General features: G+C 47.8%; 1 protein-coding gene across 3 annotated transcripts; it reads right to left on the minus strand.

Moving 5' to 3' along the window:
• Positions 1 to 34,438: 34,438 nt before the first annotated feature.
• Positions 34,439 to 57,117, minus strand: WNT5A (Wnt family member 5A). 3 transcript variants are annotated; one of them, XM_006741137.3, is made up of 5 exons: positions 55,778 to 57,117; positions 49,711 to 49,844; positions 48,231 to 48,481; positions 43,271 to 43,563; positions 34,439 to 39,613 (listed from the first exon to the last, which is right to left on the minus strand). In XM_006741137.3, exons 1-5 carry the CDS (start codon positions 55,781 to 55,783, stop codon positions 39,155 to 39,157), a joined length of 1,143 nt encoding a protein of 380 aa, XP_006741200.1. In that variant the 5' UTR covers positions 55,784 to 57,117; the 3' UTR covers positions 34,439 to 39,154. The 3 variants fall into 3 exon arrangements, with proteins under 3 accessions (XP_006741200.1, XP_030892374.1, XP_006741201.1); XM_031036514.2 differs by lacking the exon at positions 55,778 to 57,117 and adding an exon at positions 51,880 to 51,935; XM_006741138.2 differs by lacking the exon at positions 55,778 to 57,117 and adding an exon at positions 50,253 to 50,312.
• Positions 57,118 to 67,555: the final 10,438 nt, after the last annotated feature.

Raw genomic sequence — 67,555 nt, forward strand, 5'->3', positions numbered from 1 at the left:
AAAAAAAAATGTGCACTATGTGAAAGCTATTATTTTTTTATTATTTTTTATTATTTTGCAACATTTAAATGATACTTGGAAAAACAGCATTAGCTAAATGTTTAGAGGTTCAATTATAACCATAATTATATTCAAAGGGTCTCCACAAGTGACAGCAAACCTCTCTAAAGTTAGAGAAATCTGGGGTGCCTGATTGCCTCAGTCATTAAGCGTTTGCATTTGCCAACAAAATGGCAGTCTACAGAAAAATCCTTTCTCTCCAGGGAGGACTGGGTGGCTCAGTCAGTTAAGCGTCTGTCTTGGGCTCAGGTCATGGTCCCAGGGTCCTTGGGATCAAGCCCCTCATCGGGCTCCCTGCTCCGCGGGAAGCCTGCTTCTCCCTCCACTCCCCCTGCTTGTGTTCCCTCTCTTGCTGTGTCTCTCTGTCAAATAAATAAATAAAATCTAAAAAAAAAATAAAGTTACAGAAATCTCAGGTGTCTTTTTGTCAAATATTTCAGCTGCAGTATTGCTTTTTGCCACAGGATTTACCTACAGGAATTAAAGCATTAGCAGGGTCCCTGAGCACAAGAAAATGAATGCATTCCAATGTATGATGGCAAGCTCAATATTGCAAAGAGAGTGATTCAGATGCTGTTACTGAACTAGTAGAACCTGCTTTTGATGGCCAGAAGATGTTCATTTCCTGAGGCCTGATTAGTATACAGAACAGTCTTTTTTTTCATGCATCAAAATGGAAATGTAAAGGCTAGCACACTATGGCTAAGAATGGTTTTAAACAATATTTTATGGCGTCTGAAAGCAACCCTTTTATCTTTTACATCTTCACTTTTTATTGTCTGGGCTTTTATGAGCTGTGTACTTGAACTAGACCCAAATCCTGGGTGCCACACTCAAAATCATATGGTACATCTGTTTCTTTGAGAATGGAGGGGGTTCTGTGTATCAGAATCTTCCTCCCACGCTGAAATCAACACACTCAATTCAGTGGAAGAAAAGGAAAATGCAGCCTCTGTGTTCTCCCTGAAAAAGGTAGTTTTGTTCACATTCCATGGAGGCATAGGACAGGGCATAGCCCAAGTCACCAGGAGGACCCTTGACATCCTATTTATTGTCTAGAGCTTCCTATCCAGGCGTTTATCTCACTGAGGATCTTCAATGCCGGTAGAGGACCAGAACCTTGTCATTACCAAAGATGTCTCCAGAGCATCTTGTGTGTAGACCTTGAACTTGGCTGGCACTCTCTGGACGAAAGGAAATGCATGCTCTATTATCATTTCAAAAATCAAACAAATACCTTTTAACCTATTTCCAAATATAGGATGGAGTTTTTAAATGAAAACATGATTATTTTAAACGAGTAGAAAGTTGGGAGAGACTGGTGTATTGAAGCAGTGATAGGAGTCTTCCTGTTCTCTGCGGAACTAAGTGAATTTTGTCTGGCAGGCACTGTTTTCTCTCCCTAAAGGAATTTGTATTTATAAAAAATGTTGTGCCAAAATTAACTGAACGCCATCAACTGTGTTCTGAGCCTGCACATTTCACAATGTTATCCAGAATTCACCTACACCATATACCAGAATGGCTGGGTGAAATGTGAGAAACAAGTTGGGGAATGCAAATGGAACCACTGAGAACAGAGTGGTTGGCCTATAGGGCAAACTGAAAGCTGGGGTTGGAAATTATACTGGAAAGGTCTGTTAGGGTGAGACGGGGAAAGGTTTTGAATGTCAAGTTTAAAAAAAGGTCTAGAATTCACACTCTACACCATAGGAGGCCATTGAAGTTTCTGAGCGGATCGGTTTCGGGAGCTCACAGGGGCTAGGCTGCTCCTGCCCCTTGTAACCTTCCTGAGCGCCCTCACACTCACCTGTGGTTAGTGAGAGAAAGCCCTACCCCAGTTTCAAATACCGTTCCTGAACTGGCCGAGCATGTCGCCCAGCGCACACCTGCGGGAGATTTTTGGGTTCTCCTACGATCAAGCCTATTACACACCCCGTTGCCATTTTCTGCCTTTTGTTCTGCAGAGGCTGATACCATGAGGGCCTTGCAGCTCTTGGTGGTTTGTCCTTAGTCCTTCCATTTGGGAGTTGTATGAATACCTGGGATTGGGGGTGGGGGTTGGGGTGTTCCTTTGTGGGTAAATGCTGACCATTTGTTTATGGCTTTGCTGCCCAGCTGTCCTTTTTATAGGTAGGAATTTGGAGAGATTTAAAAAAAGATGCATCAGCGCACCTGGGGTGGCTCAGTTGGTGAAGCGTCTGCCTTCGGCTCAGGTCATGATCCTGGAGTCCCGGGATCGAGTCCCGCATCGGGCTCCCTGCTCGGCGGGGAGTCTGCTTCTCCCTCTGACTCTCCCCCCTCTCATGTGCTCTCTCTCTCTCTCTCTCTCTCATTCTCTCTCAAATAAATAAGTAAATAAAATCTTAAAAAAAAAAAAAAGATGCATCTACTGCTATATTCCCAGAATCTAAAACTGGGTTTGGTTTTGGTTTTTGGTAGAAATCAAGGACATGGGTGAATTCCACACCTGGTTTGACTTGGAACAGCACGGGGTAATAAGAATATATGGGAGGGTGAGACAATATCTTTTAAAAACTAAATTGAAAAGAAGAAGGAGCTCAGGCCTCTAGATGAGCATGAGAAGGGTGCCCCTGAGGAAGAATGGAAGGGTCTGTGAGGGCTGTGGACTGATCAAAAGGTGCAAACTGGGAGCTACCATCTGGTTTAGTCCAGTCAGGATCTCGCCAAGGGTGATGAATAGCAGGGTTGTCTCTTCTGGGGTTAATGCCTCCTCAGGACGTCCCCAAATTTTCAGGTAAGAGTTCAGATTCAGCTCTGATGACCACTTCATGGGGAGGAGGCCAACATGTGAAGACAAACGATATGAGAATAGACACAAATGGAAGCCGGAAAGGATCAGCTTTACTACTTGGGAAATGAATTCTGCAAGGTGCAAATGGCTGAGTTGGTAGGATTGCCATAGTTTGGAGTGCCAGGATGGGAACGTCTGGAGGTGGTTCCTGACCCATCATGGAGAGGAGCATTTTCTCCCTTCAGGGAGATAGAGGTCTATCCTCATGTGTGAGATATATGTTGAGAACCCTCATTCAGGCCCTGAAACGAAGCCGGGGTGCCTCAAAGCTTCCTTGCTGTCTGTGATGAAAGCCTTCCTGGACATGACACAAGGACCTCTCTTTCCGTTGTTCACGTGGCAGGAAGTCCAGAGATGTTTTCAAAACCTGACAACATGGGAGAAACCCTTAAGCACCATGCCAGTTGTGTGGGCCACTCTCCCATTCCTAACTTTGACCTGTGAGACAGAAAGGCACCTGCAGGGAGGTACAATAATGCAAACCAGACCAGAACTCCAACCTCGCAGCCGGCCACACACACACGTACTACAGGGTGGAACCCACCGGACCTGTAGATGTGCCCTAAACCCTGGTCGGGGGAGACACATTTGAAGCAAAGCCGCCGTGGGTCAGTGGACGTTTTCAGCCAGAGCCCGACCCGAGACGCCTTCCTGGCTGTAGCCACCACCGACCCTGGCAAAGTCATTAAAAAAGGACAACCGATTGTTCCTCACTCTACCCCACTCTCCCGCTCTCCCCTCAGGGACATCTCTTCCCCAAACTTATGCTTTGAGGGGAGATCAGAGCACACACTTTCAAAACAGGAACTTTGGGCATGTCTCTTTACTTTTTTGAACCTAAGCTTCCTTATCTATAAAATGGGGAGGACACTTAGCTTGTGATTTCTACAAACATAAACAAGATTTATCCATACATAGGGAGACCATGCAACCCTGTTGATGCACGTTATTCCCAGTTTTTGCCTGTTGCCCTGGCTCCCCATCCAATGAGCACCTCCTTCCACTCTCAAAAGCATCCCCGTTTGGATGATAAATTCTTTGGACACCCTATAATAAAGCTCTTAACACAAAACCTGGCCAGGAAGAGGCGGGCAGGCCTTCCTTAACCCAAATGTGCTTTCAGAGAACTTCAGTCACACTGAGGTGTAAATGTTTGACAATATTTAGATATTAGCCCTGACACAAATCTTAAATTAAAAACCTCTCTCTCTTATGGCAGAATCTCAGGTACCAGTTAATGGGGCTGGGAAGATACTAGGGGAGGAGGGGGGCTGGGGGCCATTGTACCTCCCATGCATAAGACTGACCCCCAGTGGCCATTCTGAGCTTTGTGACTATTCTCAAGCCTTACCTGTCACCCCTCCAACTCCACTACCAAAAATATCCAGCACAGATGGCCAGATACCATCAGACGTAGAGGTCTGAGCCTGAAGGTTATATCTGCCAGACAAGTACTTTCTCCTCCAGGTGGTTCAAAGGCTTCTCTTTCAACAGGATTGCGGATATTCCCTACACCTTTGGAGCAGCAAAAGGCTACAATGCACCACAGCCTGAGATCCCCCAGGAAACAGGTATCTGACCCTGGAGACAAGGAATTATTAGAGGTGAGTGACACTGGAAGAATACTGAGCCTTACAAAGCAAACCAATTTTTAAATATTAAATTAAAAATGTACTCCACAGGGGCGCCTGGGTGGCTCAGATGGTTAAGCGTCTGCCTTTGGCTCAGGTCATGATCCCAGGGTCCTGGATCAAGTCCCGCATCGGGCTCCCTGCTGGGTGGGGAGCCTGCTTCTCCCTCTGCCTCTGCCTCTCTCTCTCTCTCTCTCTGACTCTCATGAATAAATAAATAAAACATTTAAAAAAAAATGTACTCCACAGCTATTTGGTTCAGTCATTAAACAAACATATGAAAGCCTATTATGTGCCAGGCACAGGGGTAGTCCCCAACCAGTCAGCAAGATGGCCAGGAGCATAAGAACAAGGTGGGGGGGGCGGTGCAGAAGAGACAAATGGCACATGTGTGGACCACAGTGGAACTCCTTGACCAGTGGAAGATGCTGCAGCCAATTTCAAAATGAACCCACCCAGAATCTTATTTTTCCATTAAAGAAATATATATTTGTTTAAATAATATATTTTCATTATTAAAAAATTGGCAAATGACATACATTGAGGCGAGTGCAATTTCACATTCAATCCCATCAGGCAAATAAAACCACTTATTGACTTTTGGTGTTTTTTCTGATCAACATTTTCTTCTATCCTTAGTTACCTTTGCTCCTTTCTTTTGTGTAAATCTTGCTCCTTCTTTTGGTGGCCCCATGGAAGATACCATTTTAAACATTTATTTCTTCTGATCACAAAAGAACATAGATTATAAGAAAGGTGAGAAACACCCTCAATCTAAAGGATAGAATAAAATCAACCACCACTTGCCAACTGTGGACAACTATTAGTGAGGTATGGAAGTAAATTCCAACAGTTTAAAACTACAAACACACCATTTTGCTGATTAGGGGAACCAAGAAAATAATGTCTTTAATGTTTTGGTGCTTGATTTATCCCCTTAATAGATTCTTTGAAAGCTACTATTAGTGAAATTTCTTCTATAAATATGATTTCTAATGTCTATATAGCATTACATCAATGGATATAAAATTATTTCATCCTCCGTGTAGACATGGAGGTCTTGTGTGTATCTTTGTTTTTTTATTTGTAATTTGCAGTTTGCTCATTAATAATTCTTTGCCAAATAAATGTCCACTGTGTGCTAGAAACTGTTCCAGGTTCTGATGATCCTAGGAACATGACTGACAAAGGTCTCTGTTTCCTTTGAATAGATTTTTATATATACACCTTGGATTGTTTCCTTACATTACAATTCTAGAAGGAAAAACATTGGACTGGAATCATACAGATTGAATGCTCCCAAAAGAGAAATAGAGAAGTGCTTTTTCCTCTCACAAACAATGACTTTCTAAAAGCTTTTGAGTTTGGGAGAAGTTGATCATTTGTAGGAAGCCTGAAGGTGAAGTTCTAGGAGGCATGCACTACTTAAAATCTACCAGGGATGAAGAAAAAGCTCCTTATTAATCATAAGGTACTAAAACGGAAGATGTGGCCAAGCACCCAGCTCTAGAGTCAGACTATTTTAATCCTGTTTCTACCACCCATTAGTAAGTGGCTCTGGGAATGTGTTCATATCCTTCCCGTGCCTCAGTTTCCTCATCTTTAAAATGGGAGTAACAACAACACATGCCTCAAAGGGGCATCCTGGTGATTACAGGAGTTAAACACACAGAAGGCACTTAGAACAGCGCCTGCCATGAATTAAGTAATTAAGTACTTGTGCGATCTTTTTCACATAAAGTCTAATCTATAGGACTCCATAGCACAACTATTAGGGAAAGCCAAGTCAATCTAGTTCTCCAATTCCCAAAGATTTTAACTTGTTGATCCAGAAAAATCACGAAGGAATATAAAAAATTAGGTGTGAACCCTAACGGAGCTGCAGTTTTTGTCTTCCTTCCATCAATTTCTCTACGGCCCAGTTCCTCATGCAGGTCCCAAGGCATCATCAAGCCCTTCTTGGGCCCATGACCACAGCACATTCTCTCTTGCCTCAGTCTGAACAGGACCATATTTCCACAGACACCAAGAACCACAGACCTCAGTGGGAGAAATACCCTGCCTAGGCTCTCGTTCTGAAGAATGCTCTCAACGGACTTGTCTAAGGCTCTCGGTGCCATTGGCTGGCAGGAAAGTGCCAGGATCTGGAGAGACTTGGCATTTTGAGTTATGCAACAAATCACCCAAAGAAGGCAGATTTTGATAGGAGCTAGAGCCGACTGTGAATTCTGAAGTCCGTCCTTGGTGATTAATGACATCATGGAAAACAAGCCAGCAGGCACCCACGTTAAGAGAGAATGCTATTTTAAACATCCCCATTCTAATTAAGTAATTCTTCTTATAACACTTGCAACCTAAAAATAGGTTTGACCTGTCCATTGGGGGCCACTTCATGTTGACAGCAGAAGTTTAATTAGATTGCCTCAAGCAGGAATGTTATTCTCCAAGGTTTGGCATGAACTCCAGGACTGAAGGCTCAGTGGTGTGTGCATATGGTGCCTGCTAAAGTGGAAGTATTTTCTACAAACTCCTGACAGCAGAGGGGGTGGGAAAGAAAGGCACATTTACACTTGGTGTATTAGGCCTTTAGGAATCCAGCAATGGGTGATCGTGAATATACTCAACCCTTTAACATAGAAAGTGTTTCATACGCTTAGACTCCAGTTCAACATAGAAGCACCAAGAGTGTACTTAGCATGAATGCCTGATGGAATAGAAGACACCATTCCCCCAGGGAATCATTTTGACTGAATTCATGTCAATTGAATCAACCCACTGGTAGGTAGTTTGTTAAACTACTGGTCGCTTGGCAACCTAGACTGTTGATATACTTAAGCAACACACCACTGACGAACTCGGAGAATGCCTCCAAAGTTTCTCTGCTCAAAACACTCTAACATCCTTGGTGTCTATCCAGTGATCCATTCATTCAACCAGTTCTTACTGAGCGCCTATTAGGAGCACACAAGTGGGGCTTAAGTCAGACAGAGTCCCCATTCTAATGGTGATCAAGGAAATAATATGCAAATCTCAATCATGGGAAGCAGAACCATTGAGTTTGGAACTTCGGATACGCATAACTATTCTGCCCCACCAATGTTGACCACTCACTTACCCTTATTCTTTTTTATTCTGCACAATTTGACAGGCAGAACGTGGTATCTCAGCGTTGTTATGGAGGAGTGGTTATTACTAAAAAGATTGAACATCTTTTTCAAATATTTGTTGGCTAGTTGAACTTATTTTTTTTGTGTGAGTCATCTGCTTATGTCCTTCACCCGCTTTTCTATAAACATCCTTATGTATACAATTCTACATATTCTCTACCAATTTTTCAATTGTTTTTCTGTCCACCTTTAGATCGTTTTACAAATTAAAGAAATGAAGCCTGTTTAACATCACTCATCATCAAGGAAATGCAAATCAAAACCGCAGCGAGCTAGCACCTCACACCTGTCAGATGGGCTCTTATCAAAAAGACAAGAGATAAATATTGGCAAGGATGTGGAGAGAAGGGAACTCTCGTGCACTGTTGATGAGAATGTACCCTGGTGCAGCCACTCTGGAAGACAGCATGGAGGGTTAGAACTACTATATGGTCCAGCAATCCCACCTCTGCATATATCCAAAGCAAACACAATCATTATCTTGAGGACCCCTGTCCTCTCGTATTCACTGAAGCATTGTTCACAATAGTTAGGGTATGTGTTCACCAATGCATGAACAGATCAAGAAAATGTGGTGTGTATATACAATGGAATATTATTCAGCCTTTAAAAAATAGAGAAATCCTGTCATTTGTGACCACATTGATGAACATGAAGGGCATGATGCTAAGTGAAATAAGCCAGACAAAAATACTACATGTGAAATTTCACTTCTGTGTTAATAAAAAACAAAAAGGTTTCAACTCAGAAACAGAGTATAAAAGTGGTCACCAGGGGCTTGCTGGTAGGAGAAATAAGGAGATGCTGGTAAAAGGATACAAACTCTTGGTTATAAGATGAACAAGATCAGAGGATCTAATGTATAACATGATGACTATAGTTGATAATACTGTATTATATAATTCAAATATGCTACAAAAGAATTTAAGTGTTCTCACCAAAAAAGAGGTAAATAAAAAAATTTAAATAAATTAACCCTTTGTGAGCAAATAACTCCATAAGGTTGTGGTTCCTCATGATTCTAACAGACTAGGGTGGGAGGCTGTGCTGATGGTTTTTTAACTCTTATGTCTTTATGTTTCTGCCTTCAGGATCATGTTTAGAGACATTCACATTCCCAAAATTATGTTTTTTAAATGTTCATCCATCTTGTCTCCTTGTTTAAATCTTTAACTCATCCAGGATTTTGATATGAGGTGAGAGGTAGAATCTAGTTATATTTTCCCCCAAATCTAACCAGTTGCCTGAGTTTTCTTTAAACTTTCCAAATGTTTCCAAATGGTGTCCAGAGACACAGCCCAAACGGAGTCTCATTCAGCCATCCAAAGCATCAAATGACCGCCAATGGAATGACCACAAGGCAATAAACAGGTTCCATCAAAAATTATGGAGGAGAGAGCCAAATATTTTCCCTCTGAGAGTATTATTAAGAAAAGTATTTTGTCTCAAAGCTATAGCAGGGGGGACAAATGCTATTAGAAAAAAAATCAGAGAAATATTTTTTCTGAGCCAGTGGTCAAGGTGAAGACTAAGAGAGAAAAATGATACAAACGCCAGATGGGATTGACAACGAATTCTTGTTTTTAAAGATCAAGAATAGCTTTCCTCATCAAAGCAGGTAGATGTTAATTTATTCAGATGTTAATTCCCTGTGCCAGGACAAAATGCCTATCACCTCTCCATGGGTTAGAGTTCTGACAGCCTGGCTGGGTTGCCAGTTCAGAGGATTCTTGGTTGACTTGGAAGAATCTCTGAGCCTAGAAAATACAGATCGTGGGTGGTCGACTGTTGTCTTGGCTGGAGGCAGGAGGATGGGCGTGATGTCCCGAAATTGCTGTTGACAGGTCTTCAGATGCCTATCTCTGTGGTTGTCCTTCTTTTTTTCCTCGTTCCTCTATTCCTTGTTTTCGGAAACATGACAGTTCAATGTTTGAGATACATCTGATCAGCCCCAGATACAGCCTTCTCCGCCTTCCTTCATCCCTCCACTATTTACTGAGCATGTTCTACGTCCCAAGAACTGGTATGGAGTTGGAATACTGTGAAGGACAAGGCACAAAAGGCAGCTGGCCTCATGGGGCTTATATTCTAGAACAGAAACTGTCAAACTCCAGTCTGTAGGCCAAAACCTGTCCCACTGCATATTCCTATAACGTCCAAGAGCCAGGAATGGCTTTTACCTTTTTAAAGACCTTTTTTTTTTAATCTCCTTTTTCATCAAAAGGAGAATATTTCATGAAATTTCATCACATGAAAATGATATGAACTTCCAATTTCCGTGTCCACAAATAGAGCATTGGAATACAGCCATGTCCATTCCTTTGCATGGTTCCTCACTGGGCGCTCTCGCACTAACACGGCAGAGATGGATCAGTGTGACAGAGACCGTATGGCTGCAGAGCTTAAAATTGTTTTATCTGACCCTTTACTGAAAAGGCTTGCTCTTTAGAAGGCAGACTAAACAGGAAAATAAGATGATTACAGACTAAGGAAGGCTCTGGAGGACATGGTCAGGGTGAGACTCAGGGAGGCCCTGACAGCGGGGGTCAGGGAAGGCATCGCGCAGAGCCGGACTCCCCCCGCCAAGGGAGACAAACAATCAGCTTATGAAGGGCCACGGGGACCAGAGCTCCGTGGCAAGCACAGAGCCCCTGCGGCGTGAAGGGTTGGGGAAGGATGTGTGCTGAGGCACGTGGGAATGCGCAGGGGGCAGGCTGGGAGAGGAGAAGAAGGAGAGGTGGAGCATGCCCATTGCCCAGCAGCAGGCCTGGAAGCATGGGGGGCCCAGGAAAGGAATGAAGAGGGGCTCACACCAGAGCGGTGGTGTGGAGATGCAGATTCTGGATAAACTCAGGGTACATGCTGGAGGTAGAGCCCACAAAACTGAGCACTGGACTGGTTGTGGGGAAAGGGTAGAGGCGAGGGTAGGGCTGGACCTCTGGCAGGTGGTGGCACCATTGCAGAGATGGGCGGGGATGGGGGGGAGGGGGTTAGTTTGCAGAGGGGTTGGGGGAGACATTGAGAATTCATCTTTAAAATGCTCAAGGAAAGATGTCAAATGGGGGTTGGAACTAAAGATCTTGCTCTCCCGGAAGAGGCTGGTGACGGAGATGGGAAATCTGACAAACCTACCCTCTGAAGGTGCGTCTAAAAAGACTCACCCTGAAGATCCTACTCATGAATTGGCCCCGTCCCTGCCCACAGGCCACGGGACTTCTATGGCAACCAGCAGCCAGATGCTCTACGTATGTCCTCCCTTCCAACTAGAGGAATGCTCGGTGCACATCCATTTGACCATCTGACAATCATTGATGAGCACCTTTTCAGTCCCATTATCTCAAGTCACACATGTCAGTCACTACCTATGGTCCCCTTGGCATGAAGCAGGATTCCTGGCGGGAGGACGAGTTTTCATTACAAGAGGTCACCACACCTCATTATACAGGGCTCATGAAAAATGTTTCCTGCTCCACTTGAAGCAACTCGGGGCCTGTGAAAACTCACCTCCTGTTTTCAGCAGAAGAGCTCAGCTTGGAAATGCCTGGGTAGTTAGGTAGACAAGGCTCTGGACTTCTGTGAGCACTGGGACTTATTGGGATCACTGAGAAAACTATTAGCAAGGTCACCTCTCAGGCACCACTGGCTCTGGTTCTCCATCTCCTTGGCAAGCCCCATCTTGTAAGTATGCGAGCATAAAATTACCCAATTTGTAGCCCGGAGGTCCCCTCCGCATTATTTCAGGCTGTGAGCGCCTCCCCAAATCGGTTTTATGGCAGTGTTTACCAGCTCCCAAGGTCCAGGGCAGTGCCAAGGCATTAAATCCCTACCCCCACTCCGTGGCCCTAAGTGAAGACATTCCAAGTATGAGGAAAACCTTCAAGTGACAGTCCTGACAAAATTCAAGGTTTTATGCACTCCACGGTAACACCACTGGCTCCAAATGAGAAGCTGGGGTGGCTGCATTGCTGCTTCTACCAGCAGGCTGTTTGGACACAGAGCATTCCGCCTCTGGGTCTCAGACACCTCATCTGTAACAGGAAGGAGCATAGTCCCTATTTCAGAGACATCTGATGAGCACCTGGGCCCGGGGATACAGACACTGGTAGACAGGTGCCTGCCTTCAAGGAGACTAGAGTCTAGGTCGGCTCCTTGCTCCAGGTGACATGGGCGCCAAAGTCACAGCCATGGCCAGCTTCCATGCACCACTTGGTACTCTCAGTGCTAAGCCTGTGACCTGAATGACCTCATTTCACTCAGCACTCTTATGAAGGGAGCACTTTCCTACCCCATTTTAACATATGGGAAACTGAGGTCTAGAGAGAGTAAGCAACTTATCCAACAAGGTCACATACACAGCAGGTAGGAGGCAAAGCCAGGACTTGATCCCAAGCAGGTGAAATTCCAATGCGCTTGCTCTTCAACACTTGGGGGGCTTCTCGGTCAGATGCGGCCTCCCAGGGAGGGTTCATCTTGCCATTTCAGTGCCAGCTTTCAGCAAGCCTGGGACTGGAGGGCACCCAGCTGCTTTATCAGTTCTGAGGCTTATGTGCTCTGCTGCTTTCTCAGGGTCTCTGGCTTTCAGCTTCCCCAGAAGTAGCTCATGATGTCCAGTATAGGAGGAGCCTCAGAAACCATTAGGGCAAATCCTCTCCTTAAAGGTGGGAGAAACTGGGGCAGGGAGCCCGGAATGACTTGGTCAAAGTCTCTCCAACAATGAGGAGAGCCATGGCCGGATCTCAGTGGAGTCCAACGTCGTGGTCACTTTCTTCTCCACTATAGCTCTCAGGCTTGTCCTTTAATGGGGGAGACAACTGGGGCTCTGAAGAAGGAATTGGCTTAACCAAGGTCCCCCAGCCAGAAAGTAGCAACATAAGGACTGGAAACCATTTGTTGCTGGAGGCAACACGGAGACCAGGTGAGAGCAGGGGCTTTAGAAGCCGTGGGAATTGGGATTGGCTCTTCCTAGCTATGTGACTTAGGCAGTTGACCAGACATCTGCAAATGGGAACAATTTTAGTGACCCCCTCATCAGTCTATTGTGAGGATAAGCAAGACTGATGCACACAAAAGGTTAAGCACACTGCCTGGCAAACAGCAACCCTCACAAATATTTATTGAGTACCCACTATATACCAGATCCAATTTCAAGTACTTTTATTTTTTCTAACAATCTACTGCATAGGTCTTATTCTCCCACTTTTCAGATGGGCAAACTGTAGTGCATTTACCACAACTGCTTACCTGTGAACTGGTGAAGCCAGGATTCAAGCCTGTGCAGTTTTAGCTCCAGATGTTGGAACTCTTCTTTGTCAAGCTCTTCCACCATCTGCACCTGCTTTCCTTATTGTAGGAAAACAGGACTCAGGAAGGCACAGTTGGTATTCTTTCCATCACATAGCAAGATGGTCCTTCTACTCAAAGCTGTGGGGATGAGCAGGGAGAGAAGCCATGGACGGGTGGGTCCTTCCTTGCAGGGAGGCAGAAGGCAGAGTTCCCAGGGCTGACAGAAGACTGAATGCATCCCAGCCCGGGAGGTCTCAGCAGCCCAGAGGAAGAAAAGGCCTGGGTCCTCATTCCACAATCCACATTCAGGGGAGCCCACTCAGGGAAAAAGCTAGTTGGGTGAGCTTTGGGGTGTGGCCAATATCTGGGGAGAGCCTTGCTTTTGCAGATCCCATGGAAGCAGGTTTTCATGGATTGAAAGACTCATGCCCAGCCTGGCCTTCCTCCGCCCAGCGATGGGCAGGGTTAGGAGGGGTCCACCCTATTCACCCTAAGTGACAGCTGGATGCTCGGAAACAGGACCAGATCATGTAGAGCAACCAACTCGTCCACCATGTCTTCTTTATTTGTCTTCCTTCTAGTGGCTTTTCCCTTCTTCAGAAGTAGATTATGCTATGGCTGTTCTTCCAGTTCATGCCACTCTTGTTGCTGATTTGCTTGGGCTCTTGGCCCATCAATGTACATTAGAGAACTAATAGATAAGAGAACCACGGGAGGGTCTTCTCTTTCCTGTTGAAATGCACTTGCATCACATTTCCCTAAAAAGGAAGAAAGGAGCACAAATGCTAGAGCTGCACTTTTCTGACTTGATTTTTCCCCTCCCGGTGTCCTTACCAAGAGTGAAGAAATCCACTTGAGTAACCGCTCCCTCGACTCCAATCTCACCAACACGGGGTGTGCACAAGCACCGCCCAGATGGCCACTCGTGCAGAACGCATAGAAGCACAGGGATGGTGGAGATCACCTGAATCACACGGGACTTGGAAGCAGTAAGCCCCGGGGTGATGCCAATGCTAAGATGCTATGCCTACCACCACAGCATCATCTGAAGTGGGTAGGATGGGATAAGCATCCCTCCTGTGGGTGAGGAATTTGCCAATAATAATAGTCAAGCCCTATAACTGCACATGTAACTCACTGAATCCTATAATAATCACATGAGGCAGGTACTAGTATGGCTCCTATTACAGGGATGAGTGGGCTAAGTCACAGAGAGGGTGAGTAACTGATCCGAGGTCACACAGGTAGATTATAGCAGAGTCCAGGCCAACAGGCTCCAAGCAGTGCAGCCTCTCTAAGGTAGTCTGAAAAGATAGTGACCTACCCACAGGATATGAAGTCTTGGCTCAGAACCCAGCCTGTGATCTTACCAACCAAGCACACTGGGTTTAGAGCTCAGAGTCAGCTGCTCTGATGGACACACCGCACCAGATGGCAAACGCCCTTCCCAGTCTCCCCAACTTTCCCTAGCACACTCTTCCCATTGCCAACAAAGTCCATGCTATCTCTTCTTCCAGACCTTGGAGCCCTCTTGTCCTTAAGCTTGGTATACACATACCTTCCCCTGTGCCTGGATCACACCTACTTACCCTTCGAAACTGCACTGAACCTTCCCTGCACCCTTGACTTTCCACATCTGATTTTTGTGCTCTTACTGCATGCACACATATCAAACCCAGTTCCACGCCCCCCCCCCATCTCTGTACATATCACAGTAATGCTGGGTCAAGACAGGCCTATGCTGTCCCCTTACAGACTGTCAGCTACAAGAGGGAAGAGATAACTCTGTACTTGGCATGTCACAACATCTCAATCAATCTCAACAGTAACAAGAATTTAAGGGGTAAAGTTCCAAGCTTGTCCCTGTCCCAGTGTACCCTAGGCAGAGGATTCATTTTCTTTCAGCTCCTCTAGTGTACCATGCTCTTCCTCACCACTGGACCTTTGCACATGCTATGCCTAGGTCTTAAACACTCTCTAATGTCCTCCTTTTTCATCTAGTCTCCTGTCTCCTAATCTAGGTCAGGTTGACTTGTTTTAAGCTCTCATAGCCCCATGTACTTTTTTTCCTTTAAAGTAGTTCCCCATGTGTGATCCCTGGACCCCTAGGAGGTTCCCAAGACCCTTTCAGGGAGTCTGTGAGATCAAAACTATTTTTGTAAACCACTAAGCACTAATAACTATAGTATAACTGAAACTAATATGTTACATGTCAATTATATCTCAATAAAAAAATATAATATGAAGCAACTCATAGTAGATGCTCAATAAATACTCAGAAAATGAGCAAACCAAAGCCCTACTGATGGGTCTGAAGGTCAAAGCACATGCCTGAGATAAACCCCACCATGCCAAGGCCAGTTCTAAATGCCACACTTGGGAAGGGGCTGCGGAAGGCTCCTCCTTGGGGAGATAAGGAGAGGAAAAGGAATATAGGCAGCCCCTCCCCTGGAACACGGTGTCCACTGGCCAAAATCTTTGGGCCCAACAAAGTGCTATAAATGCATATCTTCCCATTTGGCTCTGCATTTTTCCAGTTTCTTGCAAATGCATCTGGAACATATTAGAAAGGGGTCAGACTGGTTTGGAAAATGTTTGGGTAACTCTGGACATGGGAGGTGGAGGTGGAGCTGGAAACCTGTAGGAAAGAACATGACCCCCAGACAGAGTTCATGGTTATGGCCAGAGAGCTGGGCCCTGCCAGTCAAGGACAAGCTCCCTGGGCCTCCCCGACTCTTGCCCTACCCTTCTGGAGGCCTCTGACTCCACCCCCTCAGAGACCCCCTTTCATACTTGCTTTGGTCAGGAGACATCCCTCCACACCCCCCACCACTATCCTTCTCCTGTTGCCTCTCCTGACCCAAACCACAAACTCAACCCAGGCCCTGCTCCATGAATAATAATGGTAAGGACAGTAATAGTAACCCATAAATTATTTCCAATCTACTAAGCCCTCGTGTCCCAGGTAGAGAGATTTACATACATCCTCTCATTTTATCCTTTGAACAAACCCTCAAATCACACGTAGTCCTGTTCCTACTTCATAGAGAAAGAAACTGAGGGGCAGAAAGGTGACCTAATTCCGCTTTGGGCATAAAGCTTAAAATCAAACCCAGAATGACCCATCACCAAAGCTTGTTTCATAACACACACAATATCCACAGCCCACCAATATTTCAGGAACATAAAAGAATCAGTGTAGAAGCTGATTCCTTTTCTCCCAAATCAAGGAGATGCAGAGGAGCGAAGAGGTGTTTGAAAGCAGAGGCAAAGTTCCCATCCTTGGCACCTGCTCACCTGTACCAACGAGCTCCTGTCTTAAATTCACTCTCCTCTACCCTCTGCTGCAGCTCTCAAATCAAATCTTCTCATCAAATGCAATTCCCAGCACTGTCCTCACGAGCTTGACACGTCGGCTGCTACAGTGGACTCAGAAACCTGCTTGCTCAGCCCACCGCACTCCTCAGAAGACAAGACGGCTTCAGAATTGAGAAGCTAATTTTCTAAAACACTTCTTCCATTCGGGCTATCCCTGAGAAATTTAGGGTTAATGTGTAATTCTGGGCTTGCAGTGGAGACCAGCCCACAGGCTCGGCAGAGCAGAGAGAAGGGAGGCTGTCCAGGGTACGTCCCCTGCTCACGGCTCACAGTCAAGGACCCCACAGCCCTCCCGCCGGGGGCGACCCTCCAGGGGCAGTGGCAAAGGGAACAAAATGGACCCTCGGGGAAAAGACACAACTGCAGTCAACATCACACAAACCTGTTCTAGGTCCAGAGCTGCACTGTCCCGTCCGAGCCCGCCGTGGCTCCCGGAACGAGGCAAATTGAGACTTCCTGCGTGAAATACACTCTGGATCTTGAAGACTTAGCACAAATGCGAATGATCTCAGTAATAACGTGCAGATTAATTTCATGTGGAAACGATAAATACTTTTTGACATATTGGGTTAAATATATTATCAGAATTAGTTTCACCTCTTTCCTTTTGCTGTTTTTTATAGGCTATTAGTCAATTTGAAATTACATAGGTGGTTGACATCCCATTTCTATTTGACAGCACAGAATTGAGACCCTGGACACAACCTTTCCTGGTGCTTCTTCCTCCTTCTCCCACCCCGATGGCTCAGTCACTGGCCGAACCATCCTCCTCTCTAAGGCCTGCCCCTCCCTTGCTCCAGAGTCCCCAGGGCTCCCCATGACAGCTCACATCAACCCGAAGCCACTCTCTCCAGGCTTCCAGGCCGCTCTGGTGGAGTCACTGGTCCTGTGCTGACCTTAGCTAGTGACCCTGGAAGCCATCTCCACCTTTTTTCATCCCTTCCAACTTCCCGGCATGCTGCCCGGGAGGGGCAGAGAACAACCCCACTCCTGCCCCCACTCCTCATGGTCTCTTACCTTCAGAAGTTTGCAGGTAATTACTCCTTCCCTCCTCTTTAATGAGCTCCTGGCTCCCAGGGCGGAGGGAACATGGGCCCAGACTTGCCCTCCCTCTGGGGCTGCTTGCTGCCCAGCCACACCCACTTCACCCTAGTGCTAATGCCCAACAGGTGGGGGGGCCCCCTGAGCCCAGCCTGTCACTTGCACTGCACGCCAGTCAGGCATCGACACCCAGGCGGAGTAGACGGGGACTGGATGCTCCCTGCTCCCACAGCTGCTCCTCGGGAGCTCCTTTGCTGGCGACCATCTCCCGGCCTGCCCTTCCTCCAAGTATTCAGGCTCCTCCTCTGCCAGGAAGCTCTCTCCCGCCACCCCAGGCTTCCTTGCCTTCAGCCCAGTAACGCCCACACTTCCCGCTCTTAGCAACTGCAGAAGCACTCACCACCGGGGCAGAAGGAAACCCCTACTGTCTGCGGTCAGATGCTCACCGAGCACCTTCACCTGTAGCATTTAATCCTTGCAGCAGTTCCATGTCACAATAATCATGCCCAATTTACGGATGAGAAAACCAAGGCTCAGAGTGATAGAGGCTATTGCTCAGGATCAGGCCGAGCCAGGCTCTGAAGCCAACAAGTCAGTCTATAAACTTCTGTGTTCTCTGGTGTTGTCAGAAGAACACAGACGGACCAAGCTTCGAACCCCAACTTTTTCGTTTTCAAGGTCTGTGGTTCTGTGCAAGCTTCTTAGTCCCTCTCTGCCTCAGGTCCCTCATTTGTAAAATGGCAGGCGTTATCTCAGAGTTGCTGTGAGGATTAAGTTGAGCAGGGACTGCATTTAAAGCAATGCTAGTGGGGAGCCTGGCTGGCTCAGGCAGAAGAGCACACGACTCTTGATCTCAGGCTTGTGAATTCAAGCCCCACGTTGGGGGTAGAGATTACTTAAAAAAAAAAAAATCTTTTAAAAAAATGAAATAAATCAAACATTGCTGGGAAAGGATCAGTGGCAGCGGAAGCAAGGTCAAAGGGATACCATTGCTGACAGGGGATGTGAGCTGGGGAATGCAGACCACCTCTAGAACTGGAAAGGGAAGGAGCCCCCAGAGGGAATTCAACCCCTGCCACCTTAGATTTGAGCCCATGAGACCCACTCTTGGGCTTCTATTCCAACTGCAGAACTGTAAGAGGATACATTCGGGTTGTTTTAGGCCAGTGAAAAACACTAACAGTGCCTACAAGTGCCATGTAGTAAGTGCTCAATACGCTTTAGCTGTGGCTATTAATGAGGACCATGCTTGTTCTCCACTAGGCTGGGGGCTCCTGGACTATGTGACACGTACCTTGGGCTGTTCTTGGTCTCCCTGCCCTGGTCTACAGTGATGGTCTTGAGGGCGCCATGATGATAAGGGTGAGAGGGAGGGGGCTGGGAGAATATAGGTGTCAGGCTGAATGTCTGTACCCCCCATTCCTATATTGAAACAGGAGGTTATCAGGGTTAGATGGGGGCAGGAGGGTGGGGCCCTCTTGGCAGGATTAGCGAGTCTCTCGTTCTCCCCCTGCCCTCCCTGTCACGTGAGGACACAGCAAGAAGGTGGTGGTCTACAAGTCGGGAAGAGAGCCCTCCCCAGAAGCTGACCATGCAGGCACCCTGATCTCACCCGTTCAGCCTCCAGAATGATGAGAAAATAAACTCCTGCTGTTCCAGCCACCCGTCTCTGGTATTTTGTCGTGGCAGCCTGAGCAGACTGAGACTGCTTTCACTCCTCGTTTAGAAAAGCCCAGAAGGTGAGGGGACAGCCCAGCCCAGCCTCGTAGGAATCTCCAGAGCTCAGTGCTTCGAAACACAGAGGCCCTCATAGCCAGCATGGGAAGACAATCTTCTCTCCACATCTCTTAGATCTTTTAACCAAGAAAAGAACCAGGCTGGAACAGCCTGTGTGTGAGCAACAAGCCCAGGGGCCCTCGTCTGGACACCAGCCAGGTGGGGTGTTCTCCCTGAACTCCTCACATCACAGGATCCAGACCACACTTTAAAAAACAACCACCATAACACAATTCCTTCTCTTGATCCCAAAAGGAACAGTGCACATCGCAGACATGTTTTTAGATGTAAAAAATAAAATGCATGTCAATCCTATCACCCAGAGAAAACACTCTCTTAATATTTTGCGCATTTCCCCCAATCTCTTTAAGGCCTGTATAAAGAGGGAGACCTCTAGGATTCTTCCATAGCTGAGCTCGGGCTACAGATACTCTTCCATGGCCTGCCTTTCCCCTTCAATCTTCGATCAGAACTATTTTCCCTTGTCACTAAACTTTCTTTGTAAACCGCATTTGAAGAGTCAAATAACATTTCATCACCCGGTGGTACCATAATTTATTTAACCATTTCCCTATTGTTAGACATTTAGGTGGTTTCTAATAGCACACCACCATAAATAATGCTATGAGGAACATGCTGCTACATAAATTTTTATTCACCTCCCTACCCCTGTCTCCTTATGATGGATTCCTGGATGCAGGATGACTGAGATCACCCACATGTGCTGCTTTCTGACTCATGACCCACCCTGTGTGGCAGACGTACGAAAGCATCTGACTCACCACATCCTCACCAACAGTGAGTATTATCTTTTCAATATTTTGATCACGTATAAAATATCTGTTTGTATATTTCTTTAAATACTAGTGAGAAAAATTTGGCACAGGTTTTGATAATTTGGCTCTGGAGAAAAAAACAGGTCAGAGAAGTGTTCTACTGAATTTGACACCAGCTGGAATTAGACATTTGTTTTCAAGAAATGCAATAGTATGATATTTAACCGAACTTTGTGATTCTAACTTGTGGGTAGCAAAATAATGTGGAGGTTTGAACAGCCTGGCTTTGGGAACAGATAAGCAAACAGGGAGGCAAATACCAATATTAAGTGAGTGCTTCCCAGTAACCTGTTCTGAACATGCAATGCCACAATAAATCTTAAATTCTATAAAATAATGGTATTTCTAGCTCTATAGACAGGGAGAGACTGAGACCCAGAGAGCGTTCGTCAGTGACCTGGATGACTCAAGCAGGAGCAGCGCACGGGGATTCCAACACAAGCCTGTTCGCCCTCCGGGCAACCTCGTTCTTTCCACTACCCCACTCGGGCTGCAGTACAGTCCATGGGCGGCTTTGTCTGAAGGTCAGCTCTCTTATTTAGGATGAAATACCCCATACCCCCTGCTTATTTTACTAGATTCTTCAGCAAACTCTTTCCCATAGAATAGGAGGGAAAACCTCACTTATCAGTTACCTAAATTATCATCTAATGAAAACAGCCATGAATCACAAACAACTTTATACACTGGTATGTATTGCATTCCTAAAAATGTATATGAAAGTTAAATGTAAAAAAAAAAAAAGACTCCAACAAAGAAGGAATATATCTTATCAAGGAATTATATTCAAAGAGAGCTAAAAACAAAACAAAACAAAAATCCACAGTTTAGGGTTGTGAGTGGCTTATGATAGACGTGGGCATGATAATTGACAATATGCCAACACATACAAGACACTAGCCCACAGGAAATAAAAATTCATTGCTCTGAAAGAATTATGTACTGCACATCTGAGTGTACTCGTGTATTCTGAAGTTGCATTCAGAAGATGGAAAACTCAGGGTGCCTGGGTCGAGCCTGGTGTGGGGCTCTCTGCTCAGTGGGGAGTCTGCTTCACCTTCTCCCTCTGCCCCTACCCCCCTCTCATGCACGTGCTCTCTCTCTCTCTCAAATAAATAAATAAATAAAATCTTAAAAAAAAAAAAAAGAAGATGGAAAACTCCGATTTTAGTGTTGGGAAGAGGGGCTTATTGGTGGTTTTCTAGAAGGGGCCAGTGCAGATCCCAGTGAAGAGTGGAAGAGGAGTCTGCTGGCACTAATTTAATAGTTTTTACCAACTATTTTGAAAAACTGGGCAAGAAAAGAATTGATATCCATCTTTCTCCTCTTGATAAAGTGAGCTTTCTCAAGCTATAGCCCTTTCAAGAATATCAGACAGGGAGCTTAGATATATTCCTGGCTATAAAGGGTTAGCCAGGGGACTTAGAAAGCGAGTGCCTTGTATTTCAGGCTGGGTGGGTCTTGCCTTTTCCTTATGAACCAAGCCTATCTGTCTGTCCTCCAGCCTTTTCTCCTTCCTTCCTTCTCTCCTTCCTTCAACTTCTCTATTATGACTTACAAATAGAAATACAGCATTTTGGTATAAAGCCCCAAATCTTCAACATAATTTATAAGCTCTTCATGACACCCCCAGCTGACCTTCCCAGTCCAGTAGACCACCGTCACCTCATTTTTGATCTTCTTGTCACATGGGCCATCTTTCCGGTTCTCAGAGATGCTATTCCACCACAGGACCTCTGCCGTGTGCTTTTTTTTTTTTTTTTTTTTTGATGCCTGTTATGCTCTCTCCTGACTCCACTCCTCTCAACCCTGCCTTGGTCAATGTCCTTCCTGCTCACTCATCAAGCCTCAGTTTAATCTTCAGCTCAATTTCCATTTCTTTGAAGGAAACCTTCCCTGATACCCCAGATTGGGTCAAGCTCTTCATTATAAACTCTGAGAGTTCATTATAAACTCCCGAGTCCTCCGTGTCAGTTACCAATTGCACTTCCGTATTTATTTGTGGGATGGTTTCATTGTCTGTTTTTCCAATTATCTGGCTAATCCCATAAGACAGAGTCTACCCTGGCTCATCCCTGATGCCTTGGTATCTAGCACTGAGTTTGGCTGTATGCATTTTGCCAAATACAAGGAATGGATAAAGAATTGTAATTGTATACTCAGGAAAACTTCCATTCAAGATTGCTCGTCAAATGAAGACATTTTCAACAAAACGAAAACTGAGGCAATTCTCAGCAACTCACTGTGGAACTTCTAAAGGCTGTATTTCAGTCACTAAGGAAAATGAATTCAGATCACAGAATGTCTAAGGGACAAGATGTTGGCAAATAGGTTAGAAAATCTATGGGCCACCTGGGTAGCTCAGTCAGTTAGGAGGCCAGCTCTTGGTTTCAGCTCGGGTCATGATCTTGGGGTAGTAGGATTGGCCCCACATTGGGCTTCGTGCTCGGTGGGGAGTCTATGTGAGATTCTCTCCCTCACTCTCCTTCTGCCCCTCCCTCCCCTGGCTCATGTGCTCTCTCTCTTTCTCTCCCTCTCCTCTATCTAAAATAAATAGGTAAGTCTTTGAAAAAAAATCTACACACAGACTATGTAAAATAATAATTACGATGTCTACTTTTGGGTATTAAAACAACTAATATACCGGCCAAACCAGAGCATTTAGATTAGGAGGAAGGCAATTGGAATTAAAATAATCTAAGAACGTCTTCTTGTTTGAGAAGAGAATAGAGGCACTGATTAACATTAGGTTCTATTAAGCATAAAAGTTTAGGTATCTAGGGTATCCACATTTAAAAATTAGATGGAAAATATAGCTTCCAAAACAAAAAGTAGAAAAATGGAATGAGGGAAAGGAAACAAAAATTGTCCAAAAGAAGAGAAAGGAAGATAAAAGAATAAAAAGTAGGGCACATACAAAGCTCAAAATATATCAAGGATCAGAAGTAATATAATGAATAAAACTTTTTAATTAAAAGCTAGTAGATAGTAGAAGAAAAAATTGAAGACTAAAAAAAAAAAAAATCCCAACTCTGGATGTTTAAAAGAAACACTCACAACCTAAAGACATGGAGTAGTTGAATAGAAGGATCAAAAGAGCATAATACCAACCCAAAAGAGACAATGGTAGCCATATTAATGCCCAACCCAATAGACTTGGAGGTTCAAAGCATTGCTAGCTTTAAAGACACTATGTAATAACGAAAGCCTCCTTTTGGCAGAAAGATACTAAGTGAAGAAATGGGTACGATGTCATCAATTCATTTACATCCTCAAGTCGTTAGGAAAACACATTCGTAGAAAGGGGGCACTCTGTCCAAACAAGGGGACACTCACCCATTGGCTGAGGATGCATCCCATGCTAAGGGCATGCGAACCCCTGTACCACCTGCCTCAAGCAGAGAGACCTCCTGAAACTCACTGGGGCTTCATTTCCCTCCACTGCTGGCCAAGTCCTCTGACTCTGGCTACTATCCAGCACAAGTCCTCAAGTGTTCCACCTGAATGCCACGTAGCCTACGTGTCAGTGGTCCCTCCTTCTTCCAGCCCCAGGGCAAAAACCTAAAGGGACCCAAATGCTCTGTGTCAAATAACTCCCTTCTGATTCTCCCTCTTCCCCAAACTTTACTGTGTACGTCCGAGCTCAATTTTTTCTTCATTCATTCATCCTATGCTTTTGCACACATACCAGGTGCCGGGCACTGTCTGAGGGACACGGGAAAAACCTCTTGAGAGTTCCCGTCTGACTCAGCAGCGAGCCTAGAAAACCCTGCTCCTTCACTGCCTGGGGAGGGAGGTGTGTGAAAGCAACCGCCAGACTGCTGAGCAATCTTCTGCCCTTGGAAACCGAAACTGTCCCAGCTTCAAGCACACAGGGAGCCCTCAGTTACCCTTTCCCACAGGTCACAAGAGGTCATTTCAAACGTGTCAAGCCTTTTTTCACTTCTCCATTTAAAAAAAAGAAGATGACCTTTGGGGCGTCTGAGTGGCTCAGTCTGTTAAGCGTCTGGCTTCCGCTCAGGTCGTGATCCTCCCAGGGTCCTGGGATCGAGCCCTGCATCGGGCTCCTTGCTCAGCAGGGAGTCTGCTTCTCCCTCTCCCTCTGCGCCTCCTCCCTCCTTGTGCACACAGACTCTCTCTCTCTCTCTCAAATAAAATCTTTTTAAAAATGACCTTCAATTATTGCCAAAAATTAATGTTCATCACAGAAAAATTAGAACCTAAAGATTAATAAAATTAAAAACTGATTCTGCCATTTAGAGATAATTTCTGTGAATGACCTTTGGTGTACTCTGTTCAGATTGTTTTCTCTCTCTCTCTCTCTCTCTCTCACACACACACACACACACAAATCTTTTTGCCCACTGATTTCCATTATGAAGGAATATTTTGTCTGAGGGCAAAAAGGGGGTGAAGACCCTTGCATATCACCATGCCAGGCACTTGGAGCACCCCTTAAAAATCACATGTGCCCAGGGTTAACTACAAGTTCTTCATTCATAATTGGCAAAATCAACAGCACACCAAGTAGTAAGAGAAATACCTTTAAGCAGTCCCCCGCCTCCAAGTAGAAAATCTAGTTCTTCGTATTAGTTTTCTACAAACCCCTGACAGACTGCCTCGGCACCTCCTAGGCATCACAAGAGAAAGCACTGAACATGGCATGGCCCTTGTAGGAGATGAGTCTGTGCTCTCTGAACACCTCCAAATCCTCTCCTCTCTTTTTAAAAATTGTGCTAAGCACACTTAACAAGAGATCTACCCTCTTACCAATGTTTTGAGTATACTACACGGTGTTGTTAACTATGGCCATAATGTTCTATAGCAGAGGTCTAGAATGTATTCATCTTGCATGACTGAAACTTTATATTGGTTGAACAACTCCCCATTTCCCCCTTCCTCCATCCTCTGGCAACCACTCTTCTACTCTTTGTTTCTATGAATTTGACTACTTTTGATCCCTCATGTAAGTGGGATCGTGCAGTATTTGTCCTTCTGTGACTGGCTTATTTCACTTAGCCTAACATCCTTTAGTTTCATCCTTATTGTCACACATGGCAGGATTTCCCCTTTTTAAGGCTGAATAATATCCCATTATATGTATATGCCACATTTTCTTTATCCATTCTTCTGTCGATGGACATTGAGGTAGTTTCCCTGTCTTGCTGTTGGGAATAATGCCACAATAAACATGGGAGTGCAGATATCTCTTTGAGATCTTGATTTCAATTATTTTAGATATACACCCAGAAGTGGGTTTGCTGGATCGTATGGCAATTCTAGGAACCCCAGGAGTCAGGCTTGAGTCAGGGAGTTGCAGCTCCCCATCTGCCCCTTGTTGGGCTGATGGGACAATGGGCTGACAGGAGGGCTAATCAGATCCTCTGGCTCCAAACCCCCGCATCCAATCTGACAGATTACTGGCAGGACAGATCGGGAGAGCTGGGAGCACAGGTTTCCAGGTAGCTACTCCAGTGTCACTTGAGGAGCTTAGAAAAATACAGCTTCCCAGGACTCACTCCAAGCCTAATGCATCCGAATATCCAAGGGCGAGCCCTAGAATCTGTATTTTATGAATATCCTAGCAGATGCCGGAGCTTTGTCAAATTTGGAAAGCACAGCAGAGGGCAAATTCATGACTTTCTGACCACGCTGATGGTTCAAGTCTTTCTTGGATTCCAGGAGACATCTCAACATCTTCCAGCAAGCTTGTGTCGTGTTGCTGGATTCTGTGATTGCACCATAAAGACCTTTAACTAACAGCCCAGAGCTGCCGGCACTATGAGCACCTGCCATACCATGGCCCTCCATTTTGCATTTTGCATCTGGGTCTCTATGGTGTATTTTCCCACATCTGGGCATTACACATACACGGAAAAAGGTCCACAGGACAAAGCAGTTGATCTATGAGTTACAAATTCTAAATTCTAGGGAACCTGTTCTCTGTAAGATGATTTTTTTCTGATTTAAATCACACCTCTGTGGGCCACAGGTGCTTGTGCTAAAGACAGTGAAGGCCACTCCTTCTCCTTTGGGGGTGTTTTGAGCCTCCGGTGGGTGCGGGCATAGTTCTGGGCCAGTGCTTCCAGGAGAACTTTCCTCCATAGTGGGAAGTCCTATGGCCGCCCTGTCATTTTGGATATATGGCTATTGAGTACTTGAAATGTGGCTTGTGCAACAGAGGAACTGGATTATTTTATTTTAATTAATTTACATTTAAATAGCCACTGGCGGCTAACAGCTCCTGTTTTGGACAGGATGAGCCGGGCAGGGAACACCAGCTTAGTTTTACAGACTGATACTCAGAGAGGGAAAATGACATGCCTGAGGTCACTGAGTGAGACAGGGCGAGGATTCAAACCCAAATTCAATCCATGATACGTTAACTGCTTGCCACACACACACACACACACAGTGTAAAATGTTGATAGGGGATCAAATAAAACTGAACATCCCATTTCTGAGACATCAGCTCTGTTTTAGTTACAAAGCCAAAACAAAAAGGAAAGCCACGAAGCAGGACACACACTATCAATTCGCCTCACCATGTAGACAGTCCGGCCAAGGGACTTGGCTTTCTCCTCCGCCAGTGCTGGCTCGAGAGGGGCCTTGTGGTCGAGCATGTTTTATTGCGTGCCCAAAACTCCCAGATAGCTGGGCCTCCAAGCACAAAAGTGATTGTGGGGGAAAGGCGGAAGGGGGCCCGGAGGCTGTCTCCGCATCTCCCAGGGTGAACACCACGTCTGACAGGTCACATTCAGGCCACCACACGGATGGGGACAGCGCCCCACCGCTCTGGGAAGCGTCCCCAGCTGTCTCCTCTGCTCACCGCGCCCAGGGAAAACTCGGTTCTAGCAGTTACGGTCAGCCATTTAAATCACATTACCCTGTAAGTGGATATACAAATTGTCAGCCCTAATGAAATTTAGGAGGAAGCAGTGGGAGGGGTGAAAACACTCAGAACTGGTTTCTTGGTTTTCGGACCCGGATTCAAGTGGTTTACACTACTCGCTGAAAACGTGCTTGGCGTGCGGTTTTTCTGCCAGCTCTCGGAGGCTCCCCCGGGGAAGCCAGGGTTGAGTCTTCTCCTCCGGTTCACCCTGAAACTGCACCGCGGGACGGAGCCCCGTGTAGACATCCAGCTGCTCCCGGCCGGAGAGGGTCTTCCTCATCTCTGCACCCCACCGAAGGCCTGGCACTCAGAGGCATCCGGGAAATGTGGAATGAAAGCGGCAGAGCAGACAGCCCCCATGCACAGCCTGAATCGTGAGAGTCGGAGAGGCCCTAGGAAAGGAAATCCACCGGGCGATGCCAGAAGTCGCTCCGTGGAGACTGCGGGGGCGGCGCGGGCGGGGAGAATGGCCCCGTTTCAGTGTCTTCTCACAGAACACTCGGACTCCCGAGGCGGTGCGCTGAACCGCGTATCGGATTAACTAATGAATTATCTGCCACTAAAAAACCGATCAGGCTTCTCTCTCCGGGGCGGACAGGAGGGCCAGTGGAGGAAGATAATATAATGGCTTCCATTTATTGAGTGGTTACCCCGTGTGCTTGACACCGCGCAAACACTTGGCCCTGTAATCCTCACAAAACCCCTGCTCAGTGGATATGGTTTGCCCCCTTTACAGACGAGGAAATGAAAGCTCAGAAAGGTCGAGAAACTTGCCTAAGACTGTGCAGGTGTTTCTGACTCCACAGCTCACAGGTTTTCCCTATTCTCCACACCCCCCCACCCCACTCCATGCGGGTGAGGCACCTGCGTGGGTGCGGTGGGCGTGTGGGTGTGTATCGGAGAAGAGAAGCTTTCCCTACATCACAGGACTGCTGGGCCCAAGCAGCGTGGGCCAGCTTTCATTTGCATTCCTTTTATTCCCAAACATCAGGCCTTGAACTCCTGTTCTCCACCCTGACATAGAATCCACTTCCTGGGACACGACATTGCTCTGCAGGAAATCAAACTCACTCACTCGTGTGACCCCATCCAAACCGAGGTGCATGTGTCAGGGAGTGAGGCCCAGAGAAGGAAAGGAATGTGCCCAAAGTCACACAGCAAAGTGGTGACCAGCGTGGGACCAGAATCCAGACAGTGAAAGTCTTGCTGGGGCGCCCTTCTTACAGCCCTGGTCCAGGATTCTCCCAGTGCTGGTGCAGGTGCAGAGGGAAACTGCCTGACACCCATGGGGGCTCGCCAATGGCACAAGAATGAGACCCCTGAGATGGCCTCAACTTGAACGCTAGCGCAAGTGACTCTGGGTCGGAATGAAATGTTAGATTTCTAGCATTTCTAGCTTTCCCTCTTTCTCTTCCCAGCAACGCCGGGGGGCCGAGAGACCTGGCTTTGCTTCTTACCAGCGCTATAGTTTGGGAAACATATTTAATCTCCTGAGGCTTCTCTTGCTTCTATAAAATAGAGACAGAAACCTTTCTTTTTGTCAGATGCTGCGAGCTCAAACAAAATAATATAAGTAAAAATATTATGTGCTTAATAAATGGGAACTGTTGCTAATGAATCTGTGCCATAAGTAACACAGATCTTCTTATGTCCGTTTTGTGGACAAGAAGACTGAGGCCCAGAGGAGGCTCAGTGGCTTGCCCAGAGGGCCACAGTTTGCTACCCACAGGAAGTGAAGTGGGGCGAAGGGTGTGCCTAGGATTCAGGAGTCCAGGCTGCTCTTCCCAGCCTCAGAATCTTGCTCTGTAAAGAGGAGGTAAGTCCCCACCCTGCTCATGTCATAGTCTCTCCTAAGACATGGGAACGCATTCCGCAGAGTTTCCCATGGACGGGGGAGGACTCGGCATGTCTGAGCTGAGGCTAAGCCCATCCTCTGACTCCCCACCCTCTGCTTCCCCAAGCTGAACCTGATTCAAGAACCTTCAGGAGCCCCCTCCCAGTGCCTTGAAGGGAGCGCTCAGCAATTTGCTGAATCAGGGAGGTTCATGAGTCAGTGAAAGCCAGCAGTGAAATGTGGCTGGTTTCTCCCCATGCCAGGGATCACCACCACCACCACCATCATCCCTGCTACCACTTGAGTGCCTTCTTGGTGCCTAGCCATCCTCGCAAACACCGTCTAACCTTATCATACTTCGTGTTACCCATAAGAATACTGAATGAAGCTCAGAGAGGTAGGTAACTGGCCAAAGGACACACAGCTAAGAAAAGCAAGGCTTGGAGCCAGGCTTTCTGAACTTCAATTCTTTGTCCTCCCCTCTGCACCATGCTTATGGTGGGTTTCTAGGGGTGAGAGAGGGGTACCCTCCTGCAGGAGAGAGGGGAGGTAGACCACCACTCAAATACTCTGGAATCTTGACCCATGGGAGAGACTGTTTGCAAAGCTACCATAGCAGCTGAGGTCCTGTACAGACCCCCTTGGCAATGGAGTCTAGTTCTCCACCTCTGTGAACCCAGGCTCTCCTCGGGATGCTTTGACTGATACTATGCTGCAGAAGTGATATAGTGTAACTTCTGAATTCAGGCCCCAAGAGGCCTTGAAGCTTCTTTTGTGACCTTCATGGAATGTGGGATCACAACATGAAGGAGGCCAGGCCAGCCTCCCTGAAGCTAAGAGGCCACATTGAGAGAAAAGCTCAGGCAGTAGCCACAATCAAGCCCTGACTTGTGAGTGAGGCCAAGTAGACTTTTTCAGCCCCTAGCCGACCTGCCAGGCCCCAAGTAAGAGCAGAGGAACGCCAGCTGAGCCGGTCCAAACTGTTGCCCCACGAGATCACAAGTCATTCAGCAATAAACTGATAAAGGGAGTGATTTGATTGCTCCTGGCCTCAGTTTTCGCATCTGTAAAATGGGGGTGACGTTCCTATCCATATTTGATGAGGAAGAGTGAATGAGATGAAGCCCGTGAATCGAATCTTGGGCTGAGTCCAGCACAGAGTTAGCAGCATCTCCATCAAGGGCTTACCATTAGGGTGCGCAGCTCTGGTCCTGGCATCTGAGGCGAGTGGCATGAGGAGAGCCCTTCAGTGGGTGGGGGGAGTGTGTACATAGAGGGTGGCCCTGGGACAAGAGTGCGAGGTAGAACTTACAGCAGGTCACACTAGTGGAACAGAGGTTGGCAAGCATGTGGCTAGAATCTTTTCGGTTAGAGGGACTTTAAGGCCATCCCAAGTTAGGCTAGAAGCCCAGGACTGCAGGGTTTTGAGTCAAGGCAATGCAACACCAAAATGTCCCCAAGATCATGACGTCCTTCAGGGTCCAAGATCTAAGGAACCGAGGAGGCAGATATCTCCACAGGGTCATTAAAGTTCAGTTCTGAACATGCCCCACCCCTGCCGGCTATCTTCCCATGATTGCCTGTTCCCCCTAAGGAAGATATCTAGGCCCTGCCTAACTGCAGTGTGAGCTGCCATGCACCCCAACCTCATCCCCCCCACCATTCCCTTTCCCTTTCACAAGCTGGCGTACCCCTCGAATCACAGATCCTTGGATGGACCACATCTTCTCTTACCTCCAAGCTTTTGCACAAGCAGTGTTCTTCTTGAATGCTGTTACCCATGCTTCTCCCACTTAAACTAGATAGCCCCTACTTGCCTTTAAAAGCTCAGCTAAAATGTCACTTTCTCTAGGGAGCACCCTTGATATCCAAGTCTGGGTTTGGCTCTCCCCTCTGGGCCCCCTCTGGCACTCCATCCTTCCCTGATCTCCTGTCATTGTGACTGCCCATTACTCAGGGAGGACTGGACCATGTTTACTTTGCTCACCTCTGTAACCCATCACCTAAATCAGTGCCTGGCATACAGTAAGTGTTCGTTAAATATCCCTTCCTTCTGAGTAAATGATAAAGTAGTAAATGAGTTCGAAGGGTCCTTAGAGAAAAAACAACGACAAAAAGGAAATCAGAGGCTCAGTAAGGGGAAAAGATTTGCCCCAAATTACACACAAAGCTATGTCAGAAGCAGGAAAAGGCCCCGCCTTTACTGAATGAGGCCTATTTTCTTAGATGGCCAGGAGGGACCCTGGTTGATGAAGGGAGGAGCCCTCTTTGATAATAATGAATGTGGATGAGTCAGGACAGGTCTGAGCTTTCCAGGGACGGCATTCTCCAGGTGAGACTGCATGCTTCTCAGGGGCCAGGGTCCTCTGGGGGTGGGATGGGAAGATGTGCAAGGGACCTTCCCAATCTGTGACTCTTCTGCCCAGGGACCCCCACTGTGTCCAAGGACTCGGTGACCAACCTGGGTCCTGACTGCAGGAGCGTGACAGGTGGACTGAAATACCAGGAGAAGCATGGGCTGGCTAGAACAACAGCACAACTACTTGCTGTATCAAACTCCAAGATGCCTGTCAGTTGATAGAAGTTTATAATTTAGTCACGTAACAGTGTAAGGAGGGAGTTTCTGGTCAAAGCATGGCTTTCTTCCACATGGCGGGGGGGGGGGAATCAAGGACCCAGGTTTCTTTCTTGCTCTGGCTCCATCAACCCCTAGCACATCAGAGCCCGCTGCTCCCAACCAGTGGAAGGGAAAGATGCCACGGAGAACTCATACCGGCTTCTCAAAACCTCCACGCTCCAAAATCAACAGGCGCCATCTCTGTTCACGTTCCATTGTTAGAAACTAGCCCTTTGGCCATACCTAGCTGCAAGGGGACCTAGGAAATGGAGTCTTTGGGTAGACAGCCCTCTTGCAGGATAAATTCCACATCGGTAAAGGAAGAGCATGAATTTTTGGTGGACAAATCTACTCTTGGGTCAGACTTCAGTTCTCTAAACTTCCATGTCTTCATCTATAAAATGAAGGTAACAGCATTACTTCAGAAGATTCTTGAAAATCTTACTGAAATGAGTGAAAGATAAAACCCTTAGCAAGTACCAAGTACAGAATAAAGGCTTGTCAAAGTCAAATATTACTTTCCTACCCCACTGTTTTTTTAAACCATTAGAAATGAGATTTGTCCAAAGGTGATTGGCTTCCTTCAGCTCCTCTGCCTTTTACACCTTCCTCTCTCCCTTTCTTACCCTTCTCTGTTCACCTCGCTTTCTTCGTTTTCTGCACCTTTGTGGTCTCTCTGTGTCTCCAGACTCCCCTTGTCGCCTCCCTGAGCACATTCGTCCCCTCCTATCGACCCATGCCTCGAAGCAGATGAGCTGCCCCTCGGGACCAGCCTCCGCCAGCACAGAACAGACACCAGGGCTCCATCCCCTGGGCAGCCACGGACTACAAGCCAGACAGCTCTGGACTCAACAGCACCTGCCAGAGAGGGCGGGCTCTCAGCCCCAGCGCTTCCCAACTCAGCCACGGGATAAGAGCAGGTGCTAAATGACCAGAAGTCAAAATCTCCAACCAACTCCGAGTTAAGCAGCAGGTTTCTTTCCTGCTGTTCTTCGACTTCAGCATTGCCAACACGCCAAGGAACATCATACATCTCTCAGTGGGCAGTAAGCCGTCATCTATCATCTCCCTAACTTGTTTGGTCATGACACGCCTTCTGTTGAGCATCTCCTGGGTCTGTGAGTGAGGGAAGGCTCTTTAGAAATTGCAGCTCAAGATCCAAAATCAAAGAACAGAATACACATGTGTTAAGCTACTGGGGCAGGCTGGTTAGAACAATTTAGCTGATAATTGATTGTCTTTTTTTTTTTTTTGATTGTCTTTGTTTTTGATACTAATCCCCCCCTCTTAACTCGCTACTATTTGGGGGCTTTGGAGGTGGCCTTTTGCAGGTTCTGTCATGTAATTTCAGTATCCAACCTAATTGCCCTTATGCCCATGTGTCAGTTGAGGACACTGAGATCAGAGATTCAAGAATGGCGGTGGGGCTAAAACCTGAGAATGGATGTGGTTTTCATTCACTCATTAAATAGTTATTGAGCTCCTGTGATGTGCCAGACAGTTCTTGACACCAGAGTCTAATCTTCTTTATTTCTTTGTTTAACCTCATTGGCTAACTTTTTATTTATTTTTTGGCAGAGAGAGAGACAGCGAGAGAAGGAATACAAGCAGGGGGAGGGGCAGAGGGAGAAGCAGGCTTCCCGCCGAGCAGGGAGCCCGATGCGGGGCTTGATCCCAGGACCCTGGGATCATGACCTGAGCTGAAGGCAGACGCTTAACGACTGAGCCACCCAGGCACCCCACCTCATTGGCTAACTTATAAATCCAGACCCTGGGTTTCAATCAGGGTGGTTTTGGTTTTGCCGCCCCTCTCCCTGGGAACGTTCGACAATGTCTGGAGACATATTTGGTTGTTAGCAGTGGGAAGGTGCTATTGGCACCTCGTGGAGAGAGGCCTTGGGAGGCCGCTAATCATGCCATGATGCATAAGAAAGTCCCTCCCAGCCAAGAATTGGCTGGCCCCACATGTCAACCATGGTAAGGTTGAGAAATTCCGATGTAGAAGAAAAACACTTTTAAAGACCATCACAAGTGCACGAACGTGCAGGGGTCAGTTAGGCGACATAAATGGCTGGTAAATTGGACATGCCCCACCCCCCCACTCCGGCTCAAACAGACAGCTCCAACTGATTGTTGCTATGGGGGCCGGTGATATCATGTATCCAGGTGGCCAGCCCTTCCCATTGTTCAAGCCAGAAACCCAAATTTGAATGTGCAAATACTCTTGTTGGCAACTAATTTGAGCGTTTTTTTAAATGCTTCGCCAAACAAAACACATCTGAAAATGTGGTGTAAGACAGTGGGCCACAAGTCGATCAGCTCCCCGGACACCAAGGGTGACTTGCTAGCATCCTGCTGGCCACTGTCGGGACTGTTAAACAGAACCGGCTCACACTTCTCGGGTTTAGTCTTCAGACTTATTCTGTCCTTTCTAGCGACCATTTAGTGAGCACCTACTATGTACTAGAACCTGCTCTAAGCACTCCGAACACGTTAACTCATTTTATCTTTCAGTAACTCTAAGAGGTGGGTATAATATTGCCTCTCATTTTAAAGACAAGGGTTCAGAGAGGTTCTACAACTTCCCCAAGGTGACACAGCGCAGGTGTGTCCAGGTACCAGGATTTGGAATCCAAACAATCTATGTTCTTAGCGGCTAAGCCAGGCTGCCCTACGGAAGACACTGCATCTCCATTTCTATACAGGAAAACTTACAAAGGACTTTTCTGGCTCATTAGTCAATTCAGGCAAGTCAACAGTCCCCCATTGTACTTAGCCTGTATTCCTTAAGAGCTCAGGACCTGAGTCCCTCCATCTAAAGCTGTGGTTCTCAGCTGGGGGTAGTTTTGCTCCCTGGGGCACATTCTGCAATGTCTGAGGACATTGTTGGTTGTCACGAATTGGGGGAGGTACTGCTGGCATCTAGTGGTTAGAGGCCAGGGATGTTGCTAAACCTCCATCACACAGGAGACACTCCCACAATAAAGAATTAACCCAGCCCCAAATGCCAACAGTGCTGAGGTTTTAAACACCTGGCTCGAAACCATGCAACATGCAAAAAGCAACCAGCAGAATGTTTCAGGTGATTCAGTCTGTTTATTTTGAACATTATTTCCCCTCTCCCCTCAAATCCTAGTCTTTCTTCTCTTGCCCTGGCATTTTGTCATAATGTCACGTGTCACTGTGCTCAATTCCGACACTGAGTAATAATCTCCTAACATGACCCTTACGTTAGCAGCAGCAGAATGAATTAGAAATAAAGATGAGCATCAAGGAAAACAAAAAGGAGCATTAAAATACAAAGTAAACCCTCAAAGTTCGACCAAAATATCATGCACATGCGTGAAACGTGAATTCTTTCTGGAGGCCCTAAGCCATCATCGTGCTCTGTGCCCGCATCCAGCTCTGATGGCCATGGACACAATCTCTAGCTAAACACACACGTGACTGCGCCAATTTCATAAAATGATTTTAATAGAAAAGTACAAGGTATGAACAAAAATAAATAATCTTTATCTCAATTCTAGCCCAGCAATTGTACACTGCATATAAAACTGATCTAAGCGGCAATTTCCCTCATTTCTTTTTTGCTTTTGAAATACTGAGACAGCATTTGAATGAAATGTTCTAAATTCAAATCGATACATTTTTTGCTTTAAAAAAAATACCAACCTTTAATCATTCTACATCCATTTTTTTAAGTTGGCTAACAAGATGATGTTTCACTAAAATAAAATATCATCCAATCATCAGGTTTAAGTGTAAAGTTTGTGCAAACAGGTAAATTAGAAGATTCATTTCCTAAGTTTTAATTCCTACATTGCCAAATGTTTCCTGTATTAAAAACTCATTTCATCGTCTTATTTTCAAAATACGGCCTCTGGTTTTCCCCATTCCATAGAGGGGAGACTAAAAAATACTTTTTTTAAAAAAAAATAAATATTTTAAAAGTATACTTTACAGTGATAATGCGGTATCTCCGACCTATGCCTTGGTGCGTATTTGCATTACATACAGGCTTCAAGTTATAAGTACCTTTTTATCCATCTCTATTTATATTATGCTCCACTCAGTCTTTGGGGACTATTTTTGCTAATGATCTCTTGGAGTCAGCCAGTACCAGTCTCTCATTTGGAGCCCTTATCCTGCTAGAGCGTCATATTTGATAATTCCACTGGCTTGAATAACGTTTTGCAAAAACAAATTGAAAACTGGTATTAGCAAAATTGTATGAGAAAAGGGTTTTGGAGAGGCTACTAAACCAGTCTCAGGAGGTCAGCAGCTCGAAGAACTGAACAGATAAACCGGACTAAAACTTTTCAGTCTTCCTATTCCTTTAGCCCATAATTACTATTTTGAACATGGCTCTGTTTGCCACTGCCTATATATAAATTTTTTGTTAATTTTCCTGTATTGGGAAGATCTTGAATGCACTCCAGGATGAGAAGGGAAAATATGCTGACGCTCCTAAATGAAGTATATGTTTTTGCAATAAAGAACACTGGTCAATATACAACTGAGGAAAAACTGAAACAGATGTGAGTCCTAGAACCACAAGCGTTTGAATTTGCCCAGAAATGCTATTTTAAACACTCTATATGTTGGTCTACTGTTTTTTTGTGGAATAATGCATTCTTGGCATCCTTAAAAGGTTTCAATATGTTACAAGGTTATCCGGAAAGAAAAAAGCAAAGGGCTAACGTATCACTCTGTGAGGGGCTGGCCAGATTTCGGTGTCCATTTTCAGAAAGCACAAGAACTCATATTAATTGCACTTAACACAACGAACCTTTAGTTTCCAATGAGTTTCATTCTCTGCAGACTGAGGCTTGCTTTTCATAGAACTACTTTCAAAGGGGCATAGAGACAATCCGTCCATAGTAACTTCAAACAGATGCAGTGGTAAACACAAATACACTTTTGGACCAAAATACTGGTCTTGGATAAAAGCGTGTGCCTTTTCAGTTCTTCTCTGAGATGTTACAACAGCAACACGCTCTAAAACAATTAAGTTACATGCATAATGCTAAAAGAATGTGAGCAATCCTATAACCAGCTTTAAGCCATCTGCTAGCTTTCTTTTCTTTTCTTTTTTTTTTTTTTTTGAGGAACACATATAGGAAAGAGAATTCCCCTTTTGTTCCGTTACATATAGAAATCTTTTGAAGCTCCCGAAGTTTGGTTTTGGTAAAACTCTCTACTCTTCTATTATTCTGACGTGTAGCCATTCTAAACTATCCCTCATGGTTTCTCAAAAAACCTTCACATGAAGTATCTGAAGGACAATTGAAACCACTTACCAATATACAAGTAATGTTTTATTTTATATTCTATCTTCCATTTGGCATAAGCCTTTCGATGTTTGTTTTTTAAACCAGTGAAATATACAAATCACGCAAGACAGAAATATGTACATTAAAAGTACAGAATAAAGGCCATAGAAGATATACATAATATCTGAATGACAAGTAGAATATCTTACATTAAATAGTTTCTTTTAAAAACTAGGATTGTTAAACTCAACTCTCTTCATAAACATGAATCACTAAAAAGGAACAAAATCTGGTTTAGCAAATAAAAAAATTACTTCATGGTTTTTGTATAATAAAAACCAAAAAAGTGACATTTTAAACTAATTAGTGCTTTTCAATTTCAAGATCTTTTGCTTGCAATTCACTGCAACTGAGGGGACGAGAATATCTTCGTGCAATAAATTAAAGAGCCACAGGTGGCAGAGGTGATTATGAAGGCCACTGAGCCTAGGAGGGTTGCAGGAGATGTGTAGCTTTCCAAACTTCTAAAACAGCATAAGTCTGAGATAAGAACACATTTGATGGCACTTTTAGGAAAGAGGTGTCCTTTGCTTTAAAAAAAAAAATTTTTTTTTTAACTAGCTATGTTTTGTCGTGAGCTCGATTTTCCTTACGGACTCAAACAGGTCCTACCAGATCTAAGAAGCACCAGTTTCCACTCTGCAAAACGAACCAAGGAAATGGAAATGTAGACAATGCTTCTGAGTTTTGAGCGTCTCTTGGTTTCCACGTCTATGACAAACGAGTAATGCCCTTTCTGGAAAGTGTACAGAAATGGAGGTTGGAGAGAAGGGGATGGCGCAGGGACGATAAAAGAAATCTTCAAACCAACATGCATTAGCAGTAAGACCTTCCAGATTCCTCAGAAACAAGGCTGCTTTGTGATGCTCCAGGTGTGATCGATCGCTTCAGGGCTGCAGCCCAAGCTCAACTCGGAAACCTTCTGGAAAAATCCCAGTTGGATTGCAATGAAGGATAACAATGCTCTAGAGGGAGAAATAACCCCAGAGTAAACTATAAGTCACTGGCTGCACTGAGATATAACTATATTTATATTTATATATAGATGTGTGTGTATATATATATATGTTATGTACAAAAGACTTTTGAGATATCAGGCACCATTAAACCACACCCCCCTTATAAATGCAACTGTTCAAGTACACTAGGAACAGTCTTAGGGTACCCCTGCAGTATAATAGGAAAAGCTGGAGTGGATAGTCTACACACAGGATCACAAGAGTGAAAGCTGCAACACCTCTGGGAACTCCATTAGCCATGTAATGTCATTAAAACATATAAAACTACTGCTCCTCAAAATAAAAGTTTTAGGGGAAAAAATCCCTAAGTAGCAAACTGTTTCCCAAGTGGAGCTTGTAATGTTTCATTTCCTGTCCCACAATCAAAGGGGACCCAGTGGAGCTGCCTTTTGGCCAGCATCACATCACAGCAGGGCCAGGAGGAATCAGAGAGGACTTGGGGTCAAGCCCGAGGGCCGATTTCACTTTTTCCCCTTCACACAGGGTTTCTGCTCTGGTGCAGCCCTGACCTGCACGCAGTTACCTTGTTGTCTGGGCTGAGGATCTGTGAATGGCATTCATTTATTATTTTCATCATTATCATTTATTAACCAAGCATCCCTAAGAAAATTACAGTATATTTTTCTTTTTATATTCAATCCAACCTCCCTGCTTCTCTCCAAACAAAATGGCTAGTACCCAGAATCATTCAGGGATCCTTTTCCAATCTGACAACCTAATTCCTGTAACAGCATCAAATCAGTATCTCGATACAGGCATTTTTAAGGTTTTTTTTTTTTTTTAACTTCCGAGGCTTTCCTCCCTGTTCCCTAAGTTTCAGTAGCTACCAGTACAGGACCCTCTGCAGATGGAACATTTCAGAAAAATGAGACAAATGATACATCTCTGAGGGATGTGAGATTCTCGCTGTTACTTTTTAAATTACCATTTTGAAAATGTTTCAGGCTGGCAGCCCCTAGGGAAGGGGGGGGTCTCATTTCGTGTTTGTTTCTCCAGACCTCTCCACTTTCCCCAGAGCATTTACAATTCATTTTGGTCACAGAAGCTGAATCGTGCATAGAGTTGTACCACCCCCTTCCAGCTGGATGCTACCTGTCCTATATTTGACCCCATAGTTGAGAAAAAGAAAACATCTTTCCTTTCCCTTCTAGATGTGCACACAGCTAAGGGTACATGTAAATCCCCCCTCATCCTATACCATCAAAAGAAGTCTTGTCTTACCTTTTCAAAGATGCACAAAATAAATATCTGTCTTGGTTCCCACCCCCCCCTGTTATTGCCAAATAATAATTATAATATTAATAATAAACCACAGAGTTCTTAGATGGGAACAGAAAAAAAAAAAGGTTCCGGTTGCAATGATGGGGGGGAATAAAACAATATTAAAAGAGAAAAACCAGAATCACTGTACTTTCTATAAATAAATGGGTCCTGGGGGCGGGGCTGGGTGACGGGCGGGCGGCGGGCGCCCGCTATTTGCACACAAACTGGTCCACGATCTCCGTGCACTTCTTGCACTTGACGTAGCAGCACCAGTGGAACTTGCAGTGGCAGCGCTCCGTCTGCACGGTCTTGAACTGGTCGTAGCCGCGGCCGCAGCACATGAGCTCGCAGCCGTCCATGCCCTCCGACGTCTTGTTGCACAGGCGGCCCTGCGTGCCCAGCGAGCCCGTGCTCTCGTTGCGCACGCAGTAGTCGGGGCTGGGGTCGATGTAGACCAGGTCCTGCGTGGTGGGCGAGTTGAAGCGGCTGTTGACCTGCACCAGCTTGCCCCGGCTGTTGAGACGCATGGCCGCCGCGCTGTCGTACTTCTCCTTCAGGGCGTCACCCACCTTGCGGAAGTCGGCCAGCTGCAGCCAGCACGTCTTGAGGCTACACGAGCCCGACACGCCGTGGCACTTGCAGGCCACATCGGCCAGGTTGTACACCGTCTGTGGGGAGATGGGACAGTCAGTGTACCCACTCGAGGAGGAGCACGCTGGTGGAAGGTATGTTCCCAAAGCTCCCCTCCCCCTTCCCCGTGGAGCCGCGGTCCCCAGCTCCGCCAGGCCCGGCCTAGTTCCTCCTCATCCTGCGCTACCAGAAGGCTGGTGTTGCCTTCTTTAAAAAGTCTACAAGATAAATAGGCTCTTAGCCCCTCATTAGTACATATCACGGTGAGCAACAACCAGCTTTTAAATGGGAACAGGAAAATGTTCTTTTTTCCCAGGAAAATGTTACAGCAACTAATAGGTCTTGAACGCTCATCCCAGAGATTATTCACAATTCCTCGCCTTCATTACCTGGATTAATCCCCTCAGCCAGCCTATGAGGGTAGTGCTAATATCATGCCCATTTCACAGAGAGGAAAAGTGAGGCCCATAGAGTTCTTACCCAGCCACTGGAACGTAGGGGTGCCAGGATTTGAACCCAGGCAGTTGGGCTCCAAGCTCGTGCTTGGTGACTTGCCCATGGGCACCCAGCTGCTAAGCAGGAGGGTGGGGAAGGGGGCCAGCCCAGATGGGATCAGGGTTCAAATCGTAGTCACTGTTATTACTGCGGTGTGCCAGGCACTGTCATCATAGCCTTTATACTATTTATCTCACTGAATCCTCCCAAATAACATTATAATGGGTTAGATGATGGCACATGGCACAGAGAGGGTAAGTGGCCTGCACAGGCTACACAGCTAGAATGTGGGGAAACCAGGCCTGGATCTCAGGCAGTCTCCCTCCTGGGTCCTGCACAATCCCTAACCCTTCCCCACACTGCCTAAGATAAGAGCACCCACACCAGACCTAGGCGGATGTGAGTTTTGTCCTAACTCTGCCCCTGAATTCAGGCAACTGGCTTCACCTCTCAGAGCCTCCTCTTCCTATCTGGGAAGAGGAACTGTAATGGTATGAACCTCGCAATACTGTTATAAGGATAGAGTGAGGGGATGCAATCAAAGTGTCTGGCATACAGGATGCAATCAGTGAATCTGCTCTTTCTCCAGAGTGATGAGCCCATGGCATCTGGGTGCTGGTCCTGGGCTCTCACTGGGTCACTGTGGCCTCCCAGTAGCAGCGCCCACTGGCCTTGGCCTCACAGCACTGTGCCCAGCAGTCTGGGAGGCGGTGGCTGCCTATTTATAGTCGCCACTGCCCACAGCCCCTGTGCCAGTCACCCTGCAGAGTCGGAGTGGTGCTGGCAAGCTGCAGGGGGACTGTCAGGAACCTGGAGGCTGGAGTGAGCTAGAAGGCTCCTTCCACCCAGAACAGCTCCCTTCATCCTAGAAGGATTCATAAGGGGTTTTAAAAAGGGGGGGGGCAAAATGTACTCCCCTGGCATAAAGAGTTTCAGGCACTCAGCTAATGTGTGGAAGGGTTTTGCAAATGTATTTAACCTTTGCTCCCCTTTGAGGAAAATAAAAAGCTAATGCCCCAAGGTGATTCTAATATGATTTCCTGGCACAGTGTCCAAATTTCCTCCTCCCTACCCCCACTGTCCTGGAGAAAAACTGTCTTCTATGTAACTTCATCTGCCAGGATCCAAGGGCAGCTCACTGCTCAAGTTATAAAACCTACAAAAAGAATTCACTCACTATTTAAAAATGTAGATGTTAAATGACATTCTAATATTAAAGGTGCTTTTCCAACTCTCCAAAACCCCCTCTTTCCACTTGGAAATCCCGTGACCTTCTCTCCTTGCTTGCTAAGCCCCTGATCACTTCTCTTCCTGAGAAAAGTCAAAGAAATCCCCTCCATGGATGGAAGTACCAAATATGGGCACAATGGGGCCCAGAAGAGTCAAGCACATCTCTGTCCTGGAGGCACGTCTGGTCTGAGGCCCTGTATGCTCAGAGTAATGGGATGTGCCCCCTGTGAGGACAGGGGCAAGCTTTATGGGCTCCCACAGAGAGTGGGGCTGACATGCCCATTATGTGGCCTTGGTCAGCTGCAGTGGGGAGAGACAGCAATGGGAGGCTTGAGAAAGGAGAGGCCACACTCCCTCTGGGCACCACAGGCAAAAATCTGCCGAGTTTAATCCTTCCCCAACACCACCACATGCTTAAGTGAGAAGCTAGGTTAGCTGGAATTATCTAGATAATCTTTGACTTCTCTGTCCCCTACTTCATAATGTCTAACAATTATGATTTATCGAGCACTTACTAAAGGCGGACACTAAACTCAGCCCTTTTGACTGAACCATGTGAAACTCTTATTTTACTGGTCAGAGATAGTCAAGCATTGGTAACTTCGTATGGATCCACCTCCTATATGATCCCAGTTAGTCCTCACATAACCCCAAGTGATAGTTCATGCCATGGCCATCCAACAGATGTGGAAATGTGGAAACTGAGGCTCATACACAGAAAGGAACAGAACTGGATCTTAATCTAGATTTCTTTAATTCCAAAACTGATAGCCCTTAACCCCTGAGCTGTGACGCATGAGTTTAATAAAAACGTGCCTGGACTTGTATCTCAATCCATCAATTTTCCCCCATGGCCATGAAGTGGTTCTCTAGGGCCTCAGTTTCCCAAGCTTTACAAATGAGGGTGTGTGGTTAGAGGGTTCTAAGGCTCCTCCCAGTCCTCTATATTTTACTCTGTGATTATCTTCCCTTTTCCTCACCCCAAAATACAGAAGAGTGAAATCTCTGACCAGAAAGTTCCTGGCACCTACCTTGGGTTCTGTGAAAAAATAATGACCCTGGTTTTCAATGCTGCCAAAGTTAAGAAAAGTTTCACCCCTTCATTTTAAAGCAGCCATAAAGTGCCATGTGTTTAACCGCAGGAAAAAAAGGGTCTTTTTAACTATTGTGGAGAAGCTTCCCACCAGGGGAAGGAAAGAGTGGACCCAGAAGGCTGGTGAGGGCTTGCAAAGCTGGTCTCTCTGGGTACTTCTGAGTGGCCCTCTCTTCTATCCAGAGCCACCCTCTATTGGCCTGATGGGCAGCCCTATAAAACTCCACACTCCTAAAAATGCTGTAGTTTTCCTAGAAAAGCTCTTTAAACAAAACAAAACAAAACCCTCAATCTGTCAGGCCTGCTATCTAATGCCATGAGGGGAGGCAAGGAGAAAGCAAGGGAGGGAAAAGCTAAGTCCTGGAAGCTGAGCTGAGGACTTTCTCCACTGGGCACCTACCAGGGTAAAGAAATCCCTCTCCCACATTTAAGCCCAACCACAAACATGTTCTGGGGAGGAGGGCGAACTTTATTCACATTTTTATTTCTGAGCTGGGCTGGGCAATTGCACTGGGGACTAATTAAAAAGGCAGAGAAAGCTCTTTCTCAGGCAACTGGAGGAGCACCTTTGCTGGAGGGGGCCAGGGCAGGATGATTCACCTCCAGGAGGCCTTTCTGGGGCATGCACCCCTCTCCAGAGAGGCCTAGGTGTAGGTGGGGCAGGAGGAAGGGAAGGAGACAGACAGGGGAGCAGAGAGGGAGAAAAAGCGACCTGAGACAGAGCCAGAATCAGAAAGGGTAGGGGCCGGATGCCTAGGAGTGGGGGTGGGGGGAGGGCAGGTACACCTGGAAGGCGGCGCTAGGGGGCACCGAGGGCCGGAGAGACGGCTGCCGGCCGCCGAGCCTGGGGACCCGAGCGGGGCGGGGCGGGACTCACCCTGCGGCCGGCCTCGTTGTTGTGCAAGTTCATGAGGATGCGCGCGCTCTCGTACGAGCCCTTGGCGTGGATGCGCTCCCGCTCGCGCGCGTCCACGAACTCCTTGGCGAAGCGGTAGCCGTAGTCGATGTTGTCCCCGCAGCCGCCCCACAGCCAGTCCCGCGGCAGGTCCTTGGGGCGCGCGGCGCGGCTGCAGCCGCAGGTGGACAGCTCGCCCTCGCGGCACGCGCGGCTCATGGCGTTCACCACCCCCGCGGCGCTCACCGCGTACGTGAAGGCCGTCTCGCGGCTGCCTGCGGGCGGGACGCGGGGGGTCACCGGGCGCCTGCTCGGCTCTGAGGACGCCCCCCCGGAGCCCCACCCCTTCCCTCCCATCCAGCGGCCCCGGGGCACCCACCGGGGCAGAGGGGGCCCGGGGCGCCCCCAGCCCTAACACACCGGGGCGGCCCCCACCCCCAGGGAAGGCCAGGAGAGCCGCCCCAACACGTGGCAGCAGCAAGTGACAGACCCCCGCCCGAGGTCTTTGCTGGGACACTGAAGAGCCAGCTCGGGCAGCGCTGCGTTGGTTTTTCCCTCCAGCCCCTGAAAATCCTGGAAACTTACTTCCCAAAATGCACATGAAAGAAGTCATTGAGGGAGAACAAAATGTGGGGAGACTTCCTTACACTTATTTTAAGGTTTGGTGTCATTTTCATTTTGAGTTACCTCCAGCGGGAGCACAGAATTTGCTAGGCTTAGAGCCTCTGAAAGTCTTAGGCCCTGGGACCCAGAGGCCCTCCTCCTGGGGCCTGGCTCCCCCTGCTCCATCACAAAGCAGCATGGTGCCTGCCAGTCTCAGGACAAGGCTCTTGACATCCCCAAAGGACATTTCTAAACCTGTTTCTAGAGTATTATAGTGAAACTTGCCTCTTCTTAAATCCCAAGTCAATTGGCCTGATACTTCTCATTCAGGAAAATGGAGGTCTATTTTTAAAACAAACAGCCTGCTGTCTTTTATGCTACTTCTGCAAACCCTCCCCCCACCCCCATAGCCTTTGCCTCAAAGTGTTAGAATAAATAGCAAGAAGGAAGAAACCACAATCTGAGGGGAAAAGAAAAGTCTTCCCCTTCTCAAAAGCTGTAAAGGCTACTTCCCTGTACAACACTGACAGAGGAGTCCCATTTGTCAGGAGGCAAATGGAGGCAATCATAGACTACCTCAATTCCCACTTGTACATGGAGACGTTTCCATGTGTAACAAGAAGCCACTTAATAAAAATGTAGTGGTACCAGAGAGAAAGGGTTAACACCCTGCCCACTGAAGCTGGACCTGAGGGGTGTACTGGGGGGCGGGGGGGGAGGCTCACTTTCTTCAACTATAAAATAAGGGCATTGAACTAGATGCCTAGGAGAAAAAAAGGCTGATTTTGGCGCTGAAATCCCTGTACCAGCATAAGTTTCTCCCACACTTAAAGAGCTTGCTAACAATCTTTTTGGGGGGGGGATGGGGGGAGGTGGTACAGCAGAAGAACAGATGACAACAGGATTCAGCCCCAACTAGAAGGGTCCGTCTGAGGAGCATGGCTATGCCAATTCCAGGATCCAGCAGGCTGCGCTTTCTGGAACTTGAGCTCCACACTTCAATCCACAGATATCTGTGATTCCTCCTTCCAGGAATGGCCAAGGTTCCTGGTTACCACAGATCTTCTCTCCCACAATTTAAAAAATGAATAATTTGAGTGGTGTGTTGGTGGTTGGCAGGAGGATCCAGGAAGTTCCTAAGGGGTGTTACATCTATCTAGCTCAAATGAGAGAGGCAGGGCACATCAGGGAGTGGAGAGAAATGAGGTGAGCAGATAGTTTCTAGGGAGTTATTTGAGGATTAACACTGATAGTATAGAAGAAGTTGTGGCCCTGGATGGGAGACTTGTAGAATAAGGCAGGAGCTAGAGGAAGATAGATCAAGAGTCCTGTGGAGATACATAAACATAAGGCACTGTCCTGGGAGTAGACAGTGCATAAAAGGGCTTTTATACAAAACACAATAATACCACTTTTTTCACGGGTCTACCTTGAGCATTTCCTTTTTTCGCCCTGGCACCCAAACCTGGTCGAAATCTCTTAAGCTCATTGGTCACTGAAGGGAAAAACGTCAGTTTGAAAAGTGCTCTTTGGCTGATAGCCTATGGACACAGCCATCCCAGATGGAACACTGCTGGTTTAGTTCGGTTTCCCTCCCTGTGAGATCTACATCTCTTCGGACCCTCGCACCCCTTAAAAATGGAGCCTTTCTTATATATCTTTTCACAGTGTGGAGACAAAGAAGAGACGGGAGACAAAAGCTGGAGGAAAGGGTAGCGTGATGAAAAATGAGAAAGTTTCCAAAATGAAGAGTGGGCCCTTCACTGGCCAATTGTGTTCATACAGTGCCTCCCAGGCAACTGGCACCCTAGAAAAATGAGTCAAAGAGGGATGGAAGTGGCAGCCTGAGTTTCTCAGACACTGGCCCCATCACAGGGTCAGATTCTCACGGACACGAATTGCTCTCCATGTCCCTGGTTGTACTAAGTGCTCTGGAGTGGGTGCGCGCACACACACACACACACACACACACCCCCACACCCTGCAGCATCAAAGGTGTCTTAAATTTTCCCTTAGCTCCTTCTCTTCAAACAGACTCATAAATAGAAAAGTGAAAGCCAAGTAAATTTCCCACTGTTGGGGTTGGGTCCATGTGCCCCTTCCACAAAAATCTATTCTGGTTTTTCTTCCCTCCATCTCTTTTTTAAATAAATAGAAGAGAAGGCCCCAGCAGTGTTCCACCGAAAGCCCAGCAGCAGCTTCCTGCATTAAGATCCCAGGAACCTGGGGGGCTTTGGGCAAAGGAGGATGGGGTGTGCTCTCAGATGCCCAGGACATCAGCTAACTTGATGGCAGGATCTAGCAGGGCGCCCTCGGAGGCTGCCAGGAAGTTCTACTCCCGCCCACTTGCCACCAACCCAGATAGGAGTACCACACAGCTGAGGACCAGACAGTGTATTTGCAAGGGACAATCAACTATAAGCCTTTGTACCAAAGGTTCTGCTTGTTCCCTGAGGAAGCAGGCTCTTTGAATCTTGGACCACATTTTAAATAAATCTCCAGCAGAACTCAAATCCACTTAGCAAATGATAGCTTATTCTGAACATTTTGGCCCAACACAGGCTACATAGGAAGACGAGAAGAGGATCTTAAATCAAAGCCCTGTTCCAGTGACGACACAGAAAAACCATTCCAATTGCTGTTTTGCTTCCTGGTTACTATCAAAAATGCACGGCTTTTGCAAACTCACACACATGTGAAAAAGTGCTCCCAGAGTTTGAGAGGAAGGCAGTTTAGGGGGAATATATATAAGGCAACGCTGACAACTTACCATTCTGATCCAGCTAAAACAAACCAACAAACAAACCAGTTGTGAGCTTACTCGCAATATGACAATGCAGAAGAGAATCTCCACCACCCCAGTTAACTACAGAGGGCCGTCCACGTTCAGGGCAAGCTCCTGTGTTCCTGCCGCTTAACTCCTAGATTCAGATCCCAGTATATACATTAGCACATTTTAATCATTAACAGGAAGGACAAAGCCCTATGAAACTGCAGGCGGAGAGCTGCAGACCATTTTGCCATTCAGTTAGAGGAATGGCTTCCAGTCCTTGTATTATTTTAGTATATGAAGTCGCTGGGCTCAAACATCCACTGACAACTCTTTTTTGTTCTCAATGAATGCACTTTTCAGGGTTTTTAAAAAAGCATTTTATCCATCCGTGACGGATATTAAGCCAACTTTTTTATCTTCAGTCAGTCTAAACAGTTAATTGCTTTGATAAATGGCTTCTTATTTTAGGAATCACCGCGGTCATATTAATTATAAGGGCTTATTTGCGTAATACCAAATGGACCTAAAATATTCACACTAGAAAACACATACAGGATCACATCTGTCAGACAGTATCCCATGCTATTCAGCCAAACCAGAGGCAAACTGAGTTTCCAAATTCTTTGCCTTTAGCCCCATTTTTTTTTTAAGATTTTATTTATTTATTTGAGAGAGAGAATGAGAGACAGAGAGCATGAGAGAGAGGAAGGTCAGAGGAAGAAGCAGACCCCCTGACGAGCAGGGAGCCCGATGCGGGACTCGATCCTGGGACTCCAGGATCATGACCTGAGCCGAAGGCAGTCGCTTAACCAACTGAGCCACCCAGGCGCCCGCCTTTAGCCCCATTTTAATGCCGCCTCCTCCCTGCATGCAATACCAAGTTCAACGATACGTTTAACATAAAGAATCTGACTGTGAGCAATACATTTAAGACTTTTTTTTAAGTTTCTAGCATGTGCTTTTGTATCAATTGCCAAAATCGCAACGTAAATTGGATCACTTCTAATTAAAATTCTTTCTGGGACTAAAAATAAAGCTTCGAACATATATATCTCTATAGCCTCAGGAAATATCTATATTAGGAAAATTAAAACCTTATTCACTTCCAGCATAGCCAGCATTCGAAAGATGACAGTATTTAGTTTGATGCGTGGGCCATTTGAATTGTGGCTTAAGAGACTTCTAACCGTTCAAAGAGTTTTGAAGTTTAAAAGGATATAAATGACTCATCTTTCCTCACCTCCTTTTGAGAAACCAACATAAGCGTTCTGCTTCTCTTCCAAACAGAAGGCGTTTTAGAAAAAAAAAAAAAAATGCAGCGTTCAGAAAAATGAAGGTGTCTCTGATGCTTCCCTTCCGATTTGGCTAAAGGAGTGAGCGCCTCCAAACTTATTATCATCAAGGTGTGGGAACCGGCATTAAAGCCCACAGAAGTAGTGACCAACACTCCCCCGCCCTCGTCCTGCTGGAAGATTCCCTCCTTAGCAAGCTCCCAAGTGCATAGGGAAACCCTTCTGCAGGAGAAGGCTTGGTTTGTATTTAAACATCTGTTACGCAGTGTCCTACCTATCTGCATGACCCGGCCGAACACAGAGGTGTTGTCCACGGTGCTGCAGTTCCACCGCCGATGCCGGAATTGATACTGGCACTCCTTGATGCCCGTCTTCGCGCCTTCTCCAATGTACTGCATGTGGTCTTGGTACAAGTGGCACAGTTTCTTCTGTCCTTGAGAAAGTCCTGCCAGCTGGCTGCAGAGAGGCTGCGCTCCTATGATATATACTTCTGACATCTGAACGGGGTTATTCATACCTAGCGACCTAGAAAGGGTGTGTGTGGGGGGGGGGAGATGTGCATTCAAGATTTACGTGAACTCTTGAGGTAGGCCCCCTGAACGCATGTCAGCGAGACAGAGTTTTCAGCACACAGATGCATTTTCTCTCCAGCTTGTCCTCATGACAAAGTAGAAGGGCTTCATAAAACTCCTCTGTTCAAACTGTGCTCAGAAAACGGAGGTATTGTGTGGTCCCCACCCCGCCATCTGGCTCCTCAGTTAGGTTTTCACTCTGTTCCTTGCCCTCCTTGCCATCTACCTGGTGTTTCTGAAATGCGCTCAGAAAAGGGGGAGATGGCGGTTTGGGGGACAGGCCTCTGACATTAGAGAAATTGACTCACTTTGCCCCACAAATTGGACGGATCTGCCTTGAAAGCGTATGAATGCCCAAAGTAGACACAACTAGACACGGGGTGGAGGAGATAGCAGCTCCCTCTGGCCGATGGAAGAACAGGGACACAAGTCGAGGGACTGAAGAAAATTCACCATGTTCTGGACATTTTAAAAGGGCCCCTTATGTGATTGTGAAAGACCCAAGACAGGGTATCCAGTGAATACAAGTCATGTTTGACAGTCAGAAAAAACACTGTTCATTTACAGGGAAAAAATATCCAGAACGCCGTCAAAATTAATCCTCTGGATATACTGCAGTCTATCTACAAGGCCCCTAACCAGAGAGAAACGCTCATTTAGGGACGTTTGACTACTTCATGTTCACCTCCTTTTGATCAAATTTCAAGCCCCAATACTTCCCCACTTGGAGTGTAGCTGTCTTCCTAGAACACTCTGCCTACCTCAGACCCTGAAGGTTAATAACCTCAAGTGACAGAAAATAAAAGCTGGAACTCACTTTTACTACCTAGAGGTGACAAAAGTAAATTTTATAGATAGGCTTACAATTATTAGAGAAGTGAATTTCGGTCCCCTTTTATTACATGATGTACTACAAGCAGACATCTGAACAAGGGCCTCATAGAAAAAGGTGCAGATTTATAGGGTCCCATTCCCTACGGAGCTAAAGATTAAGTTTGACGATATTAACAAGTTAAAAGAAAATTCTGATTTCCAGATATATAAACAAAATACATTATACACGTATATACCAGATAAAGGCACTCAAACTCACAATTCAGCTTTAAATACTGTAGCATCGTACCCATAATCTTTAAAAAAAATAAAAATAAAACAAGGAATATGTACTTAGAAGGAACTTACCACCAAGAATTGGCTTCTATTACAACCTGGGCGAAGGAGAAAAATATGGCCAAAGCCATTAGGAAGAACTTGGAAGACATTGCACTTCCAGCCGTCCCCAAAGCAACTCCTGGGCTTAATATTCCAATCGACTTCTGGAGAGGGAAGAAAGGAGCAGATGTTTATTGCCTCTCAGATAATTGTCAAGCATACAAGTTTAAACAACGGAAGCATCCGGGGTCTCTTAAGTTTACTGTTGATTGACTGCGCTTCTCCTCCGTGAGTTTTTTGATGGCAAGATACAGGCAGTTTCTTTTTCCAAATTAATCCACCCACGCAACCTCACCAGGAAATCTGATTTCGCTGGGATCCTGCGCGCGGGGCACGCCAGCGATTACAAACATGTCTCAATGCTGTTGAGTCAAAGCCCCGGTGCCAAGCGCTGCCTCTGTACTGCTTGTTCGCTTCCCGCACCCCCTCGCTCCCCTCTAGTCCGCGCTGTGCTGGGTCCCTCCTCGGGAATTCACTCGGGAACCCGCAGCCACCCTCGTCCGCTCCCCGACCTGGGCCGAGCAACAAGTGGAGCCGGAATTAATTCCATGGACGAGGAGCGCGAAGGCGAGCGGAGCACGCCGCCGGCGGCTGCGGAGGAGGCGGGGTGGCCGGCGCGGGGGTGGGGGGTGGGGGTGGGGGCAGGACGCGGGAGGGAAGGGCAGGGGGTGGGGGGCGAGGCCCCGGGGAGCGGCGTGCGCGAGAGTGCCCAGCTGGGAAATGCAGCTCGGAATTAACAGCGTATGTTTCCTAATCAGTTTACAGGCCGCTTTGAGGGAAGCCACTTCCAGAGGGGGAAGGGCAGCCTGGATTTCCTTAGGACACTGTTCAACCGGATTGGAGTGGGGAGGAGATGGGGGGCACTGGGGATAACGGGGAGAGAGCTCTGCTCTCTCAACCAAGGAAACCGGAAAAACAGTGCCCCCTCCCCTGCCTGCAGCCTCCTTCTGCAACTCAAGTGTACCCCCGAGAAGGGGACAAGGGATAGTACCCCTGAGGGAAGAAGGGAGTCCGGGTCCCTCTGTCCTCCCTTCCCTGCCCTCCCACAAATTCTGATTTTTCATTTCACTCTCCTTCCCGCCCCCCTTCTGTCCCGACTCCTGACAGCTGCCACGGAGAAAGAGGAAAGGACGCCAAGGGGGACTCCAGTTTCCTTTGGTCTCGGTCTGGGGTTGTCGGCCACTTCGCCATCGCGGCCCTGTGAGTCTGGCCTTAGAACACCTCCACCCCACCCTCCAGCCCGATTCAGACTCGGTTCGGTAAGTTCCGAACGGTGAGAGTGCAGGGCGAGGCCACAGCCGGTGCGAGTGAGCCCTCGGCGGGGCCAGAGATGCGCTGGCTCCCGCGCCGCGGCGGAGCCCCTGGATTCCAGGGCGCAGAGGGCCCCGGCGGCGAAGGTTCCCGTCGTGAAGAATTTCGCGGGCAGGGGGCGGCCTTGGAAGCTTTCGCGGCCGTTCCTCCCCACTGGTGACTTCTCCACCTGTAGGCGGCGGGGGCGCGAGACAGTGGCGCGTGCGGGTGGGAGGAGCGGCTTTCCAAAATCCCCTTTTACGTTTCTGATAAGTGTAACCCGGCTGTGCTGCACCACCCGCAGCCCCCGAGGGAGCCCCTTCCTCGGGAAAGCAAAGGTGAGCCTCCTCAAGGCGGCCGAAGGGCCTGGAACGTGAGCCGTCAAAGGGACAGAGAGGACCTAGGCAGCCCTGGAAAAGCGAGGGGGCCCAGGAGCGTGCCAAGGTTTTTCTATGCCCGCCGTCCTTTTGACCAGGACAGCTCGGGGCTTCTCCAAGAGGAAATGCTTATGTGGTCCCCGGTGCCCGCTAACCGGGGCTCTGAGCCCTTGGCCCACTCATTGTCCAAACGCCGCAAAGCTAGGGGCGCATCCCGGAGAATAGAAACCTGGGGTTTCCCCAGCCTAGGAGAGAGAAGGCTCCGTCTCCCTCCCCACCCCCGCCCGAAGTGTCAAGTTTCCTCCAGGGGAGGGGGTGGGCTGCGAGGTCTAACGTCGCGCGCGGCCCAGGCTGCAAAATCGCCTCTCCCCCTCCGCGGCCAAGGCCGCGCGCGCACACACACTCACAACACACCCATGCACATTCACACACTCAAACGCGTTCACAGACACACAAGCACCGACGTGCTTACGAGACGCCCGCGGAGATGGCTGCTGGCCGCGCGCACTTTCCGAGCTTCCCGACGGGCGGGGCGAGCGGGGCGGGGCACAGGCAGCAGAGAAATTGATAACAGATTCGGCGGATTACAGCGGATCTCTTTGTTAGAGGCGAAGCCACACAAACCGAACCGACTTTGGGACCGATGACCCCGGGGAGAGTCCGCCCGTTCCTAACTGGGAGTGGGTCACTGGGTCTTCGAGACTCAGGTCTCCCCAGCTCCAGACTGGGGGCAGGCCAGAGGTGTCCCAAAGGGGATCCGGCAGGAGAGCCCTGCGAGTCGCGTCTCCACTTAACCCCGCGTGCTTGCCCGGAAACAGCTTGGCCCTCTTCCCGCTCCAACCCCCGTGCAACCCCCAGAAAGGCCCCCACAAGTTTGAAGGACTGAAAGAACCCACAGCGAACTCACTAATAAATACATCGACTCTGTAGGGTAAACACCCCTGCCTGTTTACCAAGAGATCTGATCCGAAAAGACAGTACGAAATGAGACCTCTCCGGAGACGGTCACGCCAGGGGTAAAACAAAAGTTCTGGGCGGAGGCTGAGTTTACTAAAGAACGGGCTAAATGTTTTCGAACACTTTCAGGGCCATGAGAAGCCCACTTACGTAAGAATCCTCAGAATCTGTTCTAGCATGCGATGGGGTAGAGGATTGCGGGCACTTGAGAGGTTCTAGCGCAGGGGAGGGCTGAGGTGGGGGTAGGGCATTCGTGCGCCCCAGTTTCCAAAGCCAGAGCAGCTCAACGCAGTGATGCTTATTCTGTCTTTCTAAAGCCTCCGCATTGGATTGAAGGTGTTCCTAAACCTTCTTTATCCACTGGGGTGCAGGCTGGGGGTGATGAGGGATGGGAGAGAGGAAATCATCACTCTGGTTAGAGGCGGTTCCCCAGCCACAGAGAGCTTCCGAGAGGGCGCCCAGCACCCAAGTCCTCAGCCCCGCGGCCCCTAAAGAGAAATTCCGCAAAGGCCGGAAGAAGATTCTCGACTCTCACCCACGGGCGCTACCTCATTCGGTCTGGGCATCCCTTTCCACTAGGTTTTTTGCGTCCAGGGTCCCCCAAGTCTGGGAGAATGGAAATGAAGGGGGAGACCAGCTAGGAGTCAGAAATGAGTTTGACCTGGGCTCGCGGTGGCTAAAAAGATAAGAAACTTCAAGAATCCTTGCTCTTGGTAGGAAATAAACTTTGTTTTCCCCACTGTGATCTCTCCCTAAAGGAGAGAAACAGAAAACTAAGGGAGATAAAAGGCTGCACCACAAAGTTGGGACGTCCCGCCCCAGGAAGTGCCAAGAGAGAAGCGGGAGCGGATTAGGATGAGCCTGGTGAGGCCCACAGGAGGTCCTCTTTGGGGGAGCGGACAAGGACCTAGGACTCCCCTAAGCCTCTAGCCTGGGCTCAGGGGGACCGAGGCCACCCCTCACTGTCTTGCGTCCACACCGCTGCATTTGTGTTGTGTGTGTTGGGGGCGGGGGTGTGGGGAAGCCCGAGAGAGAAGGTGGAGGGAGCTTCTTGAGACTAAATCAGTGCAAGGACTGCCCTGGCTCAGGACTGAACAGCAAGTCCGAGAACAAGGAGTCTCCAAAAGAAGAGCGGTGGCCAAGCCCGGTTCTGTTCTCTGTCTCCCCACTTCCATCCCAGGACAAGTCTCTTCAGACTTCAAGACTCTCTTTCTCTCTCTCTCACATCACTTACACCTTCTTACACCGGTTAACCTCCAAGCACAGGCTATCAACTTTATCAGAGGAAGAGCAGAGTGAAGGAGAAATAAAATTAAAGATCAGTTCAACCCCCACACTGCAGAGGCAGTTTCAACTCCACTTTTTAATAGACGAAGACATGGAAGCCGAGAAGGAGAAAGCAACACTTGGCTCCCACGTACAGCACGGGTGAGAGCGCCAAGGCCCTACCCTAGGCCTCCTAGGGCCGACGCTCCTGTTCCTGCGCCCTGGGGAGGAGGTAAACCCTTCCTCCTCTCCCCCGAAGCCCCGTTTGCTGGATCGGACCCCTGGCCCCTTCCGTACTGCGGCGACCACGCAGAGCAGCTTGTCCTCTGGGGGCCTCTGAGGGGCCCTCGCGAGAGAGGAGGACCTGGTGGTCGGGAAGGCCGAGCCGAGCCAGAGGTGGGAGGGAGAGAAGAGCAGCTGACTGCCCACCGCAAGGAACAGACTCCCAGGCGTCCTACCTCAAGGCGGCCAACAGGGGGCAGCCGGCACCGCACTGCGAGGATAAAAAGGCAGCGGGAAGAGCTGAGCTCGGTGCGCACGGTGCTAACCCCTTATGCACCGGGGCGCTCCGGTGAGGAAACGGAAAGGCCAGGGACTCTCGGGCCAGTCCTCCTGGGGAACGTCCTCCTTTGTGGGGCCCGGCGGGATTAAGGCTAGCTAGTAAGCCCAAGACGAGAACAACTGATCTTTTACTCCCCTCGCCCCCCACACGCAGGGCACAGATCTACACACTCGGACACAGCTTCCACAGCGTCTCCACAGCTTGCGCACTCTCAGCATTGCCCCCTCTAAACTCCCCTGGCAGAGACTGTCTAGAAACGAAATCTCCCTATCAGGCTGGAGCAGCAGTGAATCTTGGCGGGAGGGCAGGGGCTGGGGAGGTGTGATCCCACCCCTGGCTCCAAGTGACTTCCAAACAGCGGGTTGTCCATTTAAAAACGGGAGAGGAGAAGGGGCCCCGATGACAAACTGGACTTGGAAAGTAAAACAAGGCCCCGGGGTCTCCAGATTTGGGGTTCTTTCTAAAACTTTTGGGGGGGGGGAGGACAAGCGGGAATTTGTTTGCTTTAGGAAACGTCTTATTTTCTAGAAAAGCAAAATGGGAGAGGATCAAGAAAAGTGGAAATAAGGAGCGAAGCTTGGAGGACAGACAGAGGAGAAGTTGTTTGGAAAATAAGTTATATTGCAGGAAGAAATGTTAACTTTTCGCAAAAGTGAACTCCCGGTGACCCTCGCAGTGTGTGACTCGGCTTTAACATACAACTGACAATTAAAACAAACAAGAGTTCACAAACTGCCCCCCTCCCTCTCTCCCAAAGCGGAGGCCCAAATGTTTCCCAAAGGACAAGGCAGATTCCGCGCAGGGGGCCGGGGCGCGCTTTCCCAGCGGACGGGATTAGAGCCACCACTGCCAACACTCCCCGCCCCCATCACCGCGGCAAAGTGCCGGGGCTCACCCAGTGGCGGCTAATAATGCTACTAACGCAACCCGGCTCCCGCGCCGGGGTGCGCGCTGGCCCCCCACAAGGCACTCTTAAAGGCACACGGGCCTGCAGCGCTGGGATTCCCTGGCCGGGACGAGCCTGCAGCAACCTGGCCTCCCGCAGCAGAGGACGAGGGAAGAGGGGGCGGTGCACTGCTCTGGGGTGTCGGCTCCTAGTCCTGCTGCTGGGTCTCCCAACCAAGGAGTCCTCATCCCCTTTCTGAGCCCCGGCCACACACCCTCTTGGTGCCCGCGCAGTGGGCGCTTCGTAAATATTTGTTGAATTGAATCATTAGCCTGTTTCTGAAATATACATAGTAAATTACACTGGTGTTTCTCAGGGCAAAAAGAAAGTCTTCAGTGAACCGCTCTCAGTTCTTCTGCCCTGGCTCATCCTCACTTTTTCTCCAAAGTCTAAAAGGTTTGCAGAACTTTTTGTGGGACGGGAAGTCTCCCGGGAGACAGAGGCAGTGTGCGAAGGGGGGCGGGTGGGTGAAGGGGTAGGGGTCCCTGCCAGCTACGCAGGAGTTCCAGCTTCTGGAGGCAGTAGAAGAAATGGAGGGATAGGAAGAGGTGTGTGTGTTGGGGGGGGGGGTCATTTAGCTTCCAAAAGAAAAAAAGAAAAAAAAAAGTGGCGAGCGTCGGCAGCGCACAGTACACCTACCTTCATGGCGAGGGGGAGGGGACGCGGCCGCCGGGAGGAAGTCGCCACCAGAGCAAGGGCAGCCGAGGAATCCGAGCGGAGCGGCCGGGTTAAGCCTGGGGGGACGATCCGGCGCAGAGCTTCGGGCTCCTCCTGGGCGAGTCCGGCAGGCGCAGGAAATCGGTGGCGAAGTGGTCACTGGCGCCCGAGTCCGAGGGCCCGAGCCGGAGCAGCACCGGGATGCGCCCGGGAACCGAGGGGGCGCCGAAGCCCGCCAGCCGGCAGCAACAGCAAAGCCGGGCCGGCGCGCAACAAGGGAGCCGCGGGTCCGGCGAGGGCGTGCAGGCGACTGTTCCGCGGCGAGGCGCTCCCTCTCCAACGTCCATCAGCGACGGCGGTAATTAGGGCTTTCCAACCCCAAATGTGGGCGTGATTGTGCAAAAGACTTTACAACAAATAATAAAAAAAAAAAAAATTCTTCACAAGAGGGTGAAAAAAATGCCCCACTACTCAACTCTGGCCCGGGGCGGGGGCGGGGGCGATCCGCGCGCCCAGGTGCCCCCAGTTCATTCACACCACGGATTCTGCAAACTCCCGGCGGCTCACGCCTCCTGATCTCCAGCTCCCTCCTCTCCCAAGTCTGTGGCCGAAACGTCTGCTTCCAGGCGCTGATCCTGCGGCCGCGAGTGTGTGGACGTCTGTGTACACACACAGACACACACCCACCCCCCACCCCCCCCACACACACACACTGAAGCTTTGGGGCCACAGAACAATCAGGCGCGCATGGCTTTTTCTCCGGGAGATGCCGCTGAAAATGCACAAGTCGCCATCCGGACTACAAGAGTCAGCACCAACTTTTGTCCTTTCATTTTAGGGTTTGGCAAAAAGGGGGCGCAAGTTGGGTAAAAGTTGTCCCTCGAACGCTCTGCGCGGCAGTTTCGGGGGCGATGGGCGATTGCCCCAGGGGAGACACTGGCTCCCCCCCTCCCCACTCCCTTCTTTCTCTCTTCGGGTTAATCCCCGTCTTTTCCCCGCCTTCCCTAGGCGAAGGGCGAAGAGGGGCGAGGGCACCGCGGGCGTAGGGCTGGGGAGGGGCGAGGGCCAGGGGCTCCGCGGCGGCTGTTCAGCTCCGGCGGTCCATGGCCGGCGCGGCTGCCCACCTCCTCGTTTGGCGCCGGGGCCCGAGGGGCGGGCGAGCTAGCAGGCGGGCGGCGGGCGGTCGGGGGCACGGCGCGGCGGCGGCGGAGGTGGCGGGAGGAGCTCGCTCGGCGGCGGCCGCACCGAACCGGACTCTGGGCGGCGGAGGCGGCACCTTGGAGCTTGCAGCAGCCTTCCACGCGATCCTGTGCCCCGCAGACAGACTGACCCACCGCAGGGACCGCGACCCCCCCCACCCACCCCCGGCCCTCCTAGCCAACTGCCTCACTCTCGCTCCCTCTCTCCGGACTCCTCTTTCCCCTGCTGTTCTCAGAGGGGGAAAAAAAAAAATTTTTTTTTTTTTTTTTTTAAGTTGCAGAACCAAAGGCGGCTGGAAAGAGAGAGGGAAGGGGGGAGAAAGGAAAGAAAAAACTCAACTTCGCCTATGCGCATGCGTGGTGAGGCCGGCCTATGACAAACTCCGCAGGATTTTAAAGCCGTACCACGACTGGGGTGCAGGGGGGGTGGAATACGCTCCCTGTTGGAGCCCCCTTTTCTGGGCTCCCCATCCCCCAGGCATCTGCTGAAAGAGAGAGGTCCACTCCGCAGCGGCTGCCTGCCCACCGCCCGGCTGTCTGCGATCTTCCAAAGCCGCCGACCCTCGGGAGGCTGAACCCCAACTTCCCGGTCTGGACCCCTTGGCTCTCCTGTCCCGGGCCGCTCCCACTGGGGCTGCAGGGGGCCTGCTGCCCTAGCACGAAATCTCTGGGAGGACCTCCTCCCCATTCTTACCCCTGAGGGAGGGTCCCTAAGCCCCCGGGCTGGAGAACAGGGTAGACGCACACATCCTGCATCGCCCCAGTGTAGTAGATTTGGGCACTGGGGCGCGCGATTCAGCCTCTGGCTGCGACCCAGCGCACCCGGACGCGACGTGTGGTGCTGCCGGGTGGATCTAGGCGGGTGTCCTCAGGTGAGAAGCTTGCAAAGTTCGGCAAAACCGGATTCCAGGCACTGGAACTTTTAGACGCTTGCGGACACCTGTGGTTGTCCCTGTAGGGACGCGGTTGGTAGATGTGTGCCCCCGAAGTCCAGCATGCCAGGGGCGCCACCCCCAAACCATACTTCACACCGGAGCACAGTTCTTGTTCTCAGTCTTCCCCATCCTCTAGACATCCCAGGTGGAAGACACACACACACACACACACTCACACACTCACACACACGGTATTCAATTTCCACATCCAGCAGCATGCACTTGACCTTAAGGCGAAAACTCCGCAACCTGGGTTCGTGGGGTGGTGGTGGCTGTTTTGTTTTGTTCTTCCATCCCCAACTCCCACCGTCGGCTGACCACTCGTGCAGGGAAAGGCTCCTGAGACTCTGTCCCACCCTTCGCAGCCCCTTCCTGGACCTTACTTGTCTCAGCTGACGGGACCCCTCCCCAGTCCTGGCCTCCTTTTGCTAGGCACACCAAAATGGCAGTGTGGGCTTCCCAGGAACTGCAAGAGATGCCGGTTCTCCCTCTGGCCTTGCTTTCTTTAGCCAGGGGTGCAGGAAGCCTTAAGGAGGGGGAGCCCAAGGACATGAAAGCTCCTCTTGAGACATCTCCCCTTTATCTCCTGAGTCCCCTGTCCCCTCACATTCTTTAGGGCTTGACCACTTAACAATGACCTGTGGGCATTTTCCAGTTTTCCAATCTAGTCTGACATCTGACAGTTCGAGGGGAGGGTCTAAACATGAGGAGTCTGTCCTGGGAGAACAGCCCCTTGGCCGGGCCCCTCCCCAGTTCCCTCTCTCCCTTTTTGGTTTTGACCTGCATCTGTCTCCTGGGCAGGCAACCCGGATGCCCAGAGGCAGTGATTCAGCCCACCCAGTACGCATGTGAAGACACTGGGAAGCGGCAGGACATGAGTTGTTCAAAAATGGAGCTCTCAAAGGGTGCTAAAATCACTCCATGCCTGAGTGTCCCTGAGTCCATATAGATGATCTTATTGCTAAAGAAAAAGGGCCATTTACTTGCTCCCAACCCTACGGCCTGTCCAGAAACACTGGCTACCCAACAAAAAACTTTTTCTAAAACTTGCTAAATTCTGAACTATCTGGATTATTGCCTGCTTTTCCCCAGTTGCCTTTGCTTATGTAGACACCAGCCCCAGTAGTTTTTTTGTCTTTTCTCTAGAGGAAGGTGGTGTTAGGTAGTGGTTGAAGGCAGACTCTGAAGTTCCAACCCTCCTGGGCTACTTTCTAGCTGTCAAATCTTGGACAAGTCATTTAGCCTCTCAGGGCCTCAAAATCCTCTTAAATACACATATAAACACACAAACAAACAAAACACAGAGAAATGTAATGATCTGTGGCAGGGGTGCAGTGAAAAGGAAATGGATGACCTTGAAAATCAGGAAGGAGGCAAGAACGAACAGGGAGGGTCATGGAGTACTTAGCGTGGGTCACTTGCCAGGCTCTCCATACCCTTGATTTAGTCCAGTTGCAGGGAATGGCCACACTTTTCACTGAAGAAATATGACCAGCATTGAGTTATTGGGTACCTCCCCAGATTTCACTGGAGCCCTTTGCAAACTAAATCATTATATACCCCCTCCATTTTATCATTCCAAAAAATTCTGAAATTTCTGACACACCGACCTGGCCCCCAAGACTTCAGATACGGGACTGTGAATTTTCTCTGAAGATACTAATAATGGATGTGCTGAGATTTCACCCCACAAAGATGCAGGAAGCTCCCTAACAGTATCTTTCATGGCTGGAACACCAGCACTCAGGACAGTGCTTGGCACCTAATAGATGCTCGAAAATATTTGTTGAATGACCAAATGAATGCATGAATGGATGAAAGGATTATTTCCAGAGAAAGATGTCAAGGGAAGCCAACTGGAAATCCACATTGAGTTTTCAGTCCAGAGGTGCTTCTCTGGAAAACCAGGCTGGGTTGTAAGAGCCCAGCCCACCCCCAGGTGTTGGTGGAATTGGCCAGGAGGAGGGAAACCAATGCGTCCCCATCTCCACCTCAAAGGTTCTTGTTCGATAAACCTCCCGTTTGTTGAACTCCCCTTGCAAACCGTATGCATTTGGGTGTGTGCACTCAGATTGAGTCATCTGCAGACACACTGGCAAGGTATTACAACGCTCCACTCATTAAAAATGCTTTTGAGTCCGTGGAACAAATAAATCAATATTCTTGGCTGCTCTCCCAACAGGGTTATTTCACAAAACAGAGTGCAAGATAAGGAATTTATGAACGATCGCATCCCTGGGCCGCCTTTCTCAGTGGGAGAAAGCAGGGCCTGGGTTGTCATTCTGGGAAAATCTACCCCCCCCCTTTTATGCCCGGCAAATAATATTTTATGGCCCTGGGTTTATGGTGGTGTTTTAATGATCCACCGTAGAAAGCGGTTTTCTCTCCAGTCACTAGAATTTGTTAAGAAGGGCTGGAGGCCATAAAAGAGGGATGGGCCCCAGGGACAAACAGGCTCCATCTTCTGAAATAAACTAATAAAGTACCCCAAGATGTTTACTCCTTCACCTCAGAGTCAAGACCAGCCAGGCTGCCTGCGAGGGGCCCACAGATAGAGCACTAAACAGGACAAAGAGGCCGGAAGGGGGTCGGGGGCTTCCTCACCACCGCATGGCCACAGTCAAAGTAATTCCGTCACATGGTGAGGCCACCAGCCACTGGGCAGGGGAGGTCAGGGGCTCCCTTGTGGGTAGCGGACATTTTTGGACACTGGGCTGACTCAAGCTTTTCTAGCACTGTGTTCCCCTCACTGAGAGCCCTCTTCATTTTTTATCATCAACGATGCTTTTGGGGGGTCTGAATGGATGCTTTTCTTTCTTCTTTCTTTCTTTCTTTCTTTTTTCTCTCTCTTTCTTTCTTTCTCTTTCTTTCTTTTTTAGTTTTAAGGTACATCAGGGTCAAAAAGACCTGAGTCTGCATCCCAGCTCTGCCTCTTGCTGACTGAGTGGTCACTTCCCCTTCTGAGCCTTGTTTCCTCACCTGTAAAATGGAATGTTCTAACAATTGTGATGATGTTCCAAAGGCCTTGGTCCAGCCTCTGCAATAAGTGGCAATAAGTGTTGTGATTATTTCAACACGAGGAATGTCTGTCCCTGGGTCCCTGGGTCAAATCCAGAGACAAATGAGTTGCCTAAGGAGGGTAGGGGCAGGGGTCCAGGAAAAGAAGAGAAAGGCGGGAGGTAGTTACGTGATTATCTGCAGTGTTTGCGTGATACAATTCAATAAGTATGAGGCTGAGAAGTGCCTGACATAGATAGTAATGACTGATGAGTAGTAGTAATGATTGCTGGTAACATTGTTGCTCTTACTGTGAGCCAGATGCCAGCCTGTTTGAACTCTTAATATTCATTGATGGGTTTCATCCTTACTACTTCATGAGGTAAATCCTATTACTATCTGCATGATACGGAGAAGAGGAGAGATTTGAGGAGGTCGCAATTTCCATAAACTCAAGCTGTTTTAGTGTCCAAACCCCAGGGTATGAACCCTGGTAATCTGACTCTAAATAGCAGAGGCTTAATGACCATACTTTATCTACCTATAGATAAAGACCAAACTCGTTTTTAAAAGTGTCTTCCTGGTTCCCCAAGTGTGCCCACACTTTTTTCTGGGCCTCTCCCACACAAAGCTTATTTTAAGTGGAAAGAGTCTTTTCTGAAAGCTTTGGAGTTCACTCCACTAAGCACCAAACATGAAGACCAGCAGAATCAGCCACACCAACCAGCCTGGTTGACGTCCCGTTTGATGGCGCTGTCGAAGATTTGTCCTTTCTTCCTTAACTGGCTTACAGCGAAGCCCTCGTTCTGCCACCACCATCAGGAACCACAGCATCCACACTCAGCAATCCCCCTTGAATTCTGAGCTCCTGTGGGGCAGCGTCCTTTGACTTCCCTGTCCTCTGAAAAGAGTTGGGTCTGGCGCTTCTCCCGTGTTATCCGTGACAACACGGTCTCTCTCTCACCAGAATTCAGGGAAGTGAAGTGAATAATGGCAGCTCAGATTTTATCATCCCCCTGCCTAAAGTCTTTCAAAGACTCCCTAGGTTACCAGATAAAGTCTAAACCCCTAGTCCCCACCTGCCTGCGAGGCTCATCAGTATGCACCCTGTGCATTTGCTGTTCCCTTGGCCTGAAAAGCTGTTTCCCTGACCTGGGCACTTGACCCTCCTCAGGTCACCACCTCAGTGTCCATATTAACTTCATGTAACCCCTGCTCCCCCTCCTGATGATCCTCTGTATGATGTTCTTCTCTCATCCTTGATCTAAGATTATCTGATTTCCTTTGCATGCATGTTTCTTTATTTATTTTCTACTTTCCCCTCACTAGAACATGCCCTCCAGGAGAGCGGGGGTCCTGTTTGTGTTGTTCAAACCTATAACCTCTAGTAACTGGCACAGAGAAAGTGCTCAGAATAAATGAATGAATGATCATACCCTTAGCCATATAACTGCTAAGCAAGAGAGTTTGAACCCTGGTAATCGGACTCTAAATAGCAGGGGCTTAACCACTATACTTTATCTACCTATAAAGAAAGGGAAACTATTTTTTAAAAGGTGTCTCCCTGGTTCCCTAAATGTGCCCACACTTTTTCCACCGGCCTCTCCCACATAAGGCTTACCTTAAGTGGAAAGCGTCTGATAAGAGAAATAGTTTTCCTCTGAAGAAAGACAGTCTTCTGTTCCTCTCCCTTCTTGTCATACTGTTTCTTCTGAAAAGTTTTCTCTTAACTGGCATTTTTTCATAAAATACAGCTGGTATACTCAATCTTGTTATCCATCCCACGCATGTTCAGTGTGGGCCACTGGGCATCTAGATACTGGGTTTAGAACACAGAGTAATCATTTCTGGGGGGACACAAGTCCAGTTACTAACATGAAAGAAGCTGACTTTTTCATATGAGAGATAGAAAAAAATGCTGGAATTTTCATTTTGTCTTATTTTGCTTATTTATTGTCCACAGTTTTTAGGCACAATTGTGCCTAAGTCTGTGTGTTAGGATTTGGAAATCTGATTTAGTATTCTCACTACTACTTTTGTTTCCAAACAACACATTATCCAGCCACACTCCTGGGTATATAATAGCATGTTTGTAAGCTCTTTAGCTAAGTTCCTTTTGCTGGCAGGGGGATCTAGAAAAGTGTAATTATTTTTCAAATTTTTCAGACTTAGGCATGCCGTGAAACTGGCTGGCAGACAAATAAAATCTCATTAGACAGCATCTAGATAATGAGTAGATTTGGTTCTCTTTTTTTAAGAATTTATTTATTTATTTGAAAGAGAGAGAGAGAGTGCACAAGCAGGGGGTGGGGCAGATGGAGAAGCAGACTCTTCGCTGAGCAGGGAGCCCAACCTGGGGCTGATCCCAGGACCCCGGGATCATGACCTGAACCTATGGCAGACACTTAACCAACTGAGCCACCCAGGCACCCCGAGCAGATTTGGTCCTAAATAGATTCTAATATAGATTAAATCTATCCTTTCCAGATGAGAAGCAAGGGACGGTCTTCCTTTATGACAACTTGGAAAGCTTACCATGAGGACACATTTGGATGAGTGTTAAAAACGGATTTTGCCCAAAGAAGAAAAGTACATCCTGGCATCTCAAAACTACCTAACAATAAGAACATCTCTCTTTGTTAATTTCAGCTATGTGACACATTTTAATATCAAACCAATGGTGGAGAAAATTTTTAAAGATACATAATAGCAAAATATCTAAATACAAAAGACAGGGTCTCACCACTGTTCAGTTACTTGTCTTCCTGACACCAAGCTCTGCACAAACCATCTAGGAAACTGAGGGCATTTTTAACTTTTCAAGACTGTTCTGACTTACCACAGCATTTCTACATCTTACTGAATTTTAACTGTAGTGACTCTAATATGACTTTTTTCCTCTATGCAAATATTCTCAACCTCCTTAAAAGAGACTGCCAATAATTCCAAATAGCAGAATTAAATCCCAAGTCCTTTCAATTTTGTATACTTTGCCGTTATAATCTTCAATGCTTACTAAAGTGACACTGTTATGACTTCCCAAATCTGTCTCAATAAATCAGTGAATTTCAGATAAAAGCTTCTTTACTCAGTTTCATCCTTAATTCAGTGATCTATAAGTGTCCATGAAGGTCAAGTGACAATTCATTGACTTTAAAAAAACATGAGAAATACTCCCAGGGCAAAAGATCCCAATGTCGCTGAATGTATTTAAAGTAAGTGGTTTTGACTTAAGCAAAGATTTCTACTTAACCCAGAAGAAAAGCAGTCACTCCTTGGAAATACCACAGAATTCAGGGAAGTGAAATGAATAATGGCAAAGGATTAAATTCCCCTATTCCAGCCTGTACATACATCGACTGAGTATACACAGGAACACGATGGCTCCACTCACGTGTTGTTCGTGGACAACACTCTTCTTTTCAGCCCAGGAGCATGATCCTCTCTGTCATGCAGATATGTCATAACAGAGATTAGTGGGTCCATAGGCACCATCCCTCCCTGGTTCTACATGCTCAATTCAAAGATGTTTGAAAATATCTCTTTGCCATTTGAAAATGGAATTCAGTCCATATTGATAGCAGTATCTATTTCAAAATTCAACAACAGAAAATAAAAGATCGTAAATTTAGAGTCAGTTTGTTGGGACAAAATTACAGCTACAGAAAACAAATCAAAGAGCAGCTTACCACATGCCTACGGCATGACTGATAGAGTATTCATGCATGCATGCATGCATTCATTCATTCACTCTATTGTTCGCTCATTCAACATATATCTGTGGATTGTCTACTGTGGACCACCCATCATTCATTTAATAAACATTTATGGCACACCATAATTGATTCATTTATCAAGTTAGTATCGTATGTGCCAGATCATGTTGGTTTGTCCAGTGTAGCCAACAGATGATTACTGAGCACTTACTCAGTGCTAGATCTTAATAGGTTCCAAATAAAAAAAGCTCAAATGAATGGCCGAGATGGAAGCCCACAAATGTGTAAACATATCCTAGGTGATATTGTTACTTGGGTGATGTCATTGGGCCTGTGGCTTCTTAGTGTGTTTGGAGCAGGGCTCAGAGGGCTTAAGAACCAAGTTCAACATGAGGAACTCCTCCTTGTGCTAGCTGGCCACCCCAGACGTCCCAAGGGGGTCCAGCAAGAGAAAGCGGTTGATTCTGATCCAGTGGGTCACCATTCAGGAGACAAACGCTCTGTAGCCACGGCATTGCCGGGGCTCCCAAACACTGTCTTCGCCTAGGAGGCTTGGAGAGAAGAGACATATTGGCCTCTGTGTGGGAGGCTGGTTTGAAATCGGGCAAACTTGTAACCAGAATCTCTTTTCCACAATCTTGACTGCCCCACAGACATGGAATCTGCCCCCTGTTTCTCTCCTGAAACACCCACTCTAGTCTGTCCCGAGCATTTTATAATGCATAATATCATCGAGCTTGACCTGAATAATAGGAAGGGCTGTTATTACCCTGAGGTCACAGACAGGGAAAGCAAGCTTGGAGAGGTGGGCAACTTGGCCCAGGACACATGGCCACGATTTAAACTCAGCCCTGATTGCTCAGGCAAAGGTGGAAGGTAGAGCTGGAAAAAGAAGAGGCAAGAAGGAGGGAGGAAAGCTGAGGAGAGGGAAGTGGGAAGGATGAGAGACGGTGATGGAAGAAGAAAATGAGGCAGAAAAGTGCTGAGTCAATTCTCCCAGAAGCGGAAGTGCAGTAAAAAAGGATTATATCTGCTCTCTGCTCTTTGTTACAGAGGATTAGCCTCAGGATCCCAAACACCCATATGCAAATCAAAATTGTAATCACTGCATGTTGCCTTGGACCCCATGAAAAGATCACAAGGCCAAAGTTAGATTGCTTCTTTTTCTGAGCAGTCTCATTATGGTACATTCTTCAGTTTGCTTCACAAACGTCACTGTTCATGGTGGAATGTTTTCACGCAGGCTACAAAACAATGTCTGTACCTTGGAACGGGGTCACCCAACCAGGGGTTTGATTCTGAAGAGGTGCATCATTTTCTTCCTTTTTTGGCAAACTTTCCCGAATTACCTACCGTATGCCAGGAATTATGCTAAGCATCGAAGATGCAGAAATGAATGAGCCATGGTCCCTGTTGTCGAGGGCTCACGATAAAGCAGGATATCCAGGCTCCTGCCATAGTGATGTGGGGCATAATGTTCATTCATGCTACAGCAGAAGGTATGTGGGAGACAGAGCAAGGAGAAAAAGCAGGCTGAATACTAAAGAGAGGAGACAAAGGATTATGTCCAGAGATAGGACACCTAGGCTAGATGCTTAGAGCTTTTGCCTGTCCAGCATTGACTCCTCCTTCCCCCGAGGAAAAAATATCTGATTCTCCTTTAAGGATTTACCTATACTCTCCTTCCAGGCCAGATGAGTCCACCCTCTAATTCAAGGTATGGGCATGTGACTCAAGCCTGGCCCAGCAGAGAAGAGTCATGTGACACAGATTAGACCAATGAGAGATGGCCTTGGGACTGTGTTTTGGCAACAATGCAGTAGGGGAACTGACCTTCCCTGGAGGTTGCGACCCAGGCTGCCTGTACATGTGTTTCTGGGTGAGGGCTTGGGAGGTCCCCCATGACACAAACAGCATGGAAAATGAAGACAATGAAAAAGTAAGCAGAACCCAGACATGGAGGAAAAACTAAGACATCCGCCTGAGCTGGTTGGAGCCCTTGGATGCAGTTGTGCCTGAGGTCCGTATTACCCTCCTCACCTGTCCTTCATGAAATCGGTGTAAGTTGGGTTGTAGCACTTGCAGTTCAAAAAGTTCTGACAATACAATAATGTTTGGTCATTTTAGGGAAATTCATGTTTAAGTGAAAAAGGTGAAATCAGCTTTACAGTTAAATACCAAACACCAGTTCCATTCCCTGCAGGGTTTGGACCAGCCCTCCGGAATCTAAAGGAGACTTGACCCAACACCATCCTCATTTGAGACAGAGCATCTTGTCAGCCTGAAAAAACCATGGGGAGTCACCACTAATGTATGGATGGTGTGGAGTGGGAGGCGAATCGATATACGAGCCAGGCGGGAATCCTAGAAACGCTCTGAGGATAAGCCAGTGAGGTCCAAGAGTATGTGAGGGGTTTCTCTTGGAGACAGAACACTTTGCAGCTGAGTGATGGATAATGCAGCCTGTGACCTATACCTACATCTACAGGACATCTGGCTTGGACATCCTTGGGACCATCAGTGGGAAAGTCAGCAACTGTCTTTTAAAGTAGACTCTTGATTCTTCTGGTCTCTCTGATGCTATTTCATTTGGGAACATAAACTAACTGGTTTAAATAAGCAAAATTCATTGGGGTTTGATTTGGGGTCTTCAAGTCCAAATACACAGGGCATAGAAAGGACTTTAGATTCCCTATGTCCATTAGGAGTAACATTTTAAATACGTACTCTCTCCATGTGGATTCATCAATATATTCCACCAAAAATTGCTTTTTGTAGTTGAAAATAGAGCTACCATATGATCCAGCAATTGCACTACTGGGTATTTACCCCAAAGATACAAAAGTAGGGATCCAAAGGGGTACATGCACCCCGATGTTTATAGCAGCAATGTCCACAATAGCCAAACTGTGG

Source organism: Leptonychotes weddellii, chromosome 1 (assembly GCF_054177405.1).
Source record: "Leptonychotes weddellii isolate Sample4059 chromosome 1, ASM5417740v2, whole genome shotgun sequence".
NCBI lineage: Eukaryota > Metazoa > Chordata > Mammalia > Carnivora > Phocidae > Leptonychotes > Leptonychotes weddellii.

Bases quoted from the DNA above. Each gene is read 5' to 3' on its own strand.
- WNT5A (XM_006741137.3), bottom strand. The intron at 43,564-48,230 runs GTAGGACACTGC...TCCCGCCCGCAG, and splicing joins CGGCCGGGTCATGCAGATAG to GCAGCCGCGAGACGGCCTTC. The intron at 39,614-43,270 runs GTGAGTCCCGCC...ATCTCCCCACAG, and splicing joins ACAACGAGGCCGGCCGCAGG to ACGGTGTACAACCTGGCCGA.